Source organism: Parambassis ranga, chromosome 18 (genome assembly GCF_900634625.1).
Source record: "Parambassis ranga chromosome 18, fParRan2.1, whole genome shotgun sequence".
Taxonomy (NCBI): domain Eukaryota; kingdom Metazoa; phylum Chordata; class Actinopteri; family Ambassidae; genus Parambassis; species Parambassis ranga.
In genome coordinates, this window is record NC_041038.1 from 10,456,121 (window position 1) to 10,528,209 (window position 72,089).

The 72,089-nt window shown below is 43.0% G+C and overlaps 4 protein-coding genes across 4 annotated transcripts in view; 2 read left to right on the forward strand and 2 right to left on the reverse strand.

Annotated features, from left to right (window-relative positions):
* Positions 1-220: 220 nt before the first annotated feature.
* rbpjb (recombination signal binding protein for immunoglobulin kappa J region b) lies at positions 221-38,170 on the reverse strand. Its single transcript, XM_028429060.1, has 11 exons — positions 37,964-38,170; positions 15,595-15,633; positions 8,446-8,541; positions 6,603-6,768; positions 6,331-6,505; positions 5,748-5,885; positions 5,460-5,572; positions 4,870-5,010; positions 4,630-4,785; positions 4,440-4,543; positions 221-3,413 (listed from the first exon to the last, which is right to left on the reverse strand). Exons 1-11 carry the CDS (start codon positions 37,981-37,983, stop codon positions 3,089-3,091), a joined length of 1,473 nt encoding a protein of 490 aa, XP_028284861.1. The 5' UTR covers positions 37,984-38,170; the 3' UTR covers positions 221-3,088.
* Positions 38,171-63,874: 25,704 nt separating this feature from the next.
* Positions 63,875-65,087, reverse strand: smim20 (small integral membrane protein 20). Its single transcript, XM_028429501.1, has 3 exons — positions 64,864-65,087; positions 64,256-64,312; positions 63,875-64,081 (listed from the first exon to the last, which is right to left on the reverse strand). Exons 1-3 carry the CDS (start codon positions 64,970-64,972, stop codon positions 64,038-64,040), a joined length of 210 nt encoding a protein of 69 aa, XP_028285302.1. The 5' UTR covers positions 64,973-65,087; the 3' UTR covers positions 63,875-64,037.
* A 63-nt stretch (positions 65,088-65,150) lies between these two features.
* Positions 65,151-70,736, forward strand: man2b2 (mannosidase, alpha, class 2B, member 2). Its single transcript, XM_028429733.1, is given in 20 exon segments — positions 65,151-65,360; positions 65,452-65,598; positions 65,692-65,797; positions 65,870-66,042; positions 66,132-66,247; positions 66,332-66,509; positions 66,587-66,785; positions 66,867-67,057; positions 67,470-67,615; positions 67,840-67,869; positions 67,871-67,976; positions 68,081-68,358; positions 68,442-68,633; positions 68,763-69,006; positions 69,083-69,193; positions 69,290-69,482; positions 69,776-69,922; positions 70,003-70,115; positions 70,201-70,318; positions 70,413-70,736. Coding segments are annotated over 20 exon segments (3,018 nt in total). The 5' UTR covers positions 65,151-65,234; the 3' UTR covers positions 70,517-70,736.
* Positions 70,737-71,235: 499 nt separating this feature from the next.
* The window catches only part of LOC114451138 (uncharacterized), a 2,641-nt gene continuing 1,787 nt past the window's right edge, over positions 71,236-72,089 (forward strand). The window contains exons 1-4 of the mRNA XM_028429706.1: positions 71,236-71,420; positions 71,658-71,729; positions 71,819-71,890; positions 71,987-72,089. The exon at positions 71,987-72,089 is cut by the window's right edge and continues 103 nt beyond it. Of these exons, the coding sequence (XP_028285507.1) occupies positions 71,406-71,420; positions 71,658-71,729; positions 71,819-71,890; positions 71,987-72,089 (262 nt within the window). The 5' untranslated portion in view covers positions 71,236-71,405. The remainder of the gene's footprint in view (positions 71,421-71,657; positions 71,730-71,818; positions 71,891-71,986) is intronic.

Sequence of the window (72,089 nt, forward strand, 5' to 3'; positions counted from 1 at the left end):
ATACATTGTTCAGAGCTCATTATAAAAAAAAAACAAACACAAGAACAGCTGCTTTTGGAGGTGTAAAAACAACCAGACACACACACACACACACACACAGATGATGAGACGGGTTCTATTTTCTTTTTCTGTCTTAAAAGCTTTGTCGCCAGGTGAACATTAATACAGCGTGCATTTTTAAGAAGGCATGTAACATCTTTTTGACCCCTTTTTTTTTGACAGTTATTCTGTATCCAGCTCAGATTGTCAAGGCGACACTTATTTGAAGAGCATGCATCATCCCCCTTTCTTTTTTTTTATTAGGTGCTCAGTTCAGACTCGCAGGAGGACATGAAGAAGAGGAGGGAAGAAGAGGGGGCGGAGGCAACATGTAAACAAAAACCCAAAAATATCCACGCTGGAGGGGGCAGTGGAGGGAAGGGGGGGGGGGGGGGGGGGGGGCCAGGATGATGATGCTTCACAACTGTCTGAATTTTCGAGCTAGAAGACGTAGAAAAAGTTGAAAAAATCTACAGTTTAGGATGTTGCGATCCTGCAGAGTAAAGGGTTCGGGTTGACCTGCAGCTCGTCTAAACAAAAACACTCCCAGGCCAACGTAGGCAGCACGGGCTATAATGCACTTTTTTTTTTTTTTTTTTTTTGTTGTTGTTAACAGAAAACAAGAAAAGGGGGAGACTGTACCAATAATTTAAAAAATATTACAATATAAAACATTTAACATTAATGACAAACATGTGGGCGAAGATTTGGCAAAACGGAGGAGGAGGGGGGGGGGGGCATAACTTAAAAAAGTTTATACATCAAAAAGAGAGAGAGAGAGAGAGGGGGGGGGCAAGCGAATCCTTTTTTGTTCCTATTTCAAAGGTGTAAGAAATACTTCATTAAAGCAGACATTCAAGTTACAGTATCATTGTTCTTTGTTTTTTTTTTTTTTTTGTTTCCCCCGGAAGTGTATACAGTTGTACTGTAATACTGTGATATCACAAAGTATTGCCTTTGAATGTTTGTCCACATTTATCAGATCCTGGTGGAAGACAGGAATCAAATCCCAAATGATTCTTTTGAGTTTGAAATGGAGCGAGTCTGACTCAATATTCAAATACAGCGACAAAATCTGAAACGCACACACACACACATATATATATATATTTGCTGGCTGGTGAACTAGTGCTCAGGCGGACAAGAAAAAAAACAAAAAACAATGAAACGACCTGTACAATATTGCTGTTATGTTCTGTTCCATAATACACATTTAGAAGGCCTTTATGCTCCGCAGCAGGAGACGTGGTCGCCATGAAACATGTGTGAGTGCAACTCTACTCGGACACAACACACACACACACACACGCACACACACTTCTGCAAAGGCGACAGTAACCACAGGACATTTAAAAACAAGAAGAAGAAGAAGAAGGCTGAGAAGAGCTGACAGCGCCCGTGTACCAAAAGTGAGAAGGTGCCGCGCACCGCATGAAAAAACAGAAACACAGGATTACTGTACTTGTACATCGAGAACGAAGGCGGAGATCCTTCAAAGGCTGCTTTGCATGAGAAGGTGTTTCTAGAGCTCCGAACGACACGATCAGGAGCGGGGAGAGTTCGCTTTTTCTGTTTTTTTTTGTGCTATGCACAGGTTCTTCCAATGTGAGTCCACAGCAGATAAGAAGAAGTATTTTTTGTTGTTGTTGTTGTCGTAGTTTCATGTAATTAAAGTTTTCAGTAAGGCCACATCAAATTGAAGAAGTGTCAGGATAAAAATGCCACCAGAACTACAGCACACACTGGAAGACACCTTGGGTAGGTGCAAGGTTCAAGACGACTACATTATTCGATACGTTAGCAGTGACCGAGCGACAGACACAGGATATTAGATATGTGACTGTGTACACAGTAAGAATATACAGTACTAAGGCTATCCTTTAAGTCAATGACTACGCTTATTACATTAGTTTGACTTGTTTTCATGGAAGTCTATTTTTTTTTTTCTGCAGATGTTGCCATGGCTCCGTGTGAGATGTACTGATGTGTATACTTTCCAGGAGACATAGCGCACACAGAGTATTGCAGGCAAGGCAGAGGCGTTGCTTAAAGCTTTTCTTTTTAAAGACTTCATACAAACCAAATGATAAAAAATAGGCCCCTCTGAGGTTATTCCCCAAAATTTAAAACATAAAAATAATAAAAAAAAAAACCTTCGCTTATGTAAATAAACAACCCAGACTTCAGATTTTCCCCAACAGAAGAAGAAGAAGAAGAAGAAGAAGAAGAGTATCAAAACAAACAAAGACTGAAAAGCAGGCGTTTGTTTTAAGGTCGCAATAACATACAGGTTGGGATTTTGGACCTCAGAAAAGTAGGGTGGGGGGGGGAACAAAGCCCAAGCTCAGAGGAAGAATAGAAACTATTTGGTAACAAAAGTGTACTATATGTTTAATACAAAAAAGGTATGAAGAAAAATGTACCTTTACTAAAGCTTATACAAGATCCTTGGTCCATAAAAACTATGTTATCGTCACGTTCTCTGTGTCCCTCTGCATCCTTGCGCTCCCTCCCAACAACAATACATCCATCCCCCTTCAGCAAATCAGCACAACGGGAGGAATAATTCGAAAACATGAGGAGGAGGAGGAGGAGGGGGGGGGGACTTTTCTTTTTTGTACGCGGTGGATGTATTGTTGTTGTTGTTGTTGTTGTTGTTGTTGTGGTTTTCCGCTCTCACAGCTGTAGAAAGGTGCTGGTGCTCTGAGCCTGCAGGAACTTTACTCGTTCCGAACACCAGAGCTGGGAGGGCAGGTCCCTAGATTAACCACAGGAGAGGAAGGGAGGAAGGAGGAGGAGGGGGGGGGGGGGGGAGAGAGGGGGGGCGTCAAGGAGCACTTCTGTTATTCCCATCGGCTGACATCTCCGCGGTGTCACTCCTTTTAGAATTCCCCGGCTCCTCTTGTCCTGCCGATTTTTCAGCTTCTTTGTATCCAAAATTAATTACGCAGCACTTTAGAGTGAGTCAGTTTGTGTTCCTATAGTCTGAATATACCTCCTGGTATATCTGCTCTCAAGGCATTTTAGTACGAGTGGCCCCCTGTGTGCGTTAGGAGACCACAGCCGCGGCGGTGGAGGATGAGGATGTGACTCCTGCGTTGGAGGTGCTGTTTGGGCCGTAGACGCCGGCGCCGGCCTCCTGGCCGCTGCTGCTGAGCAGGCTGGAGTTCCCGGCTCGCAGTATGGCGCCGGCGGCGCTGCAGTGTGGCCTCGGGCCGGGCTCCGGCGTGTAGGTGAAGGTCAGTGTGGTGGAGTAGATGATGCCGTCGTTCCTCACCAGCGTGACGGGCACCTGGACCGGCTGCCGCACCCAGCGCCAGCCCTCGCGGAAGGCGGAGATGTCGGGCACCACGCACAGCATGCTCTCCGCACACCTGGAACAAAAAAAAAAACAGCTTTTTGTTTTGTCTTGTAACAATCTACAGTCCACCTTCTCCTTCTATTTTAAGAACTGACTTGACAGGCATCACTGTAACAAAGTGTGTTGTAGTGTTTTGGAGGTGGGTGGTCGATGTGCACTTTGATGCTCTGTGGGTGGCACAGATAAACACAGAAAAACTAATCACTATAAACTCAACAGGACAGAGCAAAGGTTCCCGAAAAAGGATTTTACAAGAGAGCAGCTCTTAAAAGGAACATGACCGCTGTAGTGCAGGTTCGATGAGCAACTTGAGATGACCATTTAATTACTGTATTTAGGTAATTGGTCCATTTTACTATTATACTCTTTGAACTAAAGCCGTTTCTTTTTTTTTTTTTTTGAGTCTCACATTTTCTCATAGAGGAAAAACAAGCCATGATGGTTTCACAATTATTAGCTGGCAAAATCACAGATTGCATTAAAAGCAGGAACAATGCAGCCTAATTAATCAGTATTACCCCGTTCACACTGGGGAAATCAATCCGGCTAGAGCGGGATTCAGGCCATATCTGGATATATCCTGATAGTGTGAACACCGCAAATCAGGCTATATCCAGCTTGATTTCATTGTCCTTCAGGTAGAAAAAAGCCGGATTGGCTCAAATGTGGTTCAGGTCTGAACGCAAATGCAGCTAGCGAATCCGACTAGCGACGCGATACTTCCAGTTCACGAGGACAGTGTCCGGGTCACGTACAAAAGCCGTATGTACACAACCATCGAAGTACGACAGCTTTGCCCCGAGTTTATTTTCCACAGGGATACAAACCCCTTTACGAGGCGCCACCTAGTGGTTTGGAGGGCCACAAACAAGCCGGATTAAGCCGGATTAAGCACGGACACAGTGTGTGATTTGAAAATAGGTCTGAACATATCCAGCTCAAAGACTATCCAGATACAATCCTACTCTAGCTGGATTGACTTTCTCCAGCCTTTTGAGCGTGGGTTCTAAAGAGAGTGAAGCTGATGCAAGGTGGGTACCTGTACATGGTTTCAGCCTCGACGTCACCGAACCAGACCCGCAGATTTGGAGTGAAGTTTTGTCCCGTCAGCTCCAGCATGGCAACATCCCCGCCACCATTTAGCTGCACGGTAAGAAGATGGTTAAGCAAAAAAAAAAAAAAAAAAAAAAAGGAATAGACTTAAGAGCTGAAATCTGAAGGTCATGTACCTGTAAGCTCTCTACCACAGGCACGGGGGTGACAGGCGAGTGGACGGGGCCCATGCCCTCGTAAAAAGTGTATTCGGCCTTGTCTGTGCTGATGATTGTCCAGGAGGCGCCGTCATTGATCATCTCCTTGTTGGGTTCCTTTGGGCATGGAGTGGCCTAGAGGAAACAGGAAGAAGACGTGACCTCTACAAACAGGCAACAAGCTGTGAACATGATGAACGTGAAGAGGGTAAAACTGACTTGAAACTGGATGATCCTTTCTTGGGAAAGGCACAGGTACATGCGTTCTGTGTCCTTCAGGTAGAAGGCACACTTGTGGAGCTGGGAAACCGGGTCATCGGCGTCTAGCAGCGCCGTCTGCTTGTCCACCTTTCGGATGATCTGACAATGGGAGGAGACAGATTGATAAGAAGAATGTGGGACAGAAGTCAGGAGGAAAAGGAAGAAATGTATTTGATTTACTATCTGCAGTTTTACAGCCTCTACAAACAGGTATTTTTACTCTTCTAGGTTACTGGTTACAGTCATTTCTTCCTACTTGCTCAGTAAAGTACAGATTTTTTTAGAATATTTTAGTGTAAATGGTTCATTTTAGTACATTTTTATAACAGTAATATAGTTTAATAGTAGTGATATAATAATATAATGCTTGGATTTGGTCATATTTCCGTATTTTCAGATTCTTTTTTTGTCACATTTTTGTAAATAATGATCGGTTGGATTGTTTCTTTAAAGTCGCTCCCATTGTCCCTTCATTTTCTTTGCTGTAGCTGCTGTGATGAATCAGCGTCCCTACTGAGCTTGGTGAGTAACATTAGTGTGACTGTTACCAGTCTCGGCAGGGCCATGCCAGTGACAGAGCAAACCAGCTTGACTGTCTGGCCGTAGTGGATGTAACCGTCTCTCACAGTGAATTCTTCTCCTTCTGACTCCTCATCATCCACTGAAAACCACAAGAGAACAGCATCAGTGCTGCTGCCCACATTCCATCAATCAATCAATCCATCGCTCTCTGTCAGCGTGTAATTATTGAGCGTGGGTTACATTTACACAGATCAAGCAGACACACTTATTTCTTCTTTTTTTTCATGTTACAGATAAGAAAGACGGAGACTCACACAGGTGGATGTAAAAAGCACCCCACTGCTGGGAACTGGCGTGAAAGTTGCCGCCCTCCACGTGTAGGTAACGTGTGCTGACTGTTTGGGATCGCAGTCTGTTAAACAGCGCCACCTTGGTTCCTGATGCGATGCACACTGTGGACAGACAGACGGACAGGTTACATAATGACACAGGAACGACATGTGAGTTCACAGTAACAGTGACTAACTCTGCTGACAGTGTCAGACGGGGTGAGCTCTCTATGACAGAACTGGGTTACTGGACTGACAATTACAGCTGCACTGCCCTCTAGTGGTTAAAACGTATACTTATACTTATAAAATCATATGAAGATAAAAAAATATAATACATAAAACAAAAAAAACACAATATAAAGAAAGCTTGGATGTATTTTAGACAAAATAAATAATACAATAAAAAACAGCCCTGACAGTAAAATGTAACGGTACATTAACATTAGCTCCTTTCACACAGCAGTTGTGTCTCTTCTCACTGTTCTGAGAGTTGTATGGACACTAAGTGGAGTCTTGTCTAAAAAGCTAAACACACAGCCATGGAAAACATCTGTTTTCAACTCACAGTCAGCGTTTTTGAGGGACTGCTTCTTTTTGGAGGGCTTGGAGATGACTTTGATCCTCTTGCTGAGGAAGACACCGATGTCAGCGCTGTTGCCGTAGAACATCTTGACGGACAACATGAAGTGCTTTCTCTTGTCAGAGTCTGATATGTACAAGGTTTTGGCTGTGCAATAATTCTGGTGAGAAGAAGGTATCGGGTAAGGAAACATTTAAATTGACTTCTTATATCTTAAAAATGTCTGATGAGTGTGATGACATCGTGCGTGTTCCTACCTTTCCCTCTAAGTTGAGCTGCTGCATTTCTTGGTCGCTGTTACCGATGCCGATGAAGGCACAGGGCTGCGACTCCTGCTCAGAGCACCCATCTCGCTCCATCTGCTCCTTCTTTTTCTTCCAGCCACTGCCCATCAGGTACACACAGGGAGGAGGGCAGAAGAACCTATGGTTGTGCAACATAATGTAGTTTTACATCACTGCATCTCTTCATTTTCACCACAAGAGGGCAGACATGCACCAGTTTTCAACCAAAGCCACAAACGTGTGTGTGCGGACTTTTGTAGAATGGCACTAAACCCTCTATCTTAAGCCTGTCAAACTTAATTAGCAGATGTTACCAGAATCAGTCCAGCATAGAAATCATCAGCTGAGGAATATAAACCAGCACCGTAAGTTTTGTTTTCCACAACACTCAAATCAAACCATTGAAAAGAACTCCAGATCTCTTAGAAGAGAAATCGACTCATTACAGAAGCTTCAAATAAACTCATGTGCGTCAGTGTGGAACTGGAAAGCGACCTATTTCGCAACACCAGTGTCTGTCTCTGTGGGTGTTTGTCTACTTTCACCTCCTATAAAAAGCGCAGACAGCGAGAGGCTGCTAGAAAGAGAGAGAGAGAGCGAGCGAGGGAGAGAGGGAGACGGGCACATTAACATTCTCCATGCGCCCACTTTCTGGGGTTTTCTGGGGCTCCCTTGTTGCAATTCAGAAAGAAGTCATCTGAGGTGTGAGGCAGACACATGAAGCATGAACGGAGGATATGAAGGAAAAACTGACGATGACACGCAGTCACTGAGATAAAGCAGAAATTCTGGAAGGAACTGAGCAACTCAAAAAACCAGCCAACACTGACAGCTGATCATGAACAAGCACACAAATATGTGACACGAGTGCCTGACTGGACCCCTTCCCCCTTCACCTCACTGGACAAGATAGCTTAAAAAATGATCTCCGTCTGAACCCCTGCATCAGTCTAAGAGGTGTCTCGTATGAGACGAGCAGAGGATGGAGAGCTTGAATGGAGTTGCAAAATGAGCATGAGGTGGTGTTGGCGGTGGAGAGAAAAAAACTATAAAAAGCCTGAAACTGAGAGGTACAAAGGTGACTGTGTTACAGGAAGGTGTTTGAGGTAGAAGAGATGAGTTCAAGAGTGCAGAACAAAGGGCGAGATCGCCCCATCGTGTCTTTAAACTGCAGATTCAGGCCGTATGCTGTTGCCCCTGAACCTCTTACATCTAACTGCTCCATGGTTTCACCAGACATGCCTGCCCCCACCCCAAGGGGGTTTTATCTCCCCTATTCTCATAGCTCCTAGCTCCTCTCTTCCTGTGCCCTTTCCTTCCGGCTCTCTGAGGGCTTCACCTGAACGTGGCCTCACGCAAAAGGTCGCTGCTCATTTCCTCCTCTGACCTCTGCTGATACGAGAGGTCAAAGGGGGTCAAGATACCCACTCAGCACAGAGGCAGGCTGGAATGTGTGTGTGTTCACTCAGATCCCCTCAAGTGATGTACAATACCTGTCCATGAATCCGTCCCACACAGGGTTTCAATTCTCAAAAGGCCAAGTTGTTGTGTTTGTACTTAATAACTAATAAATTCCTCCAGGGCACAGCTGTGTGCAGCCAGACTATAAGAAACAAAGTCCAGCTCAACTACAACATATCAATGGCTTGTACTAAGCCATAAATCAAATTTTGGATCAATACCGCTGTAAGCAAACACGGCTGATTTAGTTTAAGACAAAGAAATAATTAATCTGCTCCTTAACAAGAGGTAATCACCCATAAACCACAACCTGCAAGCCTTTAACCCTTTATGCTAAGTGAAACTAATGCCTTACCTTTTTTCATTGCCATAGGATTTCTGTGCAACTTTAGCGTGCAGGATCATAACAGTTTGGTCGCCTCGCTCCTTCAGGTAATTCCTCATCGCTTCTCTGTAAGAGAGGAAAGAGATATTAGCAGGATATAACCTTAAAGATGAGGTGAGGGAGGGACGTGGCGAGGGGAATTATCAGAAAGGTTTTAAAGAGGCGATGTATTTGTGTAAATAGATGGACAAAAACAAAAAAAAATACATAAATAAAAGGAGCAAGTGTCAAGTATGGAATGAGAGTATGCAGTCTACTCGCAATGACCTCTGGAAGGCCTCAGAGGCACCACAGTCCGCTCGCCAAAAAGCAATGTTCTCCCCCAGCTGGGTCCATTTGAGGTGGGGGTGGACTGAACCGTTAATGACCGGCTCAGAGGGACAGTGAGGAGCAAGGGAGAAGAGAAGGGAGACGCAGAGGGAGAGAGCAGAGTAAAGAGAGAGAGAGGAAAAAAAAGAAAACACCAGAGCTGAAAAAACAAAAACAGCAGAGCTGAGCTCACCAACAAAGATTCCTCATCTCGTGTCAAAATGTTGCAAGGTCTGCACTCCAATTACTTCTGTCAACTCGGCCAAAAACCTCCCCTACTCTTCCCGAAGCATACAAGTATACTTTAATACGTTATGCTGGAGTGTAAATGCACAATTAAAGACACAAAAACGAATGGACAGCAACACACCCCCGGTCCAATCCACACAGATGCCAGTGACACCTGACACGCCGGGGTGCTCAGAGGGCTTCCCACTCGCAGATTTCCACTCTGCCACGCAATACTGGGCCGCACGCTTGGGTTAGATGGGGCTTTTGTTATGAAAAGCAAGGGGCCCCCCTCACCGTATGGGTGCAGGAAGGAGGGGAGGGAGAAGAAGAGGAGGAGGAGGAGGAAGACTGAGAGGGATTGTGGTTTATGCATTTCATAATGGACTGGAAAGTGTTTTATTTCTCTTTTCACTGTGTGCAAAACATACAAATATTTCAGTCCCATAGCACAGCTAAATCATACTTTGTCGCTTACTTAGTGTTTCCTTAAATGACTGATCGCCGGCAACTACAACAGAAAACGATGGGAGGCACGATCCGAGAATTCCAAACATTCGAAGTGATCCGACGCAGCCTGACACAATTTAAAACACCACATGGAGAGAATTATATCATGGCAGGAAAGAAGGTCAAGTCAAGCCAAAAGCAGCAGTTTGATTAAAACTATTATTTTTTTTTTTTGCAAATATGTAGTGCTTTTCTGGAAAGAAAGTGAACAATGCACGCACCGCTGTCACACATGCACAAACCCCAGGGAGCCTCCTGTGTTCACAGCTCTGATTGATTGGATGCAGAACACACACACAGTCCAGACCTGCTGATGTCTGGCCTGCAGGGCACATGTCACACCTCTGATGGGGTGACCTGCCGCTCTTGTGGGAAGGATGACATCACAGATGGGACTCGCATGTACTCTACACATATAAATCACATCATGCTTTCCATCATCCTATTTACAGTCAGTGTAACTCCCACTGGGCATGCCAGGGGATTAATCAAGCAGCTGGCATGTGTTGTTAAAAGGTTGTATTTTTGCTTAAGTGATGTGTAACTCTTTGCATCAATTACTGGGCGTTGTAACCAGAACAGACAGAAGCGGTGTGCCAACATAAAGTGTGGACTGCTCAGGTGATTAGGGATGTCCCGATCAGGTTTTTTTGCCCTCGAGTCCTAGTCCGAGTCCCGATCCGATCCTAGCAAAACATGTGTGTGTGTGTCGAGACCGCCACGCTACGAGATTTCACACACGCAGCAGCTCATCGAGGTCTCGAACCAGGACCTCTCGCGCCAAAAGCGACTGTCATACCCCTACACTACAGGACACAGAGCCACCCTGCACAGAAGGCGTTAACTTTGAGAGTGCTAATAAATATATATCCGAGTCCTGATCGGGAGGTAATGTCCGATTCCGATCGAGTCTGAAATCACGTAATCGGGCCCGATTTCCGATCACGTGATCGGATCGGGACATCCCTACAGGTGATGTTCAAAAAAATGTTTCCTTTTTATGTCATATAAGCTCAAAACCTCGAAGAAGTTGCACAGGTTTAAACACCACAGACGACCCAGAACCTGGCGTCACAGGGAGCAGGCAGCAGCTTTGTGCCACCATCAACCAGGCACAGCGCACTGGGAGGACATTAGATCATGGCGTCAAAGGCAAAGGGACAGATTTTCAAGAGTGTATTGTCCCAGGATCACCGCTATGCTAAATGTATCATTTGAAGACTGCAGTTGTCGCCCAAAAATAGGTCCCTATACACCCTAAGTGACACAAACCATTGTTACTCACCTAAAAATATACGATTTAAAAAGGCAATGTTCTGCCACAAAGTTGTTTCATGACACCACCATCAAAGACCAGTGTTGCGTAGGTTACGTGTGATGACCTTGGCTTGTGGTTAACACTGTTTCACTGCTCACTAAACCCTTTCAGACCACTGTGGGTAGGTCGGGGGTAGAGACCGTTCAAGAAAGAAATGCATCAGGATCAGGCTTAGGCGCATGTACCGCCATCTTCAGAGCCCCCTAAAATAACTTCCCTATCAATAACTAAGATGCTCCCCATCATGTGGCAACAATCAAATGAAACAGAATAGTCGATGGTCACACAAACCCAACAGTGGGTTCAACTCATGTTGCTCAGCCAAGCATTGTTCAAACCCACAGATTTTTGCATTGATTTTCAAGTGGAGAAACAAAGATGCCAAAGATGATGGGTGGAATTCTGGCGCAGATGAATACACAAAAAGATTCACACAACATCAACAACGTTTAGATGTGATGATAGAGACATTAAATTGTGGCATCCTAAGAATCGGAATTTTTCCCTTTGTGTATTTATGTATAAGCAAATTGTTTCGGTGTTAGTAAACTGTATAAACAGTAGGCAAGAAATGCTAATTCTATATTTTCCTACTGATAAACCTGCCAGATTTTAAGCAGGTTGTTGGTTAGTTAAAATAAGCTCACAATAATGGAGAGGACCATGTGGCTGAGACAACAAAGTGTCAGAAGTTACCAATGGAGAATTGCTAAAGGCCTATTAAGAATGTACAGATATCTGACTTTGAAATGAACTTCATTTGTTTCCTTTATGATGTAAGTCAAAGGTTAGGTTAAGGGTAAAACATGTATTTAAAAAAAACAAAAATATGGACCAGTGTTAATTTTGTTGACGAATCATTTTCGTCATAGTTTTCGTTAACGACCTTTTTTTGCTGATAAAAATGAGACGATAACTAAATAAAAAAATAACGCACGGTGCCAAAAACGAAGACAAAATGTATCGACACTTTCGTCAACGAATAAAAACGAGACGAAATTATTGAGACGAGATCCAATCAGAGTAAATTTTGTTTGTGGAAGGGAGGGACGAATCAGGAGACGGCGGCAGAGAGCCAATCAGAAGTGATCTCTCTGCGTAAGGACCAAGCGGCAACCTTTGGGGCTCAAAGTTGAAGCCCATGCGGAAGTGTCAAAACTTGTAATTCACGCTGCAACAGCTGGGGGCTGGCTCCAAAAGCGAGTAATTTCCCATAGACTCCCATGTTAAAATGGCCGATTTCACAGCAGAAAAAAACATGTTTACAGCCTGGTACAAAAAACCACTCTGGTCTCAGATGATAGGTTCTCTTCTAGTGTCAATTGTAGGGGGGGTGAATTTTTTTACAACTCACTCGTTTCAATTGTATTCGGACTTAAAATTACGCATAATTATGGGCGTTGCCGCTTGAGTGACAGACAGTTGACGTATCACAGCGTGAGTTTCCTGCTTCCACGATCGCCCGCCCCACTAAACCCCGCTCGTGCTCCCCCTCTTTGTCCATATTTGGAGTTTTAGTTGACGTGATGCTGCCAACATGGCGGCGGTCATCACGTCCCGGAACCTCCCACTGAGACTCAAAACGGCTCTTCAGAAACAAACGGGTGACGTCACAGAAGCTCTGTCCATAGTTTTTACTGTCAATGGTAAGGACGTTACCCCGCGATGCTGGAAGAAGGCGTACTCATGCATGGTAACACAACACAGCAGAAGAACAGACACACGGACACGTTTGATGTCAAGACAAACAAGACGGTTCGCAAACCCTGCGGAGCGACTATCAGCGGTAAAAACACAACAAACGTGAAGCGACATTTGCAGACGAGTCATCCTAACTTCCGTTACACGTGACAAAATCTATAAATGAAGACACCACTGATGGTTTTACAGCATGCGACCTGTTTCTAAGTTGTCACTTAAGTGTTTTGCTGTAGTTATGGAGGATTCATGAAGAAGGTCATGACTGAACAGTGTATTCAGGGAGAGAGCTCACTGTTCACTGGGTCTTTTGTGAAAAGAAACAACAAAAGTTAAAGCTGTGCCTGTTTTTATTGCACTTTGAACCTTAATTATTTCATGAAAAAACATATATCATAGACTTTTAGTCGACTAAATCCACGGCAGATTTAGTCGACTAAAATTCTTTGATATTTAGTCGACTAAAACTAGACTAAAAGTTAAAAAATGTTGATGATTAAATGTGACTAAAATCAAATGACATTTTAGTCACAAGACTAAAATAAAAACTAAATCAGAAATTGCTGCCAAAATTAACACTGATGGACACACAGGAACTAGTAGAAGCATAGTAAACAGTACCGTACTCAAAATGACAAGGGTTATTCACAGTTTCACAATCAACAAACATGTAACCACAGGCCATTCATCTTCAAAAAAAACATCACTGAACTGACTTCATGGGCAGGGGGTTAAAAAAAATATAGACAGAAAGTCACAAAAACTGTGACTCGGAAAAAAAAAAGTGACTCTGACAGGGACGACAGAGTAATCACTCATCTCTTGCACATAAGGAAACACAAACACACGCACAGGATGGAGATTCAGATTCTCTTCCTGAGAGACGGAAGGAGAAGTGAGAGAGTGACCAGCGCACGGCTCAACTTCCTGTGCAGGAGCAGCAGGCGGACACGCAAAAAAAAAAAAGCTCGTATTTTAACACGCTAAATATTACAGACTGAGACATCAATGTCCTGTTTCAACAGCGAGGGGGAAATTAGTGTCAGAGCAACATTCAAAAAAAGAAGATGTGTTAAAAGTCATTCAGCAAGTTCCAGTAAACAAGAAGAAGTCAGAGGGAAGAGAAGATAAATGATCGAGTAACCAGAAACAGAACTGATTAAAAAAAAACAAAAAAAGGGAAATGTTTGAGAGGTGAGACAAAGATGTGCCAGACAGATTAACAATAAAAAAAAACAATCAACAGCAAGCATTGTAGTGTGTCTGTGTCTGTGTGTGTGTGTGTGTGTGTGTGTGTCTGTGTGTGTGTGTGTGTGTGTAGGGGCTGGGTTAAGCCAGGCTACAGATGCAGCAGAGCAGACAGGCATCTGTCCTGTACATCTGCCACAGTGTCTACAGCATCCCCTGTCACAAGACCCCCCCCCCCCCCCCGTAAAAAAAAAAAAAACACACATCACACACACACACACACACACACACACACACACACACACACACACACACACACACACACACACACACACACACAGAGTGGAGGGGCGTCTAATATACACATGCACTGTGAAACAGCTCAATTAAGAAGATCAGACTGCAATTAGTGTGCGCCCTTGTGCATCACAAAAGGTAGAGTACACACATTGGTGATGTCAGGCTTGGGTTAAAACATTAACAATCAGCCTCCTTTTACAAACTGAGAATTAGGGACAGGTGACCTGCAGACAAATGTTTGATGTCTGACCTACAGGTCTCGAAAACGCTGACGCAGACTTGCCTGAAACCGGATTGTGCAATATATCTTAACTCTGTGTCAGAGTGACACTTGTGTGAGTTATCCAACAGTCTACACAGCATCAACAGTGAAGCAGGTGGATTACATTTATTACAGTAAAAAGAAACTTGATTGTGTGTCAGTAAAACAGCTACAGGCAAGTTTAAAGTCTGAATTACAAATGTTTTCAACAAAAGATGTGTTTTCTGTGAAGCTTTTCCATCTGCGGGGCTCATCCTTCCTCTTTTGTTTGGGAGAATTGGCCCTTGAAGGGGCCGGCTGCTCTAACAGAGGAGGGAGCTTATTCAGCCTGTACGCCTGTGTGTTTGTGTGTCCGTCTGAATAGTGTATGCACGTGAGTGTCATGTATTGTATTTCCAGTCGAGTAGCCTTTCTGACAGTGCGGCCCTGCAGGACCTTGATTTTTTAGCTGCCCTAAAAAGCCCTTGCAGGACGCTACGCTGTGTTAGCAGTCTGAAAGCCCATGGAGCAATAGCAGCTTAAAAGGGGGGACAAGTAAGTGTTAGAAAAACCTGCAGATATGTCAGCACTGAAGCAGATTCACAGACAAAAATGGAGCGCATTGTGAAAAGCAGGGAAACAACCACACACACACGCACACTAAATGAGTTCCGTTTTGTGCCTTTCGGCTGCTGGGGAAAGAGTGTTTTGTGTCCCGTCATATTTTTCTGGCCATCAAAAACCATCAGACGAATCGAAGGGCCGGCATGAGCCAGCGGACTGGCAGCACATGAATGAAGAGGGGGGACACATCAAAAGATGCTGGGGCCCCTTTTTTTTTTTCCAAAACCATGCTCAGCTGTTCCAAGCAATATGCAACCCCTCATTTTCCCCCGCTGAGTGCCACGCGCAAAAAAAGGCCGAGCGCACACACACACAGACACACACAGCAGCCCGGACTGCTCCCAATAACAATGGCAAACAAGCGCATACACACAATCCTCTATGAGAACGCCACAACATCCATCAGCATTTTGTGCAGCTCCAAATGACAGAATAATCAAAAACTTGCAGTGCAGCTACACAAAGCTGCACAAAGTGCATTATTTTTAAACAAACAACTGCAAAAAACAAGTAGAAAAAAAACACATCATGTCTTTGGCATGAGTTATAAACACAGCTCAGTGATACACAATACTTAGCAGAATCACAATGATTAACTAAAACCTGCATTAACACTTCAGGATTATCAGGGCCAAAAAATTACTACTACTCTAAAACCACCTATGTAACTTGTGTGTGTGTGTGTGTGTGTGTGTGCGCTCACCTTGTTAGGCGCTGTGGCTGAGGGCGCTCCCCGAACTTCCTGCAAAGACACAGAATGAGAAGAAAAACATGAGTGGGCTGCTTATCAACCACAAACACACAGAGTAAACACTGCGTTGCAAAATGGTGCGCGTAAGCACACACACACACACACACACACGTAGCAGCCTTGACGGTGTGAGGCAAGCGCTACGACATGTCAGGATGTTTTGATCGCAGCTGACAGGTTTGAGCAGGTGTACAGACCTGGTGCACAGAACTTTAATGAAACTAATTCATAGGGTGTCAGAAATGTGCATCAACAGTAGAAGCCCATTGTTTCAGATCAACATGGAGGGCACTTGACTTGATAATTCCCAGACGGTGCTTCCAGTTCAATGGTGCATTTTAGAGCCGAGGGCAAATTTCATTTTGTCAAATACAACAGAGAGTAATTTATTCTGTATTCAAAAAGATATGAGACACTGAAGAATCTCAATGAACAGTGGTGGTGGGTGGGCGTAGATCTCACCTAACAGGGAGACTGAATTATTACATTTTTCCTTTTGCAATGTGTGCCAAAAAACGTTGGATTATTAGAAGTAAGACTCCTTCCCTAAAATGGGTTTTTGATGATCATTTTTGAAACTAATGATTCGTCTCTGTATTCCAAAATACATCTGTAGTGTCTGAAGAGCCACCCCTACACTCATTTCAACCTTCTTGTGAGTCACACTTTTTCACGGTCAAAAGGTTTATACAATATCACAAGGGTGCAGGGAAGCCCCCCAATACACAAACCCTCACGTCATGTTAGGAGGATGATGCCTTTTCCCCTCAGTCTGATGTCATGACACTTTTATGATACCCACTTACAAGAGCGTTAATGACATCAGCGAACTCCTAAAAACCTTGTGGCTCGTGCCATGGTGTGGTTTGTTTGCCATGTCAAGCAAAGGACGCTGCCAGTGGACCCTCCAGCCAGGCATGGCAGGCAACATTAATAATACCCCGTTCACACTGGGGGAAGAAATGTGGCTTAAGCAGGATTTGGCCGCATCCAGATCAATCCAGATGTGTTTTTTTCCGAGTGTGAACACCTCGAATCCGGCTGAATCCAGTTTGATTTCAATCCACCTCTCGTGGGTGGATCTAGCCGGATTGGCTCAAATGTGGCTCAGGTGTGAACGCAAATGTGGCGAGCGAATCCGGCTAGCGACATGCTACTTCAGGTTAGCAACAGGTTACTTTTGGTTAGCGATGTGCTACTTCCGGTTCACGGGGCGCGACACGGGACAAAAAAAAACGCATGACGCATGCGCATGCGCACACGCGGTCCTACCGCAGCGTGAACAGACTCTGTATATTACGAGGCGCCACCTAGTGGTTTGGAGGACAGCAAACATGCTGGATGAAGCCGGTGTGCTAGCCAGATTTGAAAATAGGTCTGAACGCATCCAGCTTAAAGGCTGTCTGGGCTCAATCCTACTCTAGCTGGAATGACTTTCTCCAGTGTGAACGGGCCCTTAGAAAAGACCGTCAGTTGGGACAGATGTTTGTGAAATTTGCATTCATTTGAAGACCTTGAGAGGACAGCCCCAACTCTGAAGCAGGTAGCTTAAGCTTGCAATGTGTTTCCCCCTCAACATCTCTACAGATCTATATTTTCTTCCAGACATTACAGAAAATTTACATCAGTCTTTTTTTTTTAAACCACACTGTCCTGCAAGAAGAAAACCGTCAACTGCAGAGCGCTGCCTCTGACAGGACGAGCACTGTACGTTGATGTGCAAGCAGACATTAGGTGCATTTCATTTGCTGACATCTGATGGATCTGTAAACCCAGTCATTGAGTCACACATGAAAACTCTTAGTCATACATCTGCTTGAAGCAAGGAAACCACTGCCAACACCGCATGAAGAGAAAAGGGTAATAAACCTGATTCTTGTTGGTAAAACCACTGACGTGTGCAGTGTATTATAAGCAAGACAGTCTGGACAGAAGTGTTTGAAATTTTCCCTCACTGTTAAAACAGAAACATCCCCAAAGCCACAAAAATGGAAATATACCAAAAAAAAATATCAAACCTGCTAGTCCTGAGCAGGAAGAAAGTAAAAATGAAACTACCTTTCTTTTCATCTTCTCTTCATCAGTAGGCACACAGCCTACTTGCCCTCTGCCCCAAATAATTATGATCTTATTAGTCCAATACAGCCAAATTATAGCATGCAGAGGTGCTAGGTGCGTTGTGTGCCAATAATTGACAATCCTTAAAAGGCAAAGTGAAATTTAGACTCTTTGTCTGGTGTCTTTATAGGGTCTTAGTAAATAATTGCATTAAGGGATCAAATGGAAACTGTGTGAAACGCAGTTGCTAAATCAAAAATTAGGGGCTTCAGTGCCAGGGCTTTTACTCAAGACCATAAAGACCACCTTCTGCTGTTTAAAAGACATTGAGCCAGTGTTGGTGGTCAGAAAACTACACCTGGTTTTGTCATTATTCTCATACAGACAAAAAGCAGCTTCAGATGTTTAACTTTTTAGAGGCCAAGGCTGAAAAAACATGTTTTTCCTCTCAATTAATCACCATTACTCAATCATCTATCTTTATTTATATAGCACTTTCAATTCAATATATATATGTAACACAAAGTGCTTTCCAAAGATGACCCACCCCCAACCAAAAACAACCAAATTTTGGGTGAAAGCATGTATATATGAGAGAAAAACAGTGAGATATTATCATGCCTGCAGCTCGTTTACACTCAGTACCGTCAAGGAAATTGCAAGTCAAAGGTGAGGATGCACTATGACATACACAGCGCTTATTGCTGAAGCTATATGCTATATGTGAAATGCATGTTAAATGTCACTGAATAAACTGATTAATCACAAAAAGTGGAAAACAAAACAGGCACAACAAATCAAAAAAAGGTGAACCCTGCAAAAGCAATAAAGCCCAAGACTCAAGGCTAACTAGCATTAGCATAATAACACCACTATTCTGGAGATGCATACAGTATGTCAGATCTTATTTAAATTTTTGCACCATTCAGTTCAAATAATTAATCAGACAACTAGTAGCTCCACATCAAATAATAGAAATAGGAGTTTTAAATGCTATGTGTATCACATTTTTCATCAATACCTTAATACTCGACTGAAACTCGTGCATATCAATACTGCTGCAGCTTTGTAGAGGCAATGTAGTAATCAAGGCAAGTACAAAAACAATGTTATATCAAGGTAATGGCTGCTTTTTGCACAGGTACATGTATTCAGAGAGGTGCACTGGGTGAGTGATTCAATTTGTCTTCTTGTGTAGGATGTGGTAGCTTTGCAGGCTGCTGTTAAAGTGTGTCAATACATCTTGCATGTGATCAGTAAACAAAGAGATAAGGTGCCACTCAAGTGGTTAGTAATTTTGGCACGAAGGCACGGTGTGAAATTTAAAAAAAAAAACGCATGACACCACAAAAAAACAACAAAAAAAAGGCCCAGGGAAAGAGGCAAGAGGAGGATAAAGGGTAGGAGAAACTAAAGGCATGATTGGTGCCAGAGCCAGAAGGAGGGAATGGAGGTGGAATAATTATAAAGGAGGGCAATCAATAAGGTTCCCACAGTGAAACACTGATGCCTCAACTGGCTAATGGATTCCAGACGGATCTCTTTTCTCTCTCCCCTCCTCCCGCTGCTAAACCTCACCCCGACCACAGCAAGCAGGGAGCGATGCAGGAACGGATACTGCAGGGAAAGTGTAGGGGGAGATTAAAGAGGGGGGAGAGGCTAGAAGAAGGGGATGGTGCATTGTGGGAAGAGTGAGAATGGGCTCTACGTAGAGATAAAAATTTAGGGATTTAAAAGTGGATAGATAGCTTTTATATATATATATATAGAGTGAGAGAGAATGAAAGGGAAGCTGAAAGGCTGCAAGCGTGCTGCAAGACGACAAGACAGGTTATATGAAAATACTGTGAAGAGTCACACTGAACGAGTGTGCACATTAAGGCGGTCAGGTTCTGTGAAAAACCGCCGTCCACATTTCCATTCACCTACACAGGCTCACTTCGCGGCGCCAGCTCAAAACACAAACACCAACAAGTGAAGACCAAACACAGGAAACCACAAAAGGTTTGGGTTGCAAAGAAAAGAAAGGCTGTTGCATCTGCAGCTTTTTTACCATGAAGTGCCACATCTTATGGCAGAGGTCAAAGGTCAGAATGTGCAGGTTCAAATGCTACACAAGCAGTTATTCAATACCGTCCTACACTACATTTGTCTGTTCTTTTTCTTTGCACCTGATGGCCGACGAACAGTAAGTAGAAGAGTTTTGCTCCCCTTCCTTCTTCCCTCTTCCTCTGGATAGAATGAAGGTGGAAAAAAAAAACTGCAGCAAAAACCCAGTAGTGAGAAATCAAGCCACAAAATAGAACTGACCACAATGAGTCACCATCAGAAAAACAGTAACAGGAACATCTAACACCTATCTCCATGAGTGCACACAACAGCAAGTTACACTCCCAGTGTCCAACTGATCTACATCATCTGTCACGTATATTAATGCACCTATCTAACTTTCTTGTCTGTTTATGAACACTGTAATAGGGCCTTCTAACTTCGTCCTGTAAGGAACCTGATAGGCCCATTAAACTACTAAGCCTACTTGCTGGTAGCTTACCCTGGCATTGTTACTAATGGGTTAGTGTGCCAAGGGCAGTGAACTGGCATAAGATGGGACAAACAGTCGTTCCATTTACAAGGGGAGCAAGCAAGAGACTGTGAACTGCCATTGTGGTTTCATAGTGACTGTGTCTTACGGTAGAAAAATAGCTTTTTCTGATGATTTCTGATGTGTAACATAGATATAATGAAGTGTTATCTATGACTTTTTAAGACCAGAAAGAGGCTCCTTACAGAAACACGGTGAAACACAGGTTTTGGACACGCTCACCTGTCTGTTTTCTTACATTAAAAATTGAGACAGAGCAACTTTTTCATCCTAATGCAACTCTACAAACAGACACTCTCAGCTTGTCTTGCACTGTGATGGATTAGGTTCACCGAACGAGCTGTGCTGCAGCCCGAAGACAGCCATGGGAAAATTGATAAAAGCTCCTCCGTGCTGCCAAAAGCAATATTCTGAGGGCAGAATAAAACGCTTGTAATGTTATGGGAAGCATGTGGGTAATAAAACGTTAAAGGACCAGTTTGTAGGATTTAGCAGACATGCAATATTTCAAAGTGTGTTTAAATAAGAGAGTAATCAGCTGTCACTGCAATCACACCAAAAATCCTAAATCAAAAAAATAATACATGAACAAAAATTCAAAAAGTTCCAGTTAATCACTGAATATTTTTCCCCCTAATACGTCTAATTAAATCCTAGAGCATTTTCCATCATTCTGGCTCCTTTGAAGTAAACACAGTCAGCCACAAATATTCAGACACTGACAACAGACTGACACTTTAATTTCTCAGAGGCTGAACGCAAGAGCAGCCAGAGGGTGACAGACCATATTTTTGTGGTAGCTTATTAAAACCCAACACCTCTAACAAAACAGCAGATAGGACTAAGACACAGAGTGAAACTCCCACACTAAACCTCCCCTCAGGCCTCTTTCACAGCACACACAAGCAACCACAAGTCACAGTGAGCATCTCTTAGTGTAATGCAAGTAAACCAGGATAAATAAATAAATAGCCCTCCTTTGAAAATGTAATGTTAAAACATCCTATATATTTAGAGCATGTTTCAACTATAATTACAGTCAAATAAAAAAATTCTCTCTATACTGAGAGAAGCCTTTTTTGTCTTTTTGAGTGTTGTTGGGTTAATAATGGGTTCTTAGATGCAAATGGTTTATTATTGCCAAATGTTTAAGTGAGACGCCCAGAAATAATGTACAAAACTAGTCGTGGTTTATTTTACTTAGAGGTAACAAATGAGAGAAGAGGGAATAATTAACCTTTTAAAATAACTACTGACGTTCCTATTGTGTACATCTTTAGTGTATTCTTTTATATATTTAGCCGAACGGTACTTTGGAAACAAACACTAAACGTGGCTCCAAACTGTAGCTTTCACTGATGAATCAATGCTCAGATGTCTATCCAAGTTAAACATACTACAGACGTACAACTGCACTATATGCTGGTGCTTTGGCAACAGAATAAAATTAACCTCTGGATGGAGCAATGGTGGGGAAACGGGGAGGGTTCTCTCATCGTTGTCTGACAGATAGCATGACATACGAGGTATTGGTGACAGAGAGGGATGGCAGTTGCTATGAATAGAGGGATCGACCACCCACCTCCACATGCTAACACACAAACATGCGTTAACGCAACGGGGGGCTGATTGAGAGAGAGAGAGAGAGAGGGGGAAGTCAGCCTGCCGTTCATACAGGGATGTGTTTGACAGCTGTGACTGACAGTCTAAACAGTGCAGAGGAAAAAAAAAACACACACACATCAACACCCGAAGGCTCAGAAGACATCGAAATACACACCGTGACATGTCCTCGGTGTAATGTGCCAGACTGAAAAGACACTATAATGCCAAAGTGCACACATGCTTTTTGCTCCGCTGCTCAGGCATGTATGTGACACATCTCTGACAAATCAAAAAGTAGCAAAGTAAAGTTTTCTGTTCAGCAGAAAACAGGCACAGTTTACACAGAGCAATAAAAGAAATAAATGCAAAAAATATGGACAGGCTACCTGTATCATATGATCTTTAAGAAGAATATTCTGCTGGCCACATAAGTTTTAGTACTACTGTTGCAATGCATGTAAACTTAAAATAGACTTCCTTTAACAGGTACTGGCCGGCAGTTCAGCAGAAGCAGAAGTTGTTGATTTCATAAAGGCGCGAGCACCTTGTTGAACCGCACGCTGCCATGTTATTTATGCCAGAGGTGAATTTCACACCTGATGGGGTGTGATACACGTGTTAAAGAGAGACTAAAAATTTCCTTAACACACACAATAGGAAGTGGGAGACATATTGACGGCAATCTAAGACATTTTGTTGACTATACGTACAATCAGGTTAAAAACTTGGTAGATGTGTAAAAAGAAAAAACAAGCAGGCTCAAATGTAAGTGAGATTGGTCGACTGGCTTCCTATGACTGTGTGTATGTTTGGGGGCTACTCCGTTTGCGAAACTTATGCTCACCAAGATTACAAAATACGTAATCTTAGTGAGCATAAGGAAATGCCTCACAGCTAGATGAAAATCTGCAAGATAAGAATCAAAAACTTCTACATTCACCACAAACTTAAGAGCTCAGAAAAATCTACTCAAACATGTAAACTGACTGACGACTGACGATAAAATTCTCAAAAATATACAACAGTATTCGCACAACAGACAAATTACTGCATGACATCTTTGGTGGATCGTGTTTTGTCTGGATTTCAGATAGACAAACATGGATAGGCATACACAAATCAGTAGACCAAAACACACCACACAGATGCCAGACTCCGTCATTTATACACTCATGGTCGAGGGTTAGAGTGCAGCAGCCTCTAGGGGTCAACTAGCAGGCGATGTGCGCATGTGGCTGGATCCAGATTGTACAACCATAGAATGACTTTATAGGATCTAGCATCTGTCAATACGAAATACTAAGGCTGAACGATCGTTTTAGACCGAAAATTGCGATCTCAGACAACGCGATTTTGAGATTGTCAAAGCTACGGTTTTTTGCACTGCTCCTAACTGAATCAGGTTTTGTTTTGTCAAATGCTACAGCTGAAAATGAAAAGAAAACGGAGGAACTGGTCCCTAAAACGAACTCCACCTTTATGTTCGGTACTGTTTCTGCCGGCAGCAGCGGCGCGTATTCTAAGCCTGTGTGTGTGCGCCCGTGACGTGTGTCGCAGTGTAAGGGTCGCGTGTATACGAATGTATTAAATGCTACGAGCACGTACGCGCCCACCTCTCTGAACATTACCAGCTCGCTATATTCAAGTTCGCTGCTGTTGTGCCGTCAGCAGCTCTTCTACACCTGTGTGTGTGTGTGTGTGTGGGAGGGCCGCTGTGTGTACATCAGATGCAGACAAAGGCAACAGCTAATGACGTCACCAAAACAAAACGCAGGCATTTGATGAAGAGGCTCCATCTGAGGACTCTAGTAAACGGTGGACAGAGGTGACAGCAGCAGCTCTTTAAATTTCTTTAAAGAATCGTGATATAACATTTTTGCCATATCGCCCACCCCTAGGTATGATGTAAGTTTCTGTGATCTTTGCAAATGCTCATGTGCACTAAAACTTGATTTGAAAAAAATCGTGGATGAAATCGAAATCGCAATATTTGCCAGAAAAATCGCAATTCAATGTATTCTTAAAATCGTTCAGCCCTACGAAATACCATAACAATTTTAAGAATTTAATATCGGCATTACGTAATTATAAGCAGTGTTTCCCCTAGCATTGTATTACGGGGAGCCCCACCCCCAATGGCATCCCCCACCCCCTTGAAAGTCGAGTTCATTTTATTTGCTATATAGTGTCAGATCACAGCAGAAGTCCCCTACATTTGTAAAGCTAGGTAAAAACTACGAAAAAGTAAAATACTAATCCAGTGTAAGTTTCAATTTCCATATAACTGAACTGCTTTCACACTTGCCACGTGCCACTGATGAAGTGCACTCAAATATAAGCAATGTGTGAATATGAAACCACACATCTATGGATCTGCATTTACACTCAAACACCGTAAGATACAGGACAGTGCACACAGAAAGCAGTGAGGGGAAAGAGAAGGCATGGCATGAGGGATTAGGCCTATAAAAAGGTGTCTGGTTTCCCTGCCTGAGGGCTGATAGCAGATATCGCAAACTCCTCGGAGTGGCTGTACACCTCATTATCAACACCATCCTCCCTTGCAGCTTCCACCGGCCTGCATCGCCATGGGCCGTCTCTGTGACACCAAATATATGAACTCACCTCTAACCACAGCTGAAACCAAAGTACTCACACAACCTTAGAATGGACAGCTTCACATAAGTCAACGTGGAAGGATTTTAGCTGGGGATGTTTTTTCATAATGTGTGACACGTTTTAAGATGCCTTACTGCTCTCTTTGGGCACTGCTTCAGTGTAGATTCCGCTAACTTTGTTCTCCTTTTTTATAATGTTCAGTGGAAAATCAAAAAAGAGAACAATGACAAAAAAAAGAAACACCAGTTTTATAAATAGATTGTCGACACTTTCACTTTTTCCATGGTTCTATTGCTGGTTTTTTTTGCGTATTTCTTCCTCAATTTCCTCACTGACACAATCAATTACTAATGTGTATAGCTGTACCCGTCCCCCACAAACAATGCATCCTGTTCATGGTCAAATCTGCAGACCGTAGATCCTTTCACGATGCAGACAGAGAGATAAAGATGTTAAAACACTCTAGATTACATATTATTACCTTCTTTTACACAGCATAAAGCTGCCTCGGTGCTACACATCTATGCCCTAAGTAAATATACAGCAATACAGATCACATGTTATAAATGACATTCCAACATAAAGTCATGGAAACCCACCTGCTCAGAATCATACTGACATTTGACAGACACAATGAGCAATATGATGGGGTGGAACAACCTGTAAACCGATTTATAAAAGACTTCTGAGAAGTTCAAATACACTTGAAGCCTGACTTAGTGATCTGCTTGAAAGACGAAAACAAGCTGAGGTTGAGACACACAGTGTTACCTGTGTATGACGTGTTTTCAAAACTTCAAGACCCGACAGAGAAAAATGGGTGGAAATAACAAGTCTCACCAAGTATGAGGGTATGAATATGTGTGTGTGTGAGTGTTTAGAGGGTTCAAATTAAGTGAGAGAAATTTGGAAATTCAACCCCGCTGGCAGATCATTGAAAAATACCTGCATACTGATGTCACAACTCCTGTACACTGTTACAAAGCTATAACACAGAGCAGGGATAAACATCAGCCTTTTCCTTTAATACACACTCACTTCCTCAGCAGCACTATTCTGTGTGTGGCCCACAGAACAGGGCATTACGCACACATCTTTCAAGCACATATTTAATCATTGAGAAAAAAAAAAAATGCTGCAGTGAATGAAGCCAAGTTTGGGCACTAAGCTTGTATTCCATCAGCATTGAAAGAGGAGGCAAGCGGGACAATGAGGGACAAGAAGTCTCACAGACAAGCAACCAAACAGCAGAAGAGAGGTGGGGTCTGAACTGGAGGCTCGCTCTGTGCTTGGCACTGCGGTCTGGCATGTGCACCATACATGCTAACATCTGCAGCAGCCAGGAAGGAGTGGTGAGAGGCTACAAATAGTTGCATGGTGCAAGTCACCATAACACATCCACCACAATCAATGAGTAAGGCTGGGCACAGAATTCTTTTCAAATATTCTGGAAGCACATGCGACACGGGACATGATGGGTAAAAAGTGGTCATTTTTAATGCTCAACCTTCTTAAACATTCAACTGAATAATAAACACAAACATAGTAGGCGATATGAAATTTTACATAGCACCCAACCTTACAATGTAACACTTCTAACCTGTGGAAACAGCAACTAAAACACAACATATTTTCAAAAAGGTGAAGAATGTACTGTATTTAGTAACCTGATCGAACCAGTAACATTTAGAATGTGACCTGTTAGAGGCACAAATGTACTCTAGCTATCATGGGACTATTGTTTTTAAGGTATTAAGACAAATGGAGCAATAAGCATTTGACGCATTTGTGGGTCAAATTCTGTCTGACTTCTTATGTACATTCCACTGTCATCCATGTACTTGACCTTAATCGCCGCCTAACTATATTGTCATTTTCTCAATTCCCCGATTAGAGGTGGTGTTGCAAACCACTGACTAAAAACGTCCCGTCATTAAGACAAACAAGGGCATGGTAAAACAAGAAACTGTGTCATCAGAATCACAACATTAAAGAATGAAATTGTAGTTTTATATGGCACAAGTAGAAACAGGATTATCTGACTAACTGACTGCTGATGAGCTGCCGGACCCTGGAGGCTGACTGACTGCAGATGGCAGAGGTCTGGTAGCTGCCCTGAGACGCCCCACTGGGGGCAGAACTGAGGGTAGGAATAGTGTGTGTGTGTGTGTGTGTGTGTAGATTTGGGTGGGTCACATCAGTCTACACTTGCAAGTACACATATACACACACACACACACAAGGCACCCGCTCCATCTGTCTTTGACATGGGAGAGCTTAATGACAGAGGCAGAAAAGCCAAAGAAAAGGCCTCCTCGTGCTGTCTCTGCCTCCTCCCTCCCTTCATTTTCCTTCCCTCCATCTCTCTCCTTCTTGACCGCACTCTCCAACATCAATGCTCCATATGGAGCTCTCTGGACACAGACTTTTTAAAACTCTTCTCGGCCTGGCACACAATCAATAAGACATCTAGACATACACTTAGTTGCACACCAACTGTACACTTTTAACGAGTGTAATCTGGCGCAGAGGCCGGAACATATTGAGCACGTACATACTCTATTTCTTGTGCACATATACTACATCCAGACAACAAAGTAATGAAATTTCCAGTGTGTTCTGGGGAGCCAACCTGGACTCAAATGCACACACACACACACAATCCCTTAATGCTTGTTCTATCTTTAATGAAGCCTCCATTGTGAATCCTGCAGGTCTGACTGTTTCCTCTACGCTGCCTGCCACCTGCCTCCATTCAGTCCTCAGATAACATGTGTCATAGAGTAAACAATGCATTATCAAACAACTATGGTTGACACTAAACTCCCTAAAGTTAAAATCCCATCGGTCTACATTCAAGTAGCTCTCATACATCATTGGATGTCACCGTCCGGTTGACCAAGCACCACCAGTAAGAAATTGGCAAAGAGTAACCACAACACATCTATGCAAGCTAGCGAGTAGCAGTTAGACATTTTTTTTTGCCATGAACAGTTGTTGCTTGCTCAATTTCCTTAAAAGACGCCAACTGATTGCAACAGAAACCAGACAAGTTGATTTGTTATTTTTTTTTTTATCTTGTGAGAATCCAGCTGCTTCACCTGTATAATACGTGTACAACCTAATTATATAAGGGTTGTGTTAAAAACTGAACTGACAGCTTGTACTGAATTCAGCATCTATCTATTCGAATCTCAATCTGACCACAACAGCATTTCGTTCCAGGTTAACTACATGATGGAAAAACAAAAATCTTCTAAACCACTAAGCTATGATATATTAGCAATGTTAAAAAAATGGCAGTCAGGATAACAGGATACAAAATCATATGGAATTTTGCAAGTACACAGCCAGAACAAAAAAATCCAGGCCAAGTGCAAAGACACAAAACAGTGTGATCTCACAATATTAGACGTTTTTGATCCAAAAAAACTGCACAGAAGTGACGAGTATGACTGCAAAAACCGCACAGAACAGCTCGGGTTTGGAGTTGAGAAGGGTCATGTGCTCGAGGGAAACTGTCAGTAAAGAGAAGAGGGGGTACGAGGTGAAGGAGCCTTGAACCCTGCATGAACCACCCTTTCCTCCCTCTTCCCCCCTCTCACTCTGGGCTGAGATGATGACTCACTGCTGGAACAAGAGGGAACCCGGGGGAAGTGTTGCGAGGAGTCTAGATCGACCACAGAAGTACAACTGCAGCTTCAGTGAGAGGAGCAGGTAGTGGATCTGGTGGAAGTCAGAGAAGCTCCATTGCGTTTATCAAACAAGTCTTTGGTTGACAGTAATTAATCTGAACAATATCTGGCAGACTAATCATTAATTAAAGTATCCTGATACTCATGAGTGTAGAGAGGAAAATGACACATATTAACCGTTTTACAGCAGAAAGTAGGGCTGAACGATTTTAAGAATAAATTGAATTGCGATTTTTCTGGCAAATATTGCGATTTCGATTTCATCCACGATTTTTTTCAAATCAAGTTTTAGTGCATTTGCAAAGATCACAGAAACTTACATCATACCTAGGGGTGGGTGATAAGGCAAAAATGTTATATCACGATTCTTTAAAGAAATTTAAAGAAAAAAAAAACTCCTCCTAGAGTCCGCTTTAGGGACCAGTTCCTACGTTTTCTTTTCGTTTTTAGCCGTAGCATTTGACAAAACAAAACCTGATTCAGTTAGGAGCAGTGCAAAAAACCCGTGGCTTTGACGATCTCAAAATCGCGTTGTCTGAGATCGCAATTTTCGTTCTAAAACAATAGATCGTTCAGCCCTAGCAGAAAGGATCAGCCGCAGTGGTTTAAAAGGTCTTTACTGGTTCAGCAGGTGCTCGCCATCACAGGTCTTGATGTTGAAAGGTGGTCCTATTCCCAATTTTGCCTCCTTACTGAATTTCAATCTCATTTATCTTCGCTAGACACAGATCATACTTTACAAAATGAACCTTCAGTGTCAGCATTTCCCACAGAAGCCAGGTGTTTCATAGCATAGTAATTACCTATTACAACAAAACAAACAATTAATATGGTTTTTTTTAAGTGATCGAGATTAGTTCTAACAGCAAGATTTTGACAGTGAAGATGCAATTTTTAAAGTTTTCTTTTAAAGATCAGATAATGTAATATCTAAGAAGCTTGAACTGCTTCGAATGTTTCACATCCTCACTTTTCGAAAAATTCGTCAATTATGCAAAGTAGGTCGCATTTTTTGTTGGTAGTGTCAAATGATCACATCCTCACACATAAGTGGCAAAATGCAGGGGCTGCCAACGAATCCCAAGATATCATAACTGTGACTCAATGTGGGAGATGTGTCCTTTGAAAAAGGTGTTCTGGTCTGCAGAGGACATTCTGTTTACCATGATGCCCGGCTGCTGTCGCCAAGCAGCCTTGCCACCTGTAAGTAGCTGTTAAAAAGTCTGTGAAATCTGCTGTACTCTTGGAAAAAATAACTGCAACCATCACCAACCATATCTTGGGATATGGTTGGGGCTGAAGGATTCACTGCTATAGACAAGACAGGCACTTTTCAAGGCAACCTTCCCCTGTAACAACAGTGTTAATTTTGTTGACGAATCATTTTCGTCATAGTTTTCGTTAACAACCTTTTTTTGCTGATAAAAATGAGACGATAACTAAATAAAAACGCACGGTGCCAAAAACGAAGACAAAATGTATCGACACTTTCGTCAATGAATAAAAACGAGACGAAATTATTGATGGAGACGAGATCCAATCAGAGCAAATTTTGTTTGTGGAAGGGAGGGACGAATCAGGAGACGGCGGCAGAGAGCCAATCAGAAGTGATCTCTCTGCGTAAGGACGTTACCCTGTGATGCTGGAAGAAGGCGTCCTCATGCACGGTAACACAACACAGGAGAAGAACACACACACGGACACGTTTGATGTCAAGACAAACAAGACGGTTCAAACCGTGTGGAGCGACTATCAGCGGTAAAAACACAACAAACCTGAAGCGACATTTGCAGACGAGTCGTCTTAACTTCCGTTCAAAGATACACGTGACAAAATCTATAAATGAAGACACCGCTGCTGATGGTTTTACAGCATGTGACCTGTTTCTAAGCTGTCACTGAAGTGTTTTGCTGTAGTTATGGAGGATTCATGAAGAAGGTCATGACTGAACAGTGTATTCAGGGAGAGCGGCTCACTGTTCACTGGGTCTTTTGTGAAAAGATCATAGCAATTAAATAAAGAGGTGTTTGTTTCAAATAACACAAGTTAAAGCTGTGCCTGTTTTATTGCACAATAAAACCTTAATTATTTCATGAAAAAATATATATCATAGAGATTTAGTCGACTAAAACTAGACTAAAAGTTCAAAAATGTTGATGACTAAAACGTGACTAAAATCAAATGACATTTTAGTCACAAGACTAAAATAAAAACTAAATCAGAAATTGTTGCCAAAATTAACACTGTGTAACAACCTTCTCTGCCATTCTGACGATGACGACAAGTTCCACGCTGACCAGAAGACTTTACAAGCACTTATTCATACCCACAAAGGGATGCATGGCTACATAAACACCAGACATTTCAATCGCCCTCACCAGCCATTTTCTTGATAAGGATGAATGGTGAAATGAATTATAGCAGTTCTCCGTGTTAACTTGTTCGCAAAATAATTACAAAACAGTGACAACTGCACTTCTCCACTGTACATGCCTGCTTTTTGAAATGGGACTGTCCGAAATTAAGCACAGTTTCATGGCATTTATCAGCTCGAGCACACTAACCACCGTCTTGCCCTGCCCTTGCCTCAAAAACCACCCCAAGGACTGAGTGCACTGCAACAAGAGGGAAAAAATAGAATTCCTGGCAGAACCAAGAGAGAGGGAGAGTGAGACATGACCTTTAACTCACATGCTGTGAGATGATCCTCAGCAAACCAAACCAAATGTAGAGACCGCAGCACGCTTGTGCGTGCGTGCGTCTGTGTGTGTGCAGTTTAGCAATGACTTTGTCAGCTCAAGACAGCCGTCTGGTTTCAGTGCTGTTGTCATGATGGGGAAGGAGGTTGTTGTTCCTGCTACTTGTTCCTCTTCAAAACATGCTATCTCTCCAAAAGAGGCACTCTATCATTAACAAGATGTGAGACGAGATACTTCCTGAATCTCTCTCTCTCTCCGCATACACACACAGATTTACTAAAACACACAAAGCGGAAAAATGACTGAGAATATAATTAAGTGAAATATATCAGTTTCCCATGCATGAATGCTAGTAATGAAAGCAAAGCCTGGTTCATTTATCTACCAGACACTTTGGCGAGTTAGGGTTGTGGTTCGGATATTTGAGGTTCAATTCTAATAAATCCAGTAGGGTGATAAACACCAAAACTTTGCTGGTGACTTTTCAGGATAAATCAGTGAATATATATTAAAAAAAAATAAACGTCTTTGCGTTTTTTTCCATGAGCTCATGTGAAACCTCACACACATTCTTCAGCAGTGCTTTCAAAATGATGGTAACGGTATAGAACATCAAACTGGAGCCACAAGTGCAAGATGATAAACCACGACATGAGCAGCCCTTTCTCCAAGAAAAAAAAAAAAAGCATTGTTTCCTAAACCACAATCAATAGACCGTTCCACAAAAACGACACACATGTCCATTACTTCATTGTGATTCTTAGCAAAGGCCAAAACCTCCTGACGTCAACAGCCACAGGAATGCCACCAGGCGGATTCTTCAGTAAAACTCTCCGACAGCCTTAGTTAAACAACCAGACAATGCAAAGAAACATTTGGAGATAACAGTTTGCCTTTCCTGGAATCCCAACCCTATACTCTCTCCTTTGTTCTATTCCTTCAATATTTCTCCTGACACTCGATAACTCCTTTTTTGTGCCTGTCTTGCCCTTTCTCTTGCAGAGAGGGGGGGCTGAGCAGACAGCTCGTCTCCCCAGGGCTGCCATCACTTGCCTGGGCAGATGCCAGCAGTGGGCTCCCTGGAGGCTGGCTTGCAGAAATCATGTTCAAAAAATATATATTTTTTTTTGGTTTCAAAATAAGACACATACATGCCTAATGTCAAGCACACTGCATTGTTTGCACTATAATAAGCATGAAATATTGCATTTTACACCTCTGATACAATTTACTTAACCACGCTGTCGTAAAATGTCCACTCAAAGGGAATCAATCAACACTAAAGCCAATGTTTTCATCTGCTCTGTGGCCATCAGCGGACCTTTTATGATGCCAGTAACAGCCCTGAGGCTATAACAACATTTGTTTGTGTAAGCTTTACTACAGACTGGCTCACTGATCACCACTCCCTTCTTATCTAATACAGTAACAGTGGCAGTTGCTTACAGCTGTGGGAGGTGGCGTCGCTAGGGGTTTTCCCAACACGGGAGATCCTGTGTACATTTGTAACCTTCCTTTGAATGGATGAACCGGCCCAGTGTGGTTGTCAGACAGGGATACTTGAAGGTTCCCCTCACAGCCACAGGCAGAGATTCAAACAGCCATTATTCTGGGGCAACAGAATAAAAAAACTGGCTTTCTGTGGTGAATCCTGAAATCTTAAAGTAACACTCTAAGCTTATGCCTTTCCTGTTCTTTCGGTAACAAACGCAAAGTGTCAGTGTCAGATCCTCTCATTTTCAGAGGAAGTCGGTAAGAGTTTGCGGAGTGAAAGCAAACAAGAGTCAGACAGGGGGAATCAAGCTCATGTTTTCTGAATGAAACATCCTGAATGTGGAGAGACAGCGGGGGCAAAAACTGCTGACACAGTAGAAACCACCGTTCCCTTGGTGAAGCTGTAATCACTACGAACAGCAAAGGAACAGGGGCAGGGAAAGGCAAACTCAGGGCTGAGGAAATTCTCTAGGAAGCGCAGAGCGAATGTCAGAAAGACAAAAGAGCTTCTCCAAAACAAGACTGGCATTTGTCTCGTGTTGAGCTTTCTGTAGACCCTCATGTCTTAGCTAAGCGGTGAAGCCAAGGCCAACAACAACACCCAGAGAGGACTTGGGCTTCTATCAAACATGACACCCGGGCTGTTTTCAAAACCACACCAGCTTCAGATTTACATCAGAATGTTCCGTCCCATCCTCGCACAGCAACAGCAGCAAGATGTTTGGAAGAGCCGGAGGTGAAATCTATGAGCTCAGACTAATACATTCAAGCCCTTTAGAGCAAATGAATGCCACGCTTGTTATTGTTTAACATGAGAAACCAAACCCTGCTGCAGGCTGCAAACTTTGGCATTCCTTTTCTCATTTCACACTTACCAAGAATCGGTGATAAGTTTGTGGCCTAATGCATGCAAAGTTAATTTGTCGGAGTTCTACATCAGTCTTTATGCAGTCATTCAGGAATGCAGATTTGAACTTATCAGACACCCACACTATGCACCTGAGTTGACACCCTCAGACTCTTTCCCAATATCAAGAAGGAGCTCATCCGTCACCACCTTGACTGTAATGATGAAGGTGTGTTTGCATGTGCAGTTTGTTTCGCTTTTGTTCAGGAACAAACCTTCACTTTCATCATAGTTCACTTAGAGTTTACAAAGAAATTTCCCAGCTTGCACTGAATACAGTACTTCTATTCTAACACCACAACAATGGTAACTGGACTGCTATCAAATTTCTACTGTTGTATTTAGAGTTCATAATTGACAACAAATTGTCAAATTTACCTGCCAAGAAATGCATTTCCCACCACATCTCTATGCTGAATTTGACTAATAGTAACTGCACCCCAACTAGCATTTTGGCAGTGTCAATACAGAGAGAACAGGTAGCACAATCACCACTTATACATGAAAAGGATCACTCAAGTATATCAGTAAGAACCACTGTGCCATTCTGACGGGAAGTAGAAGTGCGGAGCCACACTCTGATGGTATATCGGGTGTGTGCACATTTGTCCAGGTGGGTGACGACCGAGAATAAGGAGCGCCAACCTGGCACCGATCCAACCCAAATTACGCAAAAATGTGAATTTTTATCTCCTTGGGTGACTCCTGTGGTTGTTCCTCGAGACAGACAGACACACACACAGCCTGAATAGTGAAACAAGAGAAAGAAGACACTGAGTCAACCAGGGCGTGTGTTGCTTTAAGAGGCCCATCGTCACTCGACCAAACAAGTTGAATCTGAACCCTGGCTGAAACTATAGGCTTCGGGGGATATTTCAATCATGTGAAGTAATGGATATGTATGAACTTCCAAAACAATAGGCTACTGTACACACAAGAATAAATCCCCCTAAAGATGTCTGGCGATGGCACATTTCCGTGTAACTCTGCACAGCTCCCTCCCGGCTTGTAACCTCCCCACTCGTAACACATGCACTTTGAAAATGTTCACAGCTCTGTGTGTGGATAGTGAGGCCGCTTTGGAGGCTGCGGGATCCTGAGGTGGCAGACAGATCAGGTAGCTTGTATCATCTCCATCGTTAACCTATCCATCAGTGCAGCAGCTAGGGTAGCAGAGTGTGTGTGTGTGTGTGCTGGTGGACATAGGGCTGCTGCTTTGTGGGTTAAAGGGGGGCGGGGTGCCTCGGCATGTCTTTTAACTCTAGCCTGAGCCTTTGCCACCATAAAGGTCAGCGCTTCGACATCTGCTGCTCTCTCTGAATCTCTCCTTTTATAAAAGGAAGCAGGGAAGAGGAGAGGACCCTGGGGAATGGATGCACGTGGACACACACACACACACAGATCAACGTTTATGTCTAGGTACACTCACTCTTCTACCCATATACACACAAACATTCACTCCATCAGATCAGCCACACAAGAGCTCAAACCACATGCTCATGCTAACAAATACAAGAACACAACTTTGTTTCTCGGTAGTATCATTACACCAGCACAGAGACGCTTGGCTTTTGGCCTGAAAGACTCCATCGTTCTTTTTTTTGGCAGAGGGACAGAGGCAGGGGTGGCTAAATGGAATCCCATCCCCTAGGGGCACAGTAAAGGCAGAACAGTGTTGAAATAAGTGATTCATGCTTTTATCATCCCAGGTGAACAGAGCTGCTCTTTCAGCTATCACAATCAAGTTTCTCTGGCATGAGGAGAAAAGGAAGAAAATTACGAAATCTACACTGTTTATTTGTATTTTCCACCCCCTCCTCCTTGCGTACATGGAGGATGGAGGTCCAGAGGTTTTTGGGTCTGATTTGTATTTTTGCAGCAACCTACAAAGCTCACAGTGAGTGAGCTAAGTCAAGGATGGTTTTTATTACTGTATCAAATGATACACTGTGACCTTGTGTCTCAAAAGCACAACTAGACAGTGTCCTCAACTAGTTGACACTAATCAAGTAATAACTGAATCATTTAAAATAGTTGCCTAATCCGAAAATCTTCTGTTCATAAGATGCACCTTGATACAATGATTTTTTTTACAATGTCAATTTATAGACAAATTCAGTCATCAATTAATAGATCAACAGTGTTAATAATTCTCTGATGCAGAGCTATATAATCAATTAGTTTTAGATTATAAAATTAAGCTACGCAAAATTAACTGGTTGAGCAGAGACAGGTGAAATTTGTGATGAAGCCACAAGAGTTACTAACCAGGAAAGAACAGTCGTTAGTCAGTGTTCTAGCCTTTTTACAGTGAAAATTAGCACGTGAATGTGGGTTCACTAAAACTTCCCATAGAATCTGGACTTAGAATATTAACAAACAGAAGTAAACAAAGCACCAGGGTGACAAGTGAGGAGGAGTGCCTTTCTTTAGTCAAAACAGACTTTACAACATCTGAGAACCACTTAAATGAAAACAGAAGTTGTAGCTGAGATGGCAAACTATCACTGAATTTACTGACAGACATCAGAAAAGGGGCGCAAATTAGCATTTCCACATGGGTGTGATGTTTACGACGGCGTCGTAGAGCCAGAGCTAGGATACACCATTGACTCCCGCAGCGTTACACTGAAAGCTGACCGTACTGCACCCTTTCAGACTGCACACAAACGTGAAACATTAGTGGGTCTTATGTGCTGTGTGTAATGTATTTTGAATCTATACTCTTAAAATTTACCATAATACTTGATGAGGTCCAAAAAAATGTTACCGACATATGGTGCAATATGACACCTTTGACATTGAAAAGGGCATTAAATGACATATATTCAAAACGAAATGCAGATCTTATGCTTGTCCATCTTTCAAGTCTACAGGGAGGAGGTGTTTGATACCTCAAATATAGATTTTGTGTTGTGTAGAGCTGCCACGTGTTTTCACAAAGCAGCAGTAGCTCTTTGACAATCACTGAAAATGAACATGGAAAACTGTTGACAGAACAACTACAGTAAACCACTATTAAATAGTGCAAATATAATGCAATCAACTGCATTTTTTTATGAAGAATCAGAAGCACTTATAGAGCCAGGAACCATTCAGACAGTATGCTCACTGATGCCTCCAACCGTTACTGTGAACAGGGTCTGCCACCAGACCCTTATGGCACTTTAATTTTCAGTTAAACCTCTTCCTCTCCGTCTCTCTGAGCTCCCCCACCACACACACATCTCCCGCACTGACCCCCACTCACAGAAAAACACACACCAATGTGGAGATATCATCTGGACAGGTGGCCAGCCACCCAGACCTGACCCGCCTGCCCTCTTGCTCCCTCCCTCCGCCTCCCCTTCCTACATCACCACCACCACCCACCCCCAAATGAAATCAGTTCAGGTCTGCTGGAAACCACCAGCAATCCCCCTCCCCTTCTCCCACCATCACACACACACACACACCTCTAGCAAACCCTGCAAATGTCTGTTACCCACTGAGCTGTCTGTGGGGATTATTGCCTGGACAGTGCAAAAAAAAAAATGTGCAGGCAAATCATTTTAATCAGTTTTACACCACAGTGTTGCATCAGGTACTCTGATAAAATAACACACTGCTGATGAGTAATGAATGATCACTACTTAAAATGGGGGCAGCTTAAATACGATAAACAAGTCAGATCTCACATTTAAAGCTAAAGTAACGATGAAGATGCATAATAAGTATTTTACATTAGGGATATAAAATTGATTTAAATGATCATCTAATATTAAGAGCACACCGGGGAAGAAATGTACATCATGAAACATGAACATTGTCTGATTATTGTATCACGGATGATGGGGGTCAAGAGCACATGGCTGTGGGTGTGTGTTTATCGGTTATTTTTGTCCTTAGATGCACTCATACATCGGAAAACCTGGATTTTGAAAACATGCAAGTCGTAGGAATACTGCACATAAGTCATAAAAGTATACGGTGTGTGTATCGTAGCTCTAGAACATCAGTTTATTAAATAAAACAACCAAAAGGACAATGTTTGGTCACAAAAGCAACAACGTGTTTCAGTCAAAATATCGCTAGCTCACGTCCATTATCGGACAGCTAGCTGTATTAAGTCGTGAATCCAGTGTCGTAAACGTGCTGCCCGGCTAGCTGCTGAGCACGTTTCGAGAAAGAGGAAAAACCAGGAATTACACGAGTGCTTTCACTGTAAGCCACACTGGGAGTAAAATCAAACGGCATATTAGCGTTTTAATTGTTTTGTTTTTTTTAAAAAACATGCCTGACTGGTTGTGTTTAGCTTGTTTAGCTAGCATGGCTGCTAACAGCTCCGCCGTTGTCTGGGAGAAAAGACCACCGGGGGTGAAGTATCGCTTAGCTGGGGCTAGCTCTCACAAAACACTGCAGCAACAGTCAGATCAGGCAAGTAACTGGTCAAAGAAAAAACACACACACACACACACACACACACTCGCACGCAAACACACCGACACAAAGAAGAGACTTGTGGCGACTAAACCCAGTGGCCAAACCCCAGCACCGTCCACAGGCTTCATCGCGCGGACTAAAAAATGAAGCTATTTCACTGCAATAACTTAAATTGTCTTTAACTCCGCTCCCCACCGCCAGCCCCGAATCTCAGACTCACCCTGTCACAACAGGCGCCATCTTCCACAAACTCTCACCAAAACTCCAATACTCGCGATATCCTTTCTCTCCCACAGCCCAACAATCCGCCGAGACAACAGAAGCAGACTGAAGGTGTAGGGACGAGGGAGACGGAGAGAAAGGGGGTGGGTGAGGAAGACAGAGAGAGAGAGAGAGAGAGAGGGAGGGAGGGAGAGAGAGAGAGACAGCGAAAAGGGCAGACGCCACAACAACAGGCGTGGGAAACTTCCAAGATCACGCGAGATTTGGAAAACTCTCACAATAGGGAAGCACAGAGGGAGCGTCCCTTATCGCGAGATGTGCGTGAAGCGGAGTAGTTGTTTATCTTGTGGCGCTGAAATACTATTCCCACGTGTTTACCGGGTAATAAATTACAGCACCGGGTCGGTTTTGGAGGAGGAAGAGGAGGAGGAGGAGGAGGAGGAGGAGGAGGGGAAAAAAAACCACCAGTGGCGAGGAAACCCTCTCTCTTTTTTTTTTTTGTTTATTCCCAGGCTTGCGTACACATTTTGTTGTGTTCATCCTGTCTCCTCAACGCGCCTCTCCTTGTAATTACGGCCCAAAATATTACCCAAGAAGCATGAGAGGTGACTTGGAGGGTTTCTGTGCTCCAGAATCCCTCGGGGTAACATTGTGGTCCCTGTTAAGAACATGGAAACAATGGTGTGAACACATGTGAATGGGCCATACAGGGCAGATTAGTGCATTGCCATCACATTGGGGAGTCTCATGACCACCCTCCACTCCAAACCTCAGTCAAAAATACAAGGGAGGCTATTATTTAGAATGATCATGCTTGGAAATGTGGCATAGGCTTTATTAGCCTCCCCCCCCCCCCCAGCCAAAGGAATGCATTTCCAAAAAAATGTGTGTATGTGTGTGTGTGTTTTGTGTGTGTTATACCATCCCCACACCACAAACAGGACAGGCCTTTCTTGTTTATTTGGGAGGGGTCAGAAAGCCGTAAACCTTCATGTAGGTCCCCATCCCCTTGTGTTTTGTAGTTGTTGTCGTCTTCACAGCCTTCATTTAAATCTGTTTGGCATCTTTTGTTCGCCTAACAAGTGACTTCTGGTGGGATTTTCTTTTCAGCTTCAAAGAAAAAACAAAAAAAAAATGAAGGCCTTGAGACCACACTGATGGCTGGCTTTTTAGTGGGTGTGATTTCCCTGTTGAGTGAAAATATGGAAGCCTGAGTTTTGAAAAAGAAAAGTCAGCATTTTGGAAAACATTTGCTTTATTAGTTAGAGAGTGAATGAATGCAAAATAACATTAAATTGTGAGATTTAGAGCAGCTAGTTGGCAGATTATGCACTGAACAGACCATTCTTTTGTATTTGAACCCATCGTTTTGAATGGATAATTTAAAAAGGTAAGAATGGTCACCCGGCGAAAGGTCACCATCTTAACTTTATAGCAGAAATTTTCAAACTTGTCTGTACAAAGTTTATCTTTTGGTAAGTGTCATGTTTGTCATGTTAATTTAGCCGCCTGTAAATGCTAGCACATAATAATAATAAATAATAATCCGTGTACAACTTGCAGTTTACGATCAATATTTTGAAATTCCTTGTCCAAAACGAAACATAGTCTTTGTGCTAAGCTAACTGTACCAAGTACAAAATTTGGTTGTTATCATACTAATCAATAGGTACGATCAATGCGTAGCATTCCTATGCAAATGTGGAAGACAGGAGTTTTTATTACCTACTATCAGGCGTTGTCATGTATTGTTATGAGTGATTAGGAGAAAGTGACCCAGATTGTGCAGCTGCTACCTCTAGTGGTTGTGTCAGGTAGTGCATGGCGATGTGTCCGGTGAGATTCGTGCAGCTGCTACCTCTAGTGGTTGTGTCGGGTAGTGCATGGCGATGTGTCCGGTGAGATTCGTGCAGCTGCTACCTCTAGTGGTTGTGTCGGGTAGTGCATGGCGATGTGTCTGGTGAGATTCGTGCAGCTGCTACCTCTAGTGGTTGTGTCGGGTAGTGCATGGCGATGTGTCCGGTGAGATTGGTCACCCCCTTTAATAGAATTGAGATTCTATTAAAGGGGGTTACCTATCCAAGCACTTTTATTGATTACCAGTGGGTGATAACAGCCATTAAGTGGGACGATAATAACCCACTCACTTGCATATTACGCAAGTACTCATTAATGAAACCAATTATTTTACAGAAAAGTTGATTTTAAACTAAATTGATCATTTTCTTTCACCTCATTGATCAGAACTATGAGGACTGAAATGATTTGTTTTACCCAACAACAGTCTAATCTTCAGAAACAGATATCACACATGTCATGTAATACTATAAATTGTTTATTGCCAAAATAAGTGAAAAGCAAATCCTTGTCAAAATATCAATACTTCATCAATACTATCATTATGTCATAAGACACAACTTATTAGTGTCAGCGCACCCTCTACACCAAGCAGTTTGAAGTGGCAGATGTGCTGTCCCCACGTGTACACCGTATAAATCTACACATTTCATATTTTTCAGATGCATAAATCATTTTTTTTACAGAGGGCTGTACTGCCAGAAAGAAAGAAGGAGGGGAAAAAGAGAGTTGCAGAGAGTGTGCCTGGCCGGCGGCCCGCACTGTGAAGACGCAGAGACGAGGACCTCATCCTGCCCTCAACCATTTTTCCTTCCCCTCTCTTTTTTATAGCCGGCGGAGAACCTCCAGTTACACTCTTGAGCTGAATGGGGAAGCATAAAGTTTCCTCAAATGTTTTACAGCTGAACACAGTAAAAAAAAAAACTACACAAATCCAAGTACTTTTCACAGAAACAGGAACAAAATAAAAAGGAGAAGAGGCTTGTTCACTTTTTGATTTTTTTTTAACTTTTACTTTTTAAAAAAAAACTCAGAATGCCACATTTTTGAGTCTTATTTTGCCGTTTTTCTCTTTCCCTCGCTTCAGGTTTCTCATTATCATCTCTATCTTCCACACATGCTCTTTTCTCTCATTAGGAGTAAAAACCATTTATTTCAACAGAGACGGAGCCAATTCAAGCAATCAGGACTAAGCCGTAAGCCGCAGGTCTATAAATCCACTCACTTGACTGCTTAAGCTCATGGCTCAGAATGAAAGAAAGATTGAGACAGAAATAAAAAAATCCCCACGTGCAAACGCCACTTACTGATACATCATCCCATCTTTGTTGTCTATGTATAGATGGTGGTGTTGCACCAATCTGCAGTAAAGTCTCATTATTCCTCTCTGTTAAGCTGAATTAAAGAGTTTTGTTCCCTGACCCAGGCAATTTTCACATCCAGCTTATCCAGCTAAAATGAAGTTTTACTATTATATAAGTAGGATATATATATATATATATATATATATATATATATATATATATATATACTTTTTTCTATCTGTAGATCAGAGGAGTGAAAACAGAACAAGGGAGAAAGCTAACCAATTAAGGAAGTGCAGTTTGAGTTTCCTGATTAGTAGCTCTTTGACTCACAAAGAGTCATTTGATACAGCCCGAGGGTGGTGAAACTTCCTGAAATGAGCACTGAAGTACAGTCAGAATGAGAAGGCAGGGAGACAAAGGTGGGTCGAGAGACAGTGGGTCCAATGTAAAACTGGTGAGCAGACAGACAAGCTGATTAATGTGGATGTGAAGTTTTGGGACAGCTGCCAGACCGAGATGGGAAATCGCAATTTGGCACAACATGTAACTCCATTTACCGCAGTAAACAAAGTCAAAGCTCAGCAACAATCAGAGACTCTTCAGAATAAGATGCAGAAATACTGAGTAAAATTACTGGCAAAACATACATGCTAACTTTTGTGATTTATTTAAAATATTTAACTCATTTTTGTAAATTCTGACTTACATTACTGAATTTAATTTACCATCAATAATGGCTAGTAAATAACCTATAGTTTTTACAATTGCTAATGGCCTTAAAGCAATAAATCTGTTGTGTGGCTAATGAAACAAGGCAACAACTTTCACCAAGGAGGCTAGCAGATATGCCCCCTACTGGACATTGTGCAGTTCCTCACATGGCCACTTGAGGGTGGCCACCATAGACCAACATCTGAATAGCTCATCTTTAGAGGAGACATAAACATTACATATGTTTACACATCGGCTCCACTAAAGCACCACCTATATTTGGAATAACCAGAATTTAGCAGGACGCTGCCAAGATGGCGACTTGCTGTAGCATCTCACACTGAGCACACACAACCAGGAATCTCACAATCCCACAATCTCTGTGTAATTTCACTGTTTTTTTCTGATGAAGATGTTTGAGTTTGAGGTGCTTGTTAGTGAAAACCTGTACACAGGAAGGTAATCAATGCTAAAAGGCTAATCAGTTAGCTAGGAAGTAGGGATGTCCCGATCAGGTTTTTTTGCCCTCGAGTCCGAGTCATTTGATTTTGAGTATCTGCTGATACCGAGTCCCGATCCGATCCTAGCAAAACGTGTTTGTGTGTGTGTCCAGACTGCCACGCTAGGAGATGTCACACTCGCAGCAGCTCATCGAGGTCTCGCGTCTTGAGTCCTAATAAATATATATTCGAGTCCTGATCGGGAGGTAATGTCCGATTCCGATCGAGTCTGAAATCACGTAATCGGGCTCGATTTCCGATCACGTGATCGGATCGGGACATCCCTACTAGGAAGTGTCACCAGGTTAATATAACAGAAGAAGATGGACTAAGCGGACACTTTTTTAAACACAAGAAACTATTGTGTCAAGAGAGGTGAGAGGCCAGACAGGATGAACATGTTTAAACCGGGATGTTATTCTCACAGAGGTTAATAGTGGACTCCTTAATCATAACTAAACACAGCACATTTTAATTATTGTTTTTTTCCCCCTAAATTAATTCTGAATTAATAATCTTATTAGTCCCTTAGTGGACACCACAAGGGTAAAAATCACAAATAAATCACCTCTGTCTCGTGTGAGTCTGAGTTCACAGTGGAGAAGGGCGTCCCTGTCTATCCACCCGTCCGTTATGTCCATCTGTCTCACTCTGCGGCCACACGGGAAAACCCAGGAGTGGACAAGGTCAGACAGTCTGACAAATGGAAAGGACGAGGGCCACGCCTTTACTCCCCCCTGCTCACCCCTCTGTCCGAGGGCTCCCACTTTTATCACATGGCTGTCATTACAATTAGATCCCAAACACATCACAGAGCTTGACTGCTTCTCACGAAAAGAATGACAGGGTGATAAGTTTGCAGACTGTCAGGGGACCCAAAGTGCCTGTTTTGCAAGCCTACTCTTTTGAAAGAGAAGCGAATCAGAGGCATGAGGAAAGAGACATTTCCCCTTTCCTGGACTTGAACGGTTCATGGTGAGTTCAAGCTGCCAAACGTATGCAGAGTGAGACTCACACTTTGGCAGCTCTGACATTGCTTATTGGGAAAAAAAAGCAACGTGATATGATTAACTTACACCGCAGTGGCTCTGCAGCAGAAACACAATTCACTGCTTATGGCTTAATGAAAGCCTTTAATATCTGCTGTTTGCCTGATAACTGATAGTACTTGCGATTTATAATGAAGAGCAATCAATCCACGGCGTGTGAGTTTTACAGCTTTTCATACCGCTGTAATAGAGCTATAACAGATTATGAGCTTTCACAATCAAAAGGATCCATAAATCCATTAGTGTGATGGTTATCAGCAGTACAAGCACAAACAAATACAAAAAAACAGCTGTTACCTTAAGAGATATATCAGCTTTGCAGCCATCCTCTCAAGGATTGCACACAGCAGATTTCATTCTTGTTTTCACTAGAGGGAAGACTTTTCATAAAAAGTTATATGAGCCCTGGTCTGGGCTTTGAGTTGGCTTTGTTTCTTGTCGCCATCTCTTTTTTTTTAAAAAATAAATCTGCCTCAGGGTATTGTACTTTGATTAAAAAAGCAGAGCTGACTGTGAGCTCAAGAAAATATGTCCAATGCATTATGTTATGGAAAGTTAAAAAGCATCTCGACGCCCTCATTTCTGCTTGGAAACTGTCCCTTGGAAAACATGTGACATTGTCAGAGGGGAATATTTGGAATTGATGCATGTCAATGGGTTTAAGTGAGGTGAAATCCCACAATTGTTGGGCATGCAGTTGTATATTTTTGCATTTCTGTATATGAAACACATCGTATAATAACATTTACAGCCACTGAGAATAATGCTGGAGTTCTATGGCAGACAGTCTAGTTCTATGGACATCATGAGGACTTGTTTTAGCTCCCTTCTCTAAAATATAGGCTTGTTCTTCAAAGACAACAGGGCCACTGGGACCCAGTCTGAAGCTTTTGAACTGGCTTATCATGACTGAGACCCTATGCTAACATTTGTAACAAATTTATATATGCTACAAAAGAAGTTAGGCTAATGTTACTGGGACAATTTGTGAAATTTAATCAAAAAGGCAAAAAAACAGCTATAACAGCAGGTCAAAAGTGTAACTTGCTAGGTTTGGATGCTGTCATTGTGTAATACTCAAGCGGCAACCTTCAGGGCTCAGACTTGAAGCCCATGCGGAAGTGTCAAAACTTGTAGTTCACACTGCAACCACTGGGGGCTGGCTCCAGAAGCGAGTCATTTCCCATAGACTCCCATGTTAAAATGGCCGACTTCACAGCAGAAATGAACATGTTTACAGCTTGGTACAAAAAAACATTCTGGTCTCAAATGATAGGTTCCCTTCTAGTGTCAATTGTACGGGGGGTGAATTTTTTTTTACAACTCACTGCCACAATTATATTCTGACTTTTTTGGAAAATTACGCATAATTATGGGCGTTGCATCTTTGAGTGACAGCTGGTTGCCATGTCACAGCGCGAGTATCCTGCTTCCACGATCGCCCGCCCCCCCTAAACTCCACTCGTGCTCCCCCTCTTTGTCCATATTTGGAGTTTTGGTGGACTGTGACGCTGCCAACATGGCGGCGGTCGGAGCGTCCCGGAGCCTCCCACCGAGCCTCAAAACGGCTCCTTAGAAACAAACAGGTGACGTCATGGAAGCTCTGTCCATAGATTTTACTGTCAATGGTAATACTACAAGATGTGATAGTAACACATGAAAGCAGAGAAGCACTGACTAACAAACAGAAAGTCAGTAAATCAAACAGTAAGCAAACAATAAAGCACACTTTTAATAGGAAAGGTAAACAACTAGCATCTTTTTGCTAGCCCAGCATAGACCTCTTGTTGTGTGTCTGCCACCTTAATACATACTCATCCAGCAGGTGATCATGCAGGTTGGTTGTTGGATCATTTCTATGCTGCTGACTTATCCTAACTCGAAACACATCATTTTTCTACCTCCTTTCTCAGGGAAGTATTTCTTCCTCGTCCTAAAAAACATATGATTCATCTGCTTGGTCAGGAGTAAGGAGCACTGGGAACCCACAAGAACAGCCAAACAGGCATTTTCAAAGTTGCTGGTTTCAGTTCTCAGCTGTGGAATGATAGCGAGAAAAGAGCAAATATGTTATGCTGTCTCATCCTTTAACAGCTTCCACTGAGACTCCCAAATATATTCAGCATAAATCTGTGTTTCTCAAGAGTAAGCGAAGCGAAGACAGACACAGAAACTCAAAAAGGAATCCCAAATTCATTATTTTATGTGTCAGTGAGCTGTTGCAGAATCACACTGCAAATAAAACCCTGACAAAGTGAGAGCGATACAAACAATCACAGACCGTGCAAAGAGGAAATGTAATTTTTTTTTTACATTCTTTGGCGACTCAGCTGTGATACATGCAGACACTTCAGCACGTTACTCTGACTGACATCTACGTTCCACTTCGGAAAATGTGAGTCGATGCATGCAGCCCCCAAAAAACATGCCTCCTCTTGACCCCCTTTTTTTTTTTTTGTTGCATGAATCCACAGCACGATTTATGGAAGCTATACGGAGGGTACGCTGCAAGAATCCCTTTAACCTCAACGCGAGTTATTTTGTTTGTTGTCAGGATGTGGTTGAAACATCATCTTCTGAGCCTTAAGATTCAGTATCGTGGTCTGCACAGCCACAAGCTGGTGTTTTCAGAAACAGAAAAAGAGCTCTAAAATTCAAACCCTTAAGAGACTAATCAGGAACAGGGTCAAAAATGTCATAACAATGGAACCTTCCAACAAAAGTAAAGCTCTCCACTTTGTAAAAAAAACCCTCTCGGGATATTCACATTCAGTAAACTAAGAGCATAAGTCGTTTAGCTTGGCCTGCCGCCCTTGTCAGTTAAGACTTCTAAAGCCAAAGCGTGGTGAAGGCTCATAGCAGAAGCAGCCAGATAATGTTACAATACAGAATGTTAATGTTTTTTTAACAAGAGCAAGTGACAGCCTGTATTATATCATGACAAAAAGATTGATGGACACTTATTAGTGGGCATAAAGTACTTTGCTCAGCTCAACCTCAAAGAATTGTTTAAAATGAAAATTCTCAAAGTAATGTTCGTGTAAGTTTGCTTTCAGTTTTCCTTTTTCCTTGAGCACTCGTGCAATATAAAAATATGTTATATTGTATATTTATACGTCTTCAAAAAAAAATCTAGGCTGCAATTGCAGTTGTTTAGGAGATAGTGTTTAGATAGACAGCTTCACTTTGTTAACCACAGCATGTTTGGCTGCTGGGGGTTTAGAGGGAACAAGCCTCAGCCAAGTGAACCTCTCAAACCTTGACCTTTGCCTCTTTAACGCCCACACACACTCTCTCTCTCTCTTTCCCCACATGGACACTCACACAAATATATTCACACACAACCAAACACTGTTTACAGCGCCTGCCTTGTCTGCAAAAATTAAGAAAAATTCTTTCTGACACACACACTCTCTCTCTCTCTCTCTCTGGCCAAGTGACTACACCGCCATGACCCTCTGCGCCCTCCTCCTACATCTCCCAGGCTATCTGTCTAGGGGCCGATAGCGAAAAACGGGGGTGGTGGTGGAGGGTGGGCGAGGGGCACACGGGCAGGAAGAGGACCTCCAACCCATTCCTGGCAGCCACCCTGCTGCTCCCCGAGAGGAGAGAGAGAGAGAGAGGGAGAGGGAGGCCCTGCAAATATTTGTGATGGTTCCACGCCCACTGAACAGATAGTGGACATCCATAATTCAGACAGAGCAAGGCATGATGGGAATTTTAGCCAAGATGGTGACTTTTTGGATGACACTGTCAGCATGGTGGATTATAAAGTTCATGACTATTGCAAATTAGCAAATTTTAGCTGGCTAGCACGCTAACACAAGATTGCTTTACAGACATTTTACTAATTTAGGCCCATGTTAAATCTAATCTATACTCGAAAGTACATTTTGTGATATTGTTAATCAAAAATGTTCCAAATTTTAACTCCAAATTTGTACATGCTGTTGAGAAATTAGGATGGTAAAATCGATTGTAATGTTTTAATCTACAAATGTGATTAGTGCTTGTTGTTATTACAGTCTGTAGTCCGTATTCAAATTTTAAATCCCCAGGCCACTTAAACCAGCACCTGCAGTTTTGCATAATTTCTGCCAAGAGCTTTTTCATCAATTTGAGAAGATATTTTCACATGGCAGTCATAAATCACTGCTTTCCAAAATATTCCCCATCAACACCACAATGTGAGATCTCTAAAAAAAAAAAGCTTTGAGTGGTCTCAGTACAAATAGAAGACCAGAACTGATCGTCTGTCTGTATTTATGTGGCGTGACTGAATGACAGTGAACGATCGGGGCTTAGGCCAGCAACACTGTACACGAGCAAAGGCCGGATATTTGAAGGAGTGAGCGAGTGAGCAGTGGTGAGTAGTGTGAACAGGCGGGTGAGGAAACGGGGTGGCAGGCATTCAGTGGGGGAGCTTTAGAAACGCAGGTGCCTTAATTGTCCTCCAATAAAGCCTCGGCGAGTGGGCAAACCTGTGAATGAGTGTCTGTTAAAAGGAAGGATGAATGAGGTGCACGTGAATAAATGAATGAGTGAATGAATGAGCAAACGAGTGCCTGGAAGAGTAAGTACTCTGTGGGGAAGCTGGAGAAGACTGTGGATATAGTGGAGGGGGTGGGGAGGGTGGGGTGGGGGGGCAAGTGATGTGTTCAAGGAAGGGAAGGAAAAAAGGAGACAAGAGAGAAATGGTAAAGATGGAAGACAGGTGGGGAAAAGAGAGAGAGAGAGGTGGGTGGGGGCTGCAAAAATCAGGATAGTAAGGGGAGTGAGGTGGCGGTGGCGGTGGTGGTGGTGGCGGCGGTGGTGGGGGCCGTTTTAGTCAGGCCTGTCTCAGACAATGTGACATGGCACACGCTATTAATTCTGGCTCAGCGGAGAGACCCGGCCTCGCCATCTGCTCAGGGTCAGGGGCGTTTGCTGGGGTCGGCGTCACATCCACCCCCACCAACCCACCCACCTACACACACACACACACACACAGACACACAGGATCCCCACCCCTCCCCTTCCAGCCTCGCCTGACAGACACCCAGCCAGGCCCGCGCGCATTTCCATAAAACAATTGCAAGCCAACCTGCTCCCGTGTCGGGTGGGTGGGGTTAAGAGGGGAGCGCAACGCCGGCTAGCTTTTCTTAACAATGGCCTGTCAGATGAAAAGGCCCTGGGTGAACTTGATATACATTACAAAAGAGCCACACCACGGCAGTCCCCGGGCTCAGCCTCGCTGACCTGCGGTTGAATTTGATCTTGCCGTTGATTCGTTTGTTTGCACCACTCTTCCCTATTAACCCCTAAAAAAAAAATTACATACACACTCACATGTGCACATGGCAGGCGGGTGTTTTGTGGAGGTTGTGCGTTCATTTTCAAACACAGCAAAAAGGGCTGAGTGTGATTGATTAGACTTTTAATAATATTAAATTAACAGTGTGTAAAAATGTGCATTGACTTTTTCTTTGAGCTTGCAAAGGTGAATCCTAAACAACAAGCAGTTTGAAGATGGACAGTCACTGTTTCCTCATGTTAAATTATTTAAAATGTAAAATAATATATGTCTGTCTGTTCTCCTTTTACCTCAATCGATTGGGGCAGATGGCTGTCCACACAGGGTTCAGTTAAGGAGTAGTTTTCTCTCCACTGAGACCACCGTGGATGTTTTGTGTAAATATCAATCCAAGCCAGGTGTGTTTTTATATCGTATTACACATTTTAAGTTTTTTTGTTTTGGCATTTTTATGGTGAAATAAGACAACATGACAGAAACACGGTTCCTTAAATGGCCACTTGGGGGTGGCTCCAATAAGGATTTGAATATCAAACTTGAAAGAGGAAGTAAACATGTTTACATGGGTTTTTGTGTCACTGTTCAACACAACCATACAGGGGAGTTTTATATAACACATATTACAATGAATGTTTTATGAAATTATGTGAATGTTTGCTAGCTAGCCTCGGCTCCTCTCACGTACAAAGTCATCTTATATATGTTTAAGCTCGGCTAGGAGTCAGGAGCATCCACACTGAGCTTTTGTTGTATTTTGAAGTTGCTCTTCTAAAAATGATGTAATTAATAGGGATGTCCCGATCAGGTTTTTTTGCCCTCGAGTCCGAGTCTGAGTCATTTGATTTTGAGTATCTGCCGATACCGAGTCCCGATCCGATACTTTCTATAAAGGCAGTCGTTGCGGCAAAACCTGTGTCTGTGTGTGTGTGTGTGGCCACACTGGGAGATTTCACACACGCAGCACATCAAGATCTCGAACCCAGAACCTCTCGCACCAAAAGCAACTGTCATACCCCTGCGCTACAAGACACAGAGCCACCCTACACAGAAAGCGTTAACTTTGACAGCCCTAAAAAATATATATCCGAGTCCTGATCGGGAGGTAATGTCCGATTCCGATCAAGTCTGAAATCACAGACTCGGGCCCGATTTCCGATCGCGTGATCGGATCGGGACATCCCTAGTAATGAATTGTTTGCCCTCTATCCAATAAAAGTACTTCAATCACCGTATGTTGTATTCTTTAGCATCATTTACTATATTTCTAATGGGTAGTTGCGTCACATAAATATATATATAATAATAAATAAAGCCTATGTGCCTGCCGAATAACTGTCAACTCCAACTTAATGTGTGGTTGCCAAAAGTAAAGCTAAATAAAATAATAATTTTACATCACACCATAATAACTACAGCACTAGTAGTATCAGTGATGCAGAACACTGCAGTGATAAGAAGACTGTTTTTACTTCACTATCACAGAAGCCCGTGTTCTCCAACAAAGCCGTTGCGTGCCAGACCTGGCAAAGCTACAAGAGTTTGGGTCCCTAATGCTGTTGGTGCTTAAGACTGGGATTAGCACTTAAACTAAAGAGAAGATCAGACGGCTACGAGGAGGTATCGGCTCGTCTACACACGACTCCCTTTTCTTTTCCAAAATGTCTCCATCTCACCTATCCTTTCATCCATCTATCTCTTGCTGTTGTTGCTTTTATGTCTTATATAAAAGAAAACTTCTTGTTTTCTTTGACCTCCTCCCTCCTAGCATGTGTGTGTTCCATCAGCCATGCATGTAGATGGGTGAGGAGTTTAAGTCCCTCCTGTGCCACCCCCCAAAGCTAAATCCTTTAATCTGCTCTCGGACACGTCTGGAGGGCAAAACAAACAAATAGGATCCCCCTCCTCCTCCTCCTCTTCCCCTTCCCTTCTACAACCAAGTCCACACACACACACACACACACACATATACAGATCCCCCCTGAGGCTACACTCCCCTCACAACCCCATCACCGAACATGACATCAGTGGAAGGAGAGGGTGACTTTAACCCTCTCAAGGTTAATGAAGTGAGGTCGTGACTGTAGGTGTGATTTAAATCACAAAGGCGGACATCTTGGAAAAGTCCTTAGCTTATAACCAACATCAAATATTGTCCTTTTCTCCGTTTTGGGTCGAGTTGTGATATATTTCTACATGCCTTTCCCCAATGGGGGGTAGACACCGTGGTCTGATGTGGTTCTACTTTACAGCTTTAATCTGGTATTAAATGCAGTTATATCCCCGTAAATGCTCTTCACATGGTTCCCTTAAATATACACCTGGTGAACCAGGAGGAGTGCCTAACTCTGGAGGATCCCATATCCAAACAGATGCAAATAAGTGACCCATTTTTATCCACCGTTATAAATCATTATTATGAAGACGGCACCCAAAAAGCTAATTAGATGTGCACATGTTTCTGAGTAAATGATATTTTCTGCCATTAAACTGAAAGTGTGTATGTGTTTTGTAGTGGGTGGGGGGGTGGGGGGGGGGGCAGAGGTCAAAGTTGAGAGGTCAAATGATCAGACAGTCATGAACAGCAGCTGCTACATCAGCTGATGACCTTCAGAGTAAAAAAAGAAGGCGGCGAGAAAAAGCCTCGCTGATCTCACTCCAACTTAAATCTTGATAGACGCAGACAAGCAGCGAGCCAAAGCATCATTTTAGGCCAGCATAAAAATGTGTATCTATTTATGTGTCTCGTTGTCTGCACTCAATCCGGCCTCTCCCTCTCCTGCCTATAAAACAACCTTATTACCTTTAAATAAAAACCATTTTCCCGTCTTTTCTTTTTCTTTCCGTTCATTTTTAGCCTCTCGCTCCCTTTCGCTGCGGGTTACCTCTGACTCCCTCACTGGGTGGGAGCTACGATGGGGCCAAAAACGGTGATGTCACCGTTGTTATTTTCAAGAGGGGTGAGCTCATTGGCTGAAACCACAGAGGAGCTGGCATCCAAGTGTCAGGGAACCAGTGGCCTGATGCTGGCCTTCGTTTGGATTACATCTGTGGAAAAGGCTCTGGGATAAGTTGTAATCACTCTCAATCAATTTATCTATCGTTCTATCTTTCTATAAATAAATAAAAGGTCATAAAATAAGTAGGAATTTATTAAGAGAGAAAAAGAATTTGGAAACAGACAGCAAGACCGCAACAAGAATAAATAAAATGGCCTGAAGCAGGAGATATGGGAGTGCAGAGGCCAGGAGCCACATGCTAGTTGACCATGACACGGAAAGAGTGACATGGCCATGCAAGATGTGCCAGAGGACTGATAAAACCTAAATTGCCTCCAGCCTGAAGTCTCTGCTTCACCAGTTCTTATTAGCTAGTTATGGCTGAGACATTTGAATGCAGTTTTTGCAGCAATGTGCAGCAGAATTCAAACAAAAAAAAGGACGAATCTACTTTAGCGGAAGATTTAAAGATTGGTATTGATGGCAGTAAACTCCAGTTTATGCCAAATACAGGGTAAAAAGGTGGAGAGCAAGTGAAGCTAAGCTACCAGACATGTAAACATGTAACACCACACATTTTAACATGGAGATCAATGGAAATGGATTCATCTCTGTGGCCACTTAAGGAACTTTTGCATTCATTCCTCTGCCCCGGAGGTTACCTTGTGCAAAATAATAAAATGGTGTTACAAACCGACATGATTTTGAGCATATATTGTATTTTTAGATGACAATTCAACTGTAGCTCCACTTCCTGGGTTGCAATTCTCTGCAATGTCTCTGTCTTCAAATACAGCCTACAGCTTTAAAACTACAACACAAACCCTCAAGAGTAAAAACAAGGTCAGCCAAACAATGTGAAGGGGTCCAAAAGTGTAAAGTAAAATGCGAAATAAAAACTTAGTATGGATGCTGCCAGTTCTTATCTGCAACTTACACCACGGGTGTTTGGAAAACCTAGTTATTAATATAGTTAAATATGCATTAAAATGCATTTTTCTTATGGAACAGAAGGTACCACAGGTGCACTTACAGAAAAGGTTATTTTCTACTTCCTGTCTACTTTAGAAAATGGGTGTGTGTGTCACTGTGTCTATGACTGGCCCACATCTGTGTGCCAGTCAGTCAGTCAGTCTGTGGATGTGTTCGCCAGTCTGTGTATGTGCGTGTGTTTGTGAGGGTCAGTCTGGGCACCAGTCCAGATTGCTAAGAAGAAAAGGAGTGAGTTTCACCACAGGAGGTGGGTCTGGGCACTGCGCCAATCACCCTCACACACACACACACACACACACTCACACAGAAACACAGCCCGAGGCAGCGGCCCTGTGCTGTTGATGCCTGCAGGCAGGCCTGACCACTCGCTGCCCCCACAGACACTCCGAGGACGACACAGAGAGGGAAACAGAGGGAAGAACTGTGGCAGAGAGCAGAGAGAGGACAAGCTGATAAGGTGGAGGCGGAGGGAGACACGGAAACAGAGGCTGATAAATGATAGATAGAGGAAAAAAGACAGAAAAAAGTCAGACAGAATGAGGTGTCAGAGGAGAAAGAACATTTGGGAAAAGGGAAAAAAGATGGCAGCAAACAAATGGAAAGAACGTAAGAGGGATGATTGGGTGGTTCTAGGTCGATGTGTTTTGTTGTGGAAGGTGGAGTGAGGGGTCCAGATATGTGGAAAAAGAGAGGGGGGGGGGCGAAGACAGAAGAGACAGAGAAAGGAATGGAAAAGCAGTGGAAAGAGGAAAGAGGGTGACGGACACAAACAAGGGCTTCAGGGATAATGGAAAAGGGATAAGATAAAGGAGTGCAGGCAGGAAAGTGCCTGTGAGGAAAGAGGAAAAGAGAGGTGGCAAATGAAGGACAATGCAGGTTTTTGTACCAACAAATACCAAAGAAATCTGGGAAAGAGTGGAAAATAACCTCAGTTTTTAACATTAAAGGCCACACCTCATTTCATGTTCATCTTCTAGTAGCAGGTGGAGACCAAAACTAGAGATCAACTTAGTGTGAAAATTGCAAAACCTACAAAAAAAAATCCTACCTGGTGATATTAACATACTCCAGAAAGGACGCATGGTTATGCTTTCACTGGATAGCCAAGAAGAGAGAAGTAATCCGACTACGTGGCTGAAAGGCCACCTAAGGTCCACAGAAAGAAAGGTGCAGTCTCTTCACCTTTCACTCATGGTTAGGGTTTCACATTAAAACCTATTTGTTAGGAAAGATCCTTTACAACTTTGAATTCATTTTACAAGACAAAAGTGTCCCATAGACAAATATGTGACCACAGGGGGGCGCCAAACGTGCACACACTGATTGTTTCAATGGCCTGGAAGTCTTTCTCCTATAGAAGATGGGTTGTAATCAGGAAAATGGAGACTGTGTACTCTGGAACTACACAGTAACTCTACCTTGGGTTTAGACAGATTCACATGCTTTGTCAGTGTGATCAGATTTGGCCCATTCTCTACAATTTTTTGAGGAATGTTTTCAGAAGAAATAGAGAGAGAAATGTTCGGGAATGGACGTTTGAACTCCTGGCAAGGTCACTGCTGTTGCCTTAACAGCTCTGGGTAGCAAGGTTTTGTTTAGATGTTGCTCTTGCTGCTTTTTTTTCTTTATTCGTCTTTTTCCTGTGTACAAAACAAAAAAAAATACCAAAGAGGGACGAAGACAGGCGAGCTGACAGAGAGACAGAAAGAAAAAGTGAGACAGAAAAGAGAGAGAAAGAAAGAACGTCTGTGTTGGTGCCAGAGTGAGGTATAAGGTTTCCTGAGACTTGTTTTCATGACTTAGCCGTTCTGTAAGCCCTATATCCACTTCCCTTGATACACACACACACACACACACACATATATATATATATATATATATATATATATATATATATATATATATATATATATATATATATATATGTATATATATATACACATACTCCTTGCTTCTCCTCAAATCACACTACATATCGCAGGAGATAGGGGCTTTTGGAAAACTGAGCCCAGTTCCCTTGGGCTATTCCCTAACCCACGCTCCGGTTACACCACCACGTTCCAGAGTGCAGCTCCTCAGTGCTGGGCTGAGTTTACTTAGGCAGACGACTCTCTCCTCAAAAACGCTGCACAATCACCCCCAGAGAACTTAATCTCTGTTATTGGAACTCTGCTTCTATCAGTCCCCTTCCATCTAAATATTATTGGAGGCAGAGATAATAAAAAGTAGCAATAAATATGTGAAACAACATTGAGAGTGCACAGCAAGTCCACTTCCTTATAAGTTTACATTTAAAACGAATGTGATAATATGAGAAGTGTGCCCATTGGCGGATGCGGCTGCTTTAGAAATGTATATAATGTATATGTATGTATGTATGTATGTACAGTCAAGTCAATGAATGTGTTCTGCCTTGTGCTTTGGAGTGTTTCATCTCAAGGCCATTAAAAGATCCATCAGCCCGGCCATCATGTTAAATCGTCTGTGGTCCATTTAAGGTTGATCTGATTGCTCGCTTCAATAGATGGCTGCGAGTCAAATGATGCATCATCTTTATGCAGCATGTGCATGATTTTCCAGCTATAATGAAGGTGAACACACAAGTGTACTGCTGGGAAACTGCTGGTACATTTCCAACAAATGTTTACTTGCATGTAAAGACATATTACTTTACCTAATGTCCACCATCTTGATTCATCTTTTAAATGTGGCCTATGGAGGCATGACATGCCGTAGGTGTGAGTAGTTGTTTGTCTTTGTTGCTGTTTCCAGGTTTGAGAAATCCACTTTTAGTGCAACATTATTATCACTCACAGTAAAAAGGGTTATAAGATCTACGCTCTACAATAATACCCCGTTCACACTGGGGGAAAAAATCTGGCTAAAGCGGGATTCTGGCCTATCCAGATGTGTTTTTTCTGAGTGTGAACACCTCGAATCCGGCTGTATCCAGTTTGATTTCAATCCGGCCAGATCCACCTCTCGTGGGTGGATCTAGCTGGATTGGCTCAAATGTGGCTAAGGGGTGAACGCAAATGTGGCTAGCGAATCCGACTAGCGACTTGCTACTTCTGGTGCACGGGGCGCGACACGGGACAAAAAAACGCATGACACATGCGCACACGTGGTCCTACCGTGGTCTGAACGGACTCTGTATATTACGAGGCGCCACCTAGTGGTTTGGAGGACAGCAAACACGCTGGATGAAGCCGGATTGAGTGCGGACACAAGTGTGTGCTAGCCAGATTTGAAAATAGGTCTGAACGCATCCAGCTTAAAGGCTGTCTGGGCTCAATCCTACTCTAGCTGGATTGACTTTCTCCAGTGTGAACAGGGCCAAAGTGGTAATAAACTCCTTAATTTTTGCTTCAGATAAAGTAAATGAAGCTAGTGTAGCTAACCACCATACTTGTACAGTATTGGTACACTTGGGTAATTGCTTTCGGTCCCTGCTGTCTGTGGTGTGTGCGATATGTTCCACACGACATACTGTAGGTAGACAGACAGCACTGAGCAGTAGTGCACATTAGGAATCCAGAAGCCACAAGTACAAGTTGGTTTTCCTTCTCTCTTGTCTCCCCCCCTTTTCCCCCTGAGCCAAACCACTCTTTCTGATACCTCAGCCTCTGTCCAAATGATTCATTCAACCATCCACCCACTAAAGAAACACTGAAACAAAGAGCGAACGCAACATAAAACAGCCTATACTTTTCCGACCACATGCCTTTGCACACACTGACTTGCAAACCCACACACGTACACTGTAAGTTTCGCGCACCCGCTCGCATACCCACAATACAACACAAAGAAAGACCCATATTTACTCATCCTGATAGGGATCAAATACACACAAGTTACACCATATTCCACATCATTCCATCTCCTTCCACATGCACTGTCTTTTCCTGCAACAAAACCCAAAGGCAACACCGATTCTGCCACCACATGTCCCGACCCACTTCCAGTCCCGACCTGAGGTGACATCATTCCCCTATCCCCCCTCTCTCTCTCTCTCTCTCCCCCTCTGCACCCATCCTGCTCTAATAAGGGGCTGCGTTCCAACACAAATCATCCAACCTTGTTCTTAATGACAGGGTAGAGCTAAGTGATGCCAGGGGGCAGGAGAGCAGGAGGTACTTTGGTCTGGGACGCTGCCCGTTTCAGATTCCTCCCTGAAACATGTGGTTTGTTTCTCTCTCTGAATGGAGCTCAGACAGAGGGATGGATGGATGAGGAGAGCAGGGAGCGGGGAAAAGGGAAAAGGGAGACCACAAAGTAAGCTCATAGCCCAAAGGGAGAGATCATTTGTAGCTCAGGTGGGATATGATTCTGCTTTCATCTCCGGGTGGCTTTCTTCTGTGGATGGCATTAAATAGGAGAAGTATACCCTTTGGATAGAATATGAGGATGAGGTTTACGCATGCAATTCAATCGTTTCTGCAAATTTCCTACTGACATCAGGGCATATGGGTGCTATTTAATCCTGTGGTTAGGTTTAGGGTTATGCACATGACATGACCATGGTTTATTTTTGAACCTCCATTGCACGTAGAGGCGAATAAATGAAGGAAATAATGAAGTTCTTCAGCAGTTGTGGAAAGAAAATCCTTTCCAAGGCTTTAGAATGCAGTAATAACATTTCCACAATCTTAACTTAAAATTTATGAAGCTGTCATCAACAGCTTGAATATTGTGAAATAACAACAAGCAAGTGGATTTTTGGAGTTTTTGGAGGATAAAGCAACGGGCATCTAAAAGTAGAAAGTCTCAAAAAGGTCCAAATGAAGTCATAAGCAAAAAAAACTAACTTTGTAATAAGTCACAAGTCATTTAGACCAAGCTTGGAGAACCAAGGTCCTGTCTCCTGTCACTGAACACAAGTTCAAGTGAAGTCCCAAGTTCGATAATAGAAAGTCTCAACATATATCCTCACAGACAAGTCCAAACCAATTCACAAGCGAGAAACAAATTTTCACATTTTGCAAGGACAAGTCTGTGCAACTTATTGGTCAAATTTGCTACTTATTTGTTGGCATGTCGGAGTAGCAGCTGCATGTAGAACAACACACATTTGTCTTATACAGGAGTCAGGAATTAAAATCGCAGTTGTTCCGAAACACAAGAGCCTGAATAATGTTGTATGGATATTTCTGACTACTAGGTAAATGCGTTGACCAGACATTGTAGATTCCCGGCATGGACAGAAATACAAATTAGCACCCTTTCTGATCATAAGGGCGATCAGGTTGCCTCAAATCTGCTCTAGTGCTCAGAGTGATCTGGGTCCCTGTTTGATATTAGCCACATGTGCCTGGTACCTTGCTGTAAACCTGTCATTGTTCTAGGTCAGCTCCCTAAGGATGTCCTTAAGGTCCACCACACACACAAACACAGATACAAACACACACTGAAGAAGGATTCCTCCTCCTCCTCCTCCACTTTAAGCGGGGAACGGGCCAAAAGCAAACAGCCTGTGTTCCGTCAAGGCGTCCAAAATTCCATGACTTTCCCAGAATTCCCGTACGGGGCCAAGTCATATATTCTGTTGTCATCTGCAAGGCTCTAATGAAAACCCACGGGGAACACAGAGGCAGATCTCATCTGCTCACCCACACGCCATTTACACTAAAATAAAAAATACTCTCCAAAGATGACTCACCACATGCTCATTATCTATTAAACCTATTTAATTCTACACAGCAGCTGGTATTCCATAGGACACGTATTGAATTAATTAGCTCTGTGTGTAAACCACTAATAACAAGATACAGTCAGCTGAATAAAAATAGCAGGATATTGTCAACATTTTTTCAACACTGTGAGTCATTCAGTCCTGTTGCATGCTGCGTCCAACTAAAACAAGCCTCAGTATGTCATATTAGACAGTAATGTTACATTTTTATCAATCTTTATTGCATTACATGCTGTTAAACAGCTCTGTGAAATCACATACTTTCTGTATTGTCCACATTATAATCTTTAAATGCTGTCTCGGGGTTAGACTGTTTATTTTGATGAAGTCCCGCAGACTAAGAGGGAATAAAGGACCATGCCAGGAAATATGAATGAAAACTGGCCCACCGCGTATTTAAAAAAAACAACAAAAAAAGCGATTTAAAAGAGCTTTCCATGTTTTTTTTTTTTTTTTTAATGTAAGCGATGGCTTTGATAGGCTGCAGACTTATTTTCACAAATGAATGTGTCAAGTATTAAGGTGCCTTATAAATCACTCTCGCTCTCCTTCCTCTCTTCTCTTTTCCTAGCCCTTCTGAGAGGTCTGGAGGAACAGCATGATTGCTTACAGCTCTGGCCCTCTTTGTCAGTAACCCTGCCTAAATCAACAGTCACCCTGCTGTTTTAGTGCATAAGAAATTTTGAAGATTATAATGGGACTGTAAAACGGAAACCTGCTACGCGCCGTGATTGACGGCCCGGGCCTTTTACACATGCACAGACTGCGTGTGTGCTGTAATGGTGTGTGTGTTTAGGATGGGTGACAATAATATTTCATAGCAGTGGGTGCGTGTGTGGCTGTCTGTTAATCAGACAGTTAAATGCAACTGTGGTTTTCAATGTTTTGCTTCTGCATAATCAATGGAACATAGGACAACACGTTAGGAAGAAAAGATGGCCTCCATTATGGGGTCTGTCCATAACAAAGATTTTCCTCTACATAAAAAAAAGAAGGTATATTAAAAAGGAGGAAATATTAACTTTTTTCCAACCTTAAACTCCAACTAATTGCTTAAACATTTCCTCCACAGATCCATATGTAGACAGGAGCCAAGCGACAGACTTTTGGCACATGTTGAGCCACATTGAGAATTTCCTACTTACCTCACTCAGAGGTGTTCAATCACTGGCTGCTGTGAAGACGTACGCCTGCTAATGTTAAGCATACATAGGGATTCTTTGCTAATATTTACCAAAATGTAGGTTCTAGCTTTTTAAATGTGATATAAATCATCTTAAGTACTTGGTAAATGGTAATACAGATGTTGTGGGGTCTTCTGTGATGTCACAGTATGGCTCAAAAGTGTCTGAAAGGTAGGGTAGGAGATTTCATTCTGATGTGTGTAACTTCTCTTTACAATCCGATAGCAACCGATTAGTTCGGCAGTTCTTCGCATTAAAACGAAGAATAGGTATGTGATGATGGCCGAAGTCACAGACCGCAGCTCGTCTTCAGGTAATGCGCGTCCATGTGATTGGGAGGCGTGGCTTCCGGGTGAGCTCCGAGAGAAAGGGGCGTGTGTTTACATTCCAAATCTGGCTGACTCTCACTGAGTTTTCAAAATCTCCTACCCTACCTTTAGGACCGATGCACAAGTAGGTGCGCATCCATACGAAGGTCTGGAATTTCTTAAGTCAAGGAACAACATCACATTATCAAATCCTCCTGAAGGACTGTCTAGATGTCCTTGAATCCCACAAAACACACATCCCTTGTCTATACTTGGTGCAAAGCAGAAAAGGCTTTTTGTTAAGCTGTTGTGTCCGAACCACATCAACTGGTTCCTCGTCACGTGGGAGAGCATTCCAGTTTCTTTCCACATTAACAAACTGTCCAACTGATCTGTCAAAGTAAGCCAAAGCAAACAAAGGTCAACACCTCACATTGACATTGTTCTCGTGGTCATTACACAACATGCAGGACCATTCACAAAGTAAAGGGCAGGCAGATCAGGATGTAAATAGAGAGGTTTTGCCTTGCCTGTGGTTGTAGTCCATGGTCCCTTTTTGCATCACTTGAAACACACTTCAAACTAGAAGTAAAAAGACTGCTAGGATTTATCCAAGAGGAGGTTTGAATGCATTCAGTCATGAACATAGGCAATGCATGATGTGGCCATCATTGTCATCCTTTGAGCCATGTCTTTGTGTTATTTTAGCATGACTATGCTCACTCAAAACAGCACAGATTGCTCAAGGAAAAGTAATGTGCCATTTAAATCCAAAACAATGATGATAGACTTGAGACTTTTGAGAGGTAAAAACCAAATAACATGTTTTCACACGTGCAGTTCGTGGTGCCCAAATGGCTGCACAGCCTGTTTATAACTGAAATATGTCTGTATGAGTCAGGATTACACCAACAAACAAGAAGGAGCAAGGAGACGATCCCTCATTGCATCATCTGTCATTTACCATTAGGTCTTTATGCACACCCCTGACACACCACAGCAATGAACTCTAATGCCTTCACGACTGGGCAACACTGATACAACCTAAAACCAACCATGATTATTTATTTGTGGTTCTGCACCAGGCAACAACAACAAAAAAAATCATACAAAAGCACACACACGATGTTTGGAGTTCCAGTAAGTTCCACAGCCACAGATCAGTCTCCAGGGGATACTGGGTTCCTCTTAGCTGAACTCCTTTCCTTTCTTTCCTTTCTTTCCCGTATGACACATGCACACACACACTCAGGCATGCAGCAAATGTAACACAAGCTCGCTCCAGACCACGCTGTCAGTGAGGCAGTTTGCCTTGCCGGCCTGCTGCGAGCCTGGCTGGTGCCTTTTTTTTTCTTAGACATTGCTTCAGAGTTCCACTATCTGTTTCCACAGCCGTACGCCTGCTGACCCAGGAATGTGGACAGCACTCCCGTACATTGTTTTACAAGGCTAAGCAGTGTATTTGAGATGTGATATGTAGACTCTGTATATCTAGACATGTGTGTGTGCTTGTGTTAAATTTGGATTCTTGTCCTTTTGATTTTCGGCGACGTCTTTGGGAAATGATGCACATAGCGTACATGAAGGGCATCGTTTGTACCATGTTGGACCATGGACATTTCTAAAGCAATGTATATTTCAATAATGAGAGACTCAATTTATTAATACAATAATTGTGAATGTGTATTGGCGTCCTAGACAGGGGGAAAGCTCGAGCGGAGAGGCCGCTGATCAGAAGACCCCCCCGGGTCTAGACCTGGTGGTGGTGTAGAAGCAGGAGAGCAGGAGAGGGGAGACCTTGAACTGCAAGGATGGGGAGGTGCTTGGGGTGGAGGAGGGTTGCCGAATTCGATCAGGAGACAGCTGGAGAAGAGACAGAGACTTTTAAATTTCTTGCTACGATATGATTGGGCAGGAGAGGGACGGATCGACAGCTGATTGGTGAGGGAGGTGCCATCTATTAAACACCTGACTATGTGGGAGGTCACTAGACGGAGTGCAGACCAGTGAAAGAGAGTGCGAGGATGGTGAAGAGGGAAGGGGATAGAGATAAGAGGTGGATGATGTGGAATAGAGTCTTCATGACTGAACTTACGCTGAGAGCTACATTAGATTAGGTTGTGTGACCTTAGGTTTTGAAGAAATCAATTCAGACGATCAAGAGTCTATTTTATGTGCAGGAAGCAAAGATGATCCATAAATCTTGAAGTTAAACACATGCCTCTGAATGTGGGGCTTTCAGAAGAAGACTTCTCATTTAAAAGTTCTCAGTGCTGCCTTAAGTTCTTGTTTGTTCACACACAGTGAGAGACATTTGCTCTGCCTATTTTACATACCATCCCACCCTTTCCCCAATGCTGTTTCGCAAGTCCATGGCCTGTCTTTCGACCCTTGTTCCCAGTGCAATTAGATAGAAACCTGCACCAATTATCTGCTGCACTTCAACACACGCTGAACAATCTGCTTTAAGTGCCCAGCCGCCGTGCCACCACTTCCCAACCCTCCTCAATGGACGAGAGAGATTTGTGTGATGGGTTAATAGTAGGATAGTAAAAGTGCTCGCGAAGGCGACATTGTTGAGTTTGTGTTGGTTTACGGTGCACTGTGACCCTATTGAATGTTTTATAGAGATGGGTGTCTATCTACATATTCTTCTGAATGGGGTGAAAGGGCCACATAAAGCTGACCAGACAACACAGAGCCATAAAAAGCCTGGTACAGACATGAGAAGCAGGTCTGAAATGAAACGTCACTGTGTCACACTGATTCATGGAGAGCCAAGACTGAGGGCTATGCTGCACAACTTGTTACACACCGCCAGGCTAAGTAACAGAGATTGAGTGTCTTTTCTATTCTGTGTGTAGGTGACGCTTCCCCTCAAGAATGTGGTTCTCTTCCTCTCGCCGTTCGCTTCAATTTCCCCTCTGGTTGCTTACTTCACTCACACAGCAGAGGAGCTGTCGCTTGAGGAATCTGGAAAACACCAGCAGGGAATGAGAGGAATTTCTGCTTTTCGTTTCTCCTTAACCACCCCCTCACCCCTTGCTCTCTTTACTTTGGATGCCTCTGCACAGCCAGGCTCTTGAGTTTTCTCTTGTTGCTGAATGCAGCCCAACAATAACAACCTCTCATAAACAATGGGGCTTGTTGATTGGGGGGTTTGTGAAGGAGAGTGGCCGTTGCTGGCCTATGCAGTCAGTTTTGCTGGCGCTGGGCCCCATGGACTGTCCTAAAAGCCTGAAAGTACAGGCTACGTTGAGGACCGTGAAAGATTTAAGGGCAACTTTAAAAATGCTCCATCTCTGAAGGACCGTAAACACATGCTTTAGTTCTTTCTTAATCTATCTTTCTTCCAAAAGGACTTTGATATACCAAACTCTGAAAGGGGATGCTGGTCAATGTCAGGAAACCACAAAAGTACAGGGAAAAAATGGTAGTTTTGGAATTCTGCGCTTTTACAGCACTCGTGGCCTCGTAAAGGGAGTCTGGATCACATCGGGTAGGATTTTGAACAAGACGATCGTGGAGTTCTGCCCCGTCCATTTCAGCCTATGGGCAGAACAGTCATCTAAACATCCGAAACAACAGTTAAAAACCCTGCGCCTGTGACAGGGAAATGATAATACAGAGTGATGTGTCCTGGAATAACTCTGTCTCTACTCTTTCCATTCTGGAAGATGACACCGCACATTACTGGACATTGTCCGTCATCTGCTGAACCAATTTAATGACTCTCACATCAACTAAATCAAAATAAAATGTCAGAATCGATTCATGTGAATAACATGGGTAAACAAACCACAATGTTTTATTATAATTTCCTACAGACCGCATACCAGAGCAAAGCTTTAGGAAAATACATGTTTTTTTCCCCAAATACTTGACATGCACAAACAAAACAACACAGTCCAGTGCAGTGACAACAGACAGACATGGTGCGCCCCCATGTGGACAAAGAAAGTTCAGCATGTTGCTCCGACTGTTCCCTCTCTAGCAAATATAAATTAAAGAAGCAGTGCTTAAGCTCTTAAAAACTTTATTTAAGGTGTAAGTCAAAACTCAAAAATTACAATAAACACACATCATTCACTCACACACACCCGGCACTCATCAATGCAATATCGTTCATTCATCAGTCTTCATCGGTATCAGTGTCTGGAATTGGAGAAGGGTCAGGGATCGCTATTTGCTTGCAGGCTTGAATGGATCAGACCACATTTTAACACCTGTGGATAAAAAAAAAACATGTACATTACAACAATTGAAGAAATCACTGTTCTCAACCATTTTTAAATCAACAGAAACTAGGTAGATAAAGACGCATAGATAGATAAATACTTTATTGATCCCCAGGGGAAATTCAGATATCCAGTAGCAGAGGTTAAATCGAGCTCTCTTACCAGTAGGCTGCACATCTGGCTGGTGGATTCCTGCTCGGTTTATCTTCTGAACTGCTCCTAGCAAGAAAGGAACACCACATTAGATATGAAGATATGAATACCTATGTGGCACAAACAACTACCTTCACACTCTCCAGGAGCAGCTCCAGTTCATAACAATGCAAGACTTAATTCAAGTAATCCATGCATCAATGCTAGGACATTTAATTTATGACTTAGTATATATTACTTAAAATACTGGACATGCATCACCTACTCAAATACTGATACAGATTTAGGGCAGGAGATTTTCAAAACATGAGGTACATGACAGTTTAAATCATACTGTATGGCAACATACTGAACCATAATTCTTGTCTTGCTATGTACTGACATGTTCTTACCCTAGTTTTGTTGTAGCTGACGAAAGCCTCTTTAACAGGACAGTTTTTGAAGGTTTGTCTTCTTATGTCTATAAGAATCAACAACTAGCTAAGCTAGCTAAACATGAAACATTTAGCTCTGCTGCAAAAGAGTAAAGAATTCACTTTTCACACACATTTTCGATTTAGAATAACGCTGTAAACTGGTTGTATAACAACTGAAATTGAAGAAAAGCTGTTACTTACTGTACTCTTCATTATGCGTGAGCGGGTACACAAATATTGGGTAAAAAGCAGCGGCGATGGCCGTCACGAAGCCTCCGAATATTAACGCTATTCTTGTATTTTTGGACATTTTCCCGCTGCCTCTGTCCAGATGATACACACACGACTCACCTCCAAATGTACACAGTGTTTACAACTATTGTTTCCGGTGTGAAAGGTTACCGACAACCACCCTTTAAAAAAAAAAGCGACGCCACGCTGATTTGGTATGGTCAGGCTTCCGTAATGAATGCTGCGTCACAGTCACATGCCGCAGCCCAACAATAACAAGGAAGTGTGGGTGAATTCAGGAGAGGTTTTCTTAGCTTCTCCTTCCTCTGTGAGCTGAAAAAATGATATTTTCAGCCGTTATTGTTTTTGGACTTTGTTGCCGTTACTCGTATGGAGTGACAGATGAAATTCAAACATTTGTAATTCCTCACAGTCACATGGACGTCGGCTGGGTGTACACTATCCAGGTAGACTATGTCTGCACATCATGTGGTTAATTATGGACTAGAGCATGTGTTTTATTGTATTATTTTAATATGAAAATGTATTTTTTTGTAGGAGAGTATGCACGCCTATGCAGCTAATGTGTATACGACTGTAACTGAGGAGCTGTCAAAGTCTAAAGAGCGCAGGTTCATTGCAGTGGAGCAGGAGTTCTTCCGACTGTGGTGGGATACTGTGGCCTCAGATACCCAAAAGAAACAAGTAAGGATGATTATTCATCAGTGTGGTTTTAAAATCATCCCCTTCCATGATGATCCTGTGTAAATTATAGTGACATGACTGTTGCTCTTCTAGGTCCGACAGCTTGTGAAAGAAGGTCGTTTTGAGTTCATCATTGGAGGGCAAGTGATGCACGACGAGGCTGTGACTGACCTAGACGACGAGATCCTGCAGATGACGGGTAAAACAACACATATCCTGCCTGTCTGTTTTGATCCTCACTTGTGTGATAACAGTCTCATTGCCGTTTCAGAGGGCCACGGTTTCCTGTACGAGACGTTCGGAGTGCGTCCTCAGTTCTCTTGGCACGTGGATCCGTTTGGAGCATCAGCCACCACCCCGGTGCTGTTTTCCCTGGCTGGGTTCAATGCACACCTCATCTCTCGTATTGATTACGACCTAAAAGACAGGATGCAGAAAGACAAGGTGTCAGTTGGTGCCTTGGTTCAAATGAATGGAAGATAACGACGGGTTGGCTGAATCTCATGATGTTGTTGGTTTTTTTTTTGACACAGAAGCTTCAGTTTGTATGGCGAGGTTCTCCTTCCTTGAAAGCTAAGCAAGAGATCTTCACCCACACTATGGACCAGTTTAGCTATTGCACCCCATCCCACCTGCCATTCTCCAACAGGTGCTTCACATTTACATCTGCCAGTGAAAAAAAAACTTTTCTTACTTTTCAACACAACAGCTTTGTTAACTTTTTATATTTCAGTTCTGGTTTCTACTGGAATGGGGTCGCCTTGTTCCCAGACCCTCCTAAAGATGGTGTATACCCCAACATGAGCCTTGCAGTCACCAAGGAGACAGTACATGCCTATGCCAAGACCATGGTGGAGAACATCAAGCAGAGGGGTGCATGGTTCAGGACCAACCACGTGCTCTGGCCATGGGTGAGTGTGTAGAAACCTTGAGTGTTGAGTGTTTTTTTTTCTGTCTTTTGCTTCAGTTTGCAGCATTTTCATTTCAGGGCTGTGACAAACAGTTCTACAACTCATCAGTGCAGTTCAACAACATGGATCCTTTGATGAAGTACATCAACCAGAACAGCAAAGAGTTTGGGGTCACAGTCCAGTACGCCACTCTAAGTGAATACTTCCAAGCCATCTACCAATCAAATCTTGTTTGGGATGTCCGTGGGAGTGAAGATTTTCTACCATATTCAACTGGTAAGAAATTATTATTCTGACACAAACAATAATATCAATCATCACATTCAACTTGAACTGCAAATCTGTTTTATTTCCTAGAACCCTACCAGGCATGGACTGGATTTTATGCCTCCAGAAATGTCCTAAAAGGAGTGGCGAGACGGGCCAGTTCCCAGCTGCATGCAGCGGAGACTCTCTTTACTCGGTACCGAATCAACTTTCCAGATGGACCAGTAGCTAAAGACTGGGCCCTGGACAAACTCAGAGCTCTACGCTGGGCTGTTTCTGAGGTATTTTGTCGAGATATTTAATATATGTTTATGTGAGAGGTAGTCAAGTGATACAAAATACTCATAAAATGATAAAGATTGGATGAGGAAAAAATACAAAAAGATGCTCAGGCATCTGGTTCGGAATGCCTCCTGGACGCCTCCCTGGGGAGGTGTTCCGGGCATGTCCCACTGGGAGGAGGCCCCGGGAAGACCCAGGACGCGGTGGAGAGACTATGTCTCTCGGCTGGCCTGGGAACGCCTCGGGATTCCCCCAGAGGAGCTGGAGGAAGTGTCTGGTGAGAGGGAAGTCTGGGTGTCCCTGCTTAGACTGCTGCCCCCGCGACCCGGCCCCGGATAAGGGGTTGAAGATGGATGGATGGATGGATGGATATACAAAATAGTAAAACTAATAAATATTGTGTGTATTTAGGTCCAGCACCATGATGGAATCACCGGGACAGAATCTCCAAAGGTGGCAGACATGTACCTACAGCATCTCACACAGGCCATGATGGGAGTGGAGGAACTTTTAGCTGCACTCTTTCTGCTGCCTCACAACCTTGGCATTCCCAACATGTTTGACAGGCACTTCCATCAAAAAGGTTAGCAGGTTAAGTTCAGTGTATGCCGATTAGAGCCAGGATATCGGTTTTCCTTTTCTTTATGCTAAGCTAAAGGATAAATATGGAGCAAGAGCTTTCAGCTCATGCTTAGGCTAATTGATAATGTTAGCATCTACATTAGCCAACAAGTAGTTTCCAAAAACATACATCCAATTCAAATACATTTCTTTGCAACAGGTGTCCATCAAGCTCTGGAGCAGCATGTCATCATTTACAACCCATTAGCATGGAACATCACCACAGTTATCAATATAACAGCAATGCTGCCGGGTGCAGTCGTCTATGATGATAATGGACAGCCTGTTCCTGCACAGGTAGTTTTTGTTTGTATCACACTGAGGAAGTCAGACACAGCATGGAGACCTGGGATCAGTATATAATATACACTATGATAAAATCTTCCTCTTTCCTGTTACAGATTCAGATATCGGCGCAGTCCAACACGACCTACGACCTCTTCATCATGGTGGAACTCGGAGGCCTTCAGCACAGGAAATACCTGATTAAGTTCTCTGAGAAGCCATGTGCCAAAAGTTCTAAGTGTGCCTTGACATATGAAGCTAAAGGGGTTCTGTTTGAGAGACGCAGTGTGAAAGACTGGACAAAAACAGGGAGGCGACTTCTGCCTGTTATGAATGAATGTTACAAGCTCATGTTTGATCAGGACACCAACCTGCTGCACAGCATCACATATCTGTAAGATTTCTGTTTTTAGTTCCCCTTTGTGGATTTCTGTCTCTGAATCTCTCATTTGACTCCTAATCTTTTATGATTATTAGTCAGGACAAAAGACAAGTAAAGATGACGCAGGATTTCTGGGAATACAATGCAAATGGAGACACCAAAGCGGGACCCATTTCTGATAACTACATCTTCAGTGCTAATGGCTCAGCTGTCCGTGCCTACAAAGCTGTGAAAATGGAGATTATTCCAGGAAGGCTTGTTACAGAGATCAGGCAATACTTCTACAGGTGGGTTAAAGTAACCGGATTGTCCAATAACCGGAAGGTTGGTGGTTCGATCCCAACTCCTCCCTAGTTACTGTTGTTTGTCCTTGGGCAAGGCACTTTACGGGATTTACCATCTCATCCATCTTCTAGAGAGGAAAGCGATGAAGACTACGCCTACTCGATCACCACCCGTGTCCCAGAATGCCATGGGCCAAAACTGCTGTGTCAAAGGCTTGAGCAGACCTACTCACTGGGCCCTCTCCATCTCAACACAGAGGTTGTCCTCAGGACCAGCACCTCCTTGAAGAACAACAAGACCCTGTACACAGACGACAATGGCTACCAGATGATGAAGAGGACATACAAGAAATTCACTAATAACACTTTAGCAAGAGTAGGTCCTAAGAGATAAACCCACAGTAAGAATAGCCATAAAAGTAAACTAGTATAATTGATGTATGATTTTGCAGAACTACTTCCCCATGGTCCGGACTGCATACATTGAGGATGATGTTAGCAGACTGGTACTCCTTAGCGACAGAGCTCACGGTGTCTCCAGCCAAGCCAACGGACAGCTAGAGGTACGATCAAAAAGCCGTGCAAACACACACACACTAACCACACTAACCTTTATGCACAGAAACACTGTAACACCCTGTGTGTTCTTGCCCTCACAGGTCATGCTCCATCGACGGCTTTGGAACAACTTGCCCTGGAACCTTGGCTACAACCTGACCCTGAACGACAGTTCGGTGGTTAGGCCCACACTGTGGATGATGATTGGCTCCCTAAGTGCCACCTCCAAGCTCTTTCAGAGGGAAGCAATACAGCTGCAACACAGACCTGTCGTTATGCCCATAGACCAGCCTCGTAAGTGGAGTGAAGAGCGTCAAACACAAAACATTGTTTACTGCCCAACAAGCAGCCTGAGGCATAAGGGTGTGAATTAAGAGATGACAGTATTGACCAGACAGTTAAACAGTCGCACCAAAAACAAACCAGAAAAACCTCTGCAACCAAAATCCTTTTCCGTACCCACGTTGACATTTACTTACATTACAAGTGAACACCAAACAAGCATCAACACTCGGCTCTCTATCTCTAACAGCACTACCTCTGCTTTGTGGTGACTGACAATTTTTCCTATTATCTTGTGTGCTTAGAGAAGCCCTGGCTGGAAAAGGAGCCCAGAAGCAGTTCTCCTGTGCCTTTAGTCGTTCTTCCACCAAACCTCCACCTGCTCAGCCTCAGCATCCCTGGATGGAACTACAGCTCCAAACATGATGTTCACCTCAGTCACGTACACTCAGGTCTGCTGTGATATTTCTCAGGGAAATGTGTCGAAATGATTAAATTCCAATCATTTACTTTCTGTATGGCACACATCTAGGTAAGAACATGCACTCAGAGCCAGATTTTGATCGGGTGCTGTTGAGGATAATGCACCTTTATGAGGAAGGGGAAGACCCGGAGCTGTCAAAGCCAGTCATCATAAATTTAAAGGTACGGACATCAATGGAACTGTTGAATCTTAATATCATTATATTCTATGATTATGATGAATTAACATCTTTCTCTGTGTGAACAGGATGTTCTGCAGGGAATAGGGGATGTAAGCATGCTGGAGGAGCGTTCTCTCACAGGAACCTGGGACATCACCAGTCTGCAGACGTGGAAGTGGAAAACTGCAGATGACTCAGAAAAAAGTCAGAAAAAGCTGTTCACTACATTTTATCTGGTTTTGATTGAGATGCTTTGTATTGATGGCTTTCTCTCTCTCTCTCTCTGTTTGTTTTTTAGAGGACAAATGGTTCCACAAGTGTCAAGATGGAGACTTCACCGTGACCATCGCACCCAAGGAAATTAGAACCTTCTTTGTTCACTTTAGCGCCAGGAATTTTTAGGCAGCACTGTCTTGTATCTTCTGTGAAGATCACAAATCTTGAAACAAAATAAAGAAAGAAACCATCCTCTGCTGCACTCGATGATCAAATGATGCAGTTTTTGCACATATTGTTTATATGATGATGATACCGATCTGAGTCTCTGCTGGCTCTCACAAAATAAAGTGATTATTTTTGTTATGCTTATTCAAATGTTTGACTCATGTTGTGTGATAATTACAACGGCATTTTAAGAAAATAAAAAAAAAATACAAATCGCAACCTTGGGTGATATTTGTTTCCATAAATGTCAACAACAATTAAACATAAAAAAAGCAAAATTACAAGAAAAAAGTGAAGTTTATGAAAATGTGCAGCAGCATTGAAAATTTGAGCTAAAATAGAAAGATTTACAGATTTACAGAAATTTACAGAAAGCTAGTTTAACTACCAACATGCTAACATGTCAATATGCAAGCTAGGCTAACTGTCTCCTAGCCTAAACTTGCATTCACACACAATGTTAATGTGAAAAAACTAAGTAAACAATACAAAATATACACTCGTCAGACAACTAATAGTGCTAATGGGGAAGTAATAGCCTTTAGCATCATGTTACCTGGTTGTTTTGAAACGGTTTAGCTCCTTTTTCAGGCTTTCTCTTCTTTTAGACTGCAGTCCGCCAACATGGACGCTAGAGGCTTCCGTACACCCATTCTCAAACCAACTTCACCCTGCAGCCGGCTGTGGATGAACCAAAAGAGACAACACCCTGAGGAGAGCTTTGTGTGCCACCGCGACAAAAACGGAAGTCCCACAAAATACACCGAATTAAAGCTGATATGAAGAAGATTATAACGCGCCATGATCGTCAGTGAGGGAGGCGGCGTTATCTCCGATTTGTTACAAGATGAGCAGCAGCAATGTGAGTGATGTTTCTATAATAATGTGCGCAGGTTTAATTAGTATGATCGCAAGCATGTATGACACTGTAATGTTTTTCCTCTCAGTCATTTCTGTGTTATTTTTAATATAAACAACAGTGCCTTTGTTATCGATGGAGAAGCAGGATGCTGAGGAGGCGTTGCATGTGTTGCTAGGATACTGGGAGGGTGCTGATGGAGCTACAGACTTCTGCATTTCATCTGTCTGTCTTTAACAGAAAAGAGAGAGGGAGCAGAAGAGGAAATTACAACACTTTCTGACCGATCTGGCTTTACTTGGATCATTACAGGTTTGATGCACACATATTGGGATGCAGAGATTAAAAATCAAACAGCTCCTCAGATTGTCTCACACATGCACCTTCGCTCACCCTCACAGGGGTTTAAATACTTCCAGCCCTGGCTAAGAGGCAAGGAGGAGCTGCTGCTGACGGTCGTCAATGAGGATCTGGTTAGTTTCTGTGCACAAAATGTTTCATTATGGGATGCTGATAAAAACATGAACATGCACAGTCTTTCTCCTCTCCTCTCCTCTCCCGCCCTGCAGGGTTGGCGTTCCCCTGGCTTTGCAGTGTCCCGTGCCTCCTCCTACACCTCCACCAGCAGCTGTAACAGCAGTGATGTCTCCCCCAGCAGCAGCTCTCCCAGCC

Excerpts from the sequence above, each read along its gene's own strand:
- rbpjb (XM_028429060.1), bottom strand. The coding sequence starts at position 37,983 with ATGGCGCCTGTTGTGACAGG. Across the intron at positions 5,573-5,747 it reads TGCTTTTTACATCCACCTGT|TGGATGATGAGGAGTCAGAA; the intron begins GTGAGTCTCCGT and ends TGTGGTTTTCAG. Across the intron at positions 5,011-5,459 it reads GCATGGCCCTGCCGAGACTG|ATCATCCGAAAGGTGGACAA; the intron begins GTAACAGTCACA and ends TCCCATTGTCAG.
- smim20 (XM_028429501.1), bottom strand. The coding sequence starts at position 64,972 with ATGTCCAAAAATACAAGAATAGCGTTAATATTCGGAGGCTTCGTGACG. Across the intron at positions 64,313-64,863 it reads CACGCATAATGAAGAGTACA|GAGCAGTTCAGAAGATAAAC; the intron begins GTAAGTAACAGC and ends CTTTCTTGCTAG. Across the intron at positions 64,082-64,255 it reads GCCAGATGTGCAGCCTACTG|GTGTTAAAATGTGGTCTGAT; the intron begins GTAAGAGAGCTC and ends TTTTATCCACAG.